Source organism: Manihot esculenta, chromosome 15 (assembly GCF_001659605.2).
Source record: "Manihot esculenta cultivar AM560-2 chromosome 15, M.esculenta_v8, whole genome shotgun sequence".
NCBI classification, from domain to species: Eukaryota; Viridiplantae; Streptophyta; class Magnoliopsida; order Malpighiales; family Euphorbiaceae; genus Manihot; species Manihot esculenta.
Window position 1 is genome coordinate 9,171,028 of NC_035175.2, and position 72,089 is coordinate 9,243,116.

A 72,089-nucleotide genomic window follows, 5' to 3' on the forward strand; every position below is an offset into this window, starting at 1 on the left:
AAATTTGTTAATATGACATGATGATATGGTGATAAAATATCGAGTGACATAATAATTTCATTAATTTTTAACAGCACAATAAGAAATATTTAGAACAACTTTAAAAATTAAAATTTAATTAAAAAATATAGGGTATATATATATATATATATATATGTATATATGTATGCATGGATACATATGTATATATTTATGTATATAGAAGACGAGAAAAACAAATGAAAGGAAAAGAAAAAGGCACACAGAGATAGCTAGGAAGAAGTATTGTTGTATATAACAATGGATGAAAGGTGGTCTTTTCCTTCATAATATGCCCACCTCGTCGCACCACCTTGCTTCCGTTTTCTCATTTTTGTAGAAACAAAGAACAGAGAAACCCACAACCTCTTAAAAAACAAGCCTTCACTTTGTTTCTCATCTCAATTAGCATCTCTACCCTTCACTTTGTTTATTTCCTCCCAAGGTTAGTTTTCAGACAAAAATCTGCTAAATCTCTATGCTTTGCTTCACTCCTTTTGGGTTTATAGTTCTTTTTCAACATTTCAAACCCCAGAGTTCAACCACTTTAGTTAATTAGATGCTCTCTTCTTCATCACCCGGAAAGCTTCAAGAAATGGAATTTCGAAAATTTCTTTGTTTTGCTTTGTTTTGGCCCCCCTTCACTTATCCCTCCTCAAACCCATTGAATCAAACAAATCAAGTTTACTTTTCTATAATAAATTTTTGCTTTTTCTTGAACTTCCCAGTGATCAAAAGTGGCAAATATGTCATTGATTATAACCTTTATTGCTTCATTTTTACATCAGTGTTTTCATTCTGTGTTAGGATCAGGTAGTGGCCATGGCATACCCGAGCAATTCCGGGGAGACTTCACTGCAGAGGAAAATCGGCAGGGGTAAGATCCAAATCAAACGGATCGAGAACACCACCAATCGCCAAGTCACTTTCTGCAAAAGGCGGAATGGACTGCTCAAGAAAGCATATGAATTATCTGTTCTTTGTGATGCTGAGGTTGCTCTCATCGTCTTCTCTACCCGCGGCCGCCTCTATGAGTATGCCAACAATAGGTATATACAAATTCCATACACGCACCTTAACTTCTTGATCTAATTCCTCAAAGGGTAACAGCTTCAATTTCAGTTCACTGTGTTTTTCTTTAATTACTAATCTTGTTCACAAGAAATTTCTCTTTTATTTATTTCTTTTTTTGGGTTAACTGGTTTCTTTATAGACTTTTAATTTTTTAAAGAGGAAAAATGGGGAAACTGATGTCAAGATTTTTTTTTTTTTTTATTTTGCTTTGAACTAGATCTTTGGGTAAAAAACATAATCAATCTTTGTGCTGCAATTGTTCGAGAGTTTCTCTCTAAGAACTCTTTCTTCTGTTTCGGTTTGTTTTCTTTTTCCTTTATATGATATGCATATGATTTTTTTACAAAGAAAACTTTTCTTCTTATGATCTAAACGTTATTCTTCTTGCACTACTCTCTCGATATTTTCTGTCATCTATATCTATGAGCCTAAAGAGAAGGCCTATGGCAAAAGCTGTCATCTTCCCATTAGTCAAACCCTCCAATCGCTTGACACTTCCTTAATAGCACGTCAACAGCACATCAAGAAAGCAAAGTACAGCGTCAAAGTTAATTGTCAGCAAAACCAACAGATAATCTATCAGGTTAGGCATTAGGGTTTCAAAACCCAAATCTCCTCAATGGGGTTTCTTCTGAAAACATGTCAAACGTCCCTTTTCAAACCAATCAGTTGACCCCCAAGCACTCCCAAATTAGGGTTTTTCCCTAATCCACACGAAATTTCTCCAAATCTGAGTTAATTTGCACCCTCCTCATAGTCGAACATAGCCCAAATTGCGGGTTCATAATTAAGCTACTATACAGGACCTAGACTTTAATGAATAATCCTTAAATCAAACAAGAAGATCCTTCCACAGCCATAACTAATCAATAGTGATTGCTTGTATTGAAAAAAAATAAAAATAATAGTGGTTAGTGATTTTAAATTTCACATGGGGTTTTCACCTTTAGAGTTTCAACTTGGTAACTGGTATAATAGCAACTGTTTAGGGTTTATGTTAATCAAGATCATGTAGTTTGCTGGTGCTGCTGTGTATTTTTTGTCCCAGCAACAGAATCTTTGATCACGTCACACACGATTTTCTGTTCTTGAATAGTGACAAAGGGTGTTTTGTGTCATGATTTCAGTCGCTGAAACCTAACTTTCACCTTCAAATGGTTCAAAAATTAAATAACCACATGTCCCTTCCTTATTCTTCATAGATCTCTCTCTCTCTCCCCCCATTTCTCACTGATCTTTTGGCTAAATTCTTTTTCATATTGAAAGAAAGAGACAGCCCAATGAGAATGGATCAACTTAAGTCATGATGATGCCACTGTTGGGATTATAGTGTGTGCTTTGCATTTGTGTAGATCTTTGCATAGATATATTTATGCAACTTCTTTTGAAGAGAGAGAGAGTGAAGTGTGCAGAGGGACAACGTACGACAACTGGGAGCCAATGGGAGAGTTCTGTGCATTCTGATTTCTTTCATGTAATGGGAAGCATACAACTATAGCTGTTGCCATTGGCCGGCTCTGCTGTGCTCAGAGCTTCAGCTTGAGAAACAAAAACTCTGATTAATCAATTTTATATTATCACCTTTTACCTTATGAAACAGAATTCCACGCTTCTTCTCATTATTTATTATTATTTTTTCACTTAGTCGAGGTGGGCAATAGGTCGTGTCATTTAGGGTATTATCCACTGTATAATGGGTATCTGACACGTGGTAGAGAATTGATCCTATATTTGGCCTAGCCAATCATATTATAGGACATAATGCCAGCGTGCCACAAACAGCCAATCAGTAGCTCGACGAAGTTAAGGTATCAGCAAAACAAAGAAAAGTGGGTTCTATTATGTGTATTTTATCTGGTCAAATTAATGAGTCTGGTTCAATAAGATTTTCTACTCATTTTGCTTTAGGGTTTGGGTACTGTCAGTATGAGTTAACTGAGAGAGTTGGTTGATTTGACTGCTCGAATGGCCACAGTGAGCTTAAAAAAGCTTTTTTTTTTTTTAATATTAATTTTAATTGAGATTTAAATTGAGGCAATTTAACAACATTAAGTTAATCTAATTAACAAAACCAAATAAAAACTTTGGTCTTTAATAAATCAAAATTTTATTATATTAAAATCTAGAAAAAATTTTAATAAAATAAGATCAATAGCCTCGGAGATGGCAACGGATATTTTTGGGTATCCGATCCGACCGAACCCTAATACAACGGACGGATTTGAGTAGTTATAATCGGGTTTGGGATGGTTCGGGTTTTAAAAATAATACCCTTTACGGGTTCGAATTGAATTCGGGTTTTATGTACGTGATATCCACTATCCGAATCCGTTTATATAAATAATTAATTTAATATAAAAAATATATTTTATAATAATATTTATAAATTTTTTTATATATTTTTATTTAAAAATTTAAATTTAAATATTCTTTAGAAATATTAAATTTTTTAAATGAAAATTATTAATAAAAAATATTTTTTATATAAATTATTATTTAAAATATATAAGATTAAATAGGTTGTGATTTTATTCGGATAATAATAATCGGATTTAGGACGAATTCGGATAGTTTAAATTAATTTTTAATTAGGTTCGGAACGGATTCGAATATTACTAATATAAATCAGGTTCGAGTTCGAGTAGTTTAATTTTCGCAGATACCCTACCGTTTAAGTAGGCTTACCCAACAAACCTGTCCTAAGCTTACCCTTCCCCTTGCCAATCTCTAGTGGAAAGATCTCTCCCACTATATATGTTTCTCATAAAATTTATGGTTTTTCTTTCTGAATAGATTGAGGAATGATGTCACTATAAGAGTAAATTCAAGAATATGTATGATTTAGTTATTAAATATAATAAATTGTTATTGCATAGCGAATATCTGATGATAATTGATAGTTAATAACCGATCTAATAAATATATCTCAGAAATTATATCTAAATATTATGTTGTTGGGTAAAAAATATATTAATTTATTTTTATTAATAAAATAAATATAAAAGTATTATTTATTATACAACATACATATTAATTAAAAACACATTTTTGAAATATAGTTATTTTTATTATATAATAATGAATATTATAACTAGTGTAATTATTATTTATAATATTTTTAATTTAAATATTATATCCTCAAACATAATCTTCAACATGTCGATAACTTCCTTCTCTACTTATAGATTATCGTCAACTTTCAATTAAGAATTTTCCCTGTAGCTTATGAAAAAAAAAAAAACGATCTTTTGAACAGGCTTCTTCTTTTGAACCTAGATGAAATTTAATGGAGATCTTTGTTGTCTTCAATTAAAGAGGCTACTTGGAAGAGAATTGAAACAAATACAATTACATTTACACCTTGTACAAAGATTCTAATCCTTCATAACATCCCTATTATAGATTCTAATCCTTCATATCCAATTCATTAGCGTTTAGCATTTTCACTATATTTTATGATTTTCATATTATTTATTTGCAGTGTTAAATCTACAATTGAGAGGTACAAGAAGGCTTCTGCAGATTCATCAAATACTGGATCTGTTTCAGAAGTTAATGCTCAGGTGCAAATTATGTCTAGTCTCTTCTAACAATGAAATTCATCAAATACTGATTACGTCTATTCAGACCTTAGAAAGCATAGTGAATTGTTAGCTTAAATATGATGTGATATTTTATTAAGAAGGAAAAGAATATGTAGGTAAATCTTAAAAAAGCCAAATTTTTATGTCATTTTGTATTTTAATTTAAATATTTAAATTTTAGATGGATCGATTCGGATATAATTTTGATTAATACACTTTTTAAATGTATATAAAAATAACATTAAATATACTTAATTATAATTAATTATAAAGACAGTAATAATTTACTCAAATATGTCGTTTATACATTTAACGGATGTCTGAAACAATAATTATAAAAGATTTTATAACAGATGTATTATTTTTTATTATTTTATATATATTGCTATTTTAAATTAAATAATATAACTGCTATAATTATTATTAGAAAATAAAATATATCATGAGTGGAGTGAAAGTGTGGAATATATATTTAATAATTAAATTATTTAAATTTAATTTTAATATAAAAAAATTAGTAAAAATTACTTCTAAATGTAAATATTAAATCAATTTATCAAAAATACAAACATTTAATTAAATTTTTTTAGGGAATCCCATGGATGCTATAAACATTTCCAATATTATCCGGATAACAAGATTTTAAAAACTAATAGAAAATTAGTAGATTTTAAAAACATTTCAAAATGTTCAGAATTTGAATCTAACTGCCAGCGATTTTGGATTGATATTTCAGTTCTATCAGCAAGAAGCTGCCAAGCTGCGTGTGCAGATTAGCAATTTGCAGAATTCAAACAGGTGAATTTAAATGTTCATTATTAAATATTAACTGCCTCTTTTTCGTTGAAGTGAAACACTAAATAAGCTGGATTGTTAAGTAGCCAATCAGATTGAAAAAGAGATCTCTTGATATGACTGAAATCTCTTTTGCTGGAATTTGAATTTCTTTTACAGAATTTTGCTTCATTACTATCTATCCTCTGAACAATGATATTTTCAGGCATATGCTGGGGGAGTCGCTAGGAGCCTTGAATGTCAAAGAACTTAAGAGCTTGGAGATACGACTAGAGAAAGGAATTAGTAGAATTCGATCCAAAAAGGTACTTATAATACAGGAGCATGCCTATGTATTAATACAATTCATGTTTGTTTAAAAAAAGAAATGTATTCTCTCTATTTGTTGCTAACTCTTGTACGGCCAGTAACACAGTTTCCTCTTTTTTTCCCACCATAAAATCTCCTTCAGAATGAGCTATTGTTCGCAGAGATCGAGTATATGCAGAAAAGGGTATGCACCTTTTATTCCCATGTTCCCCATATCCTCGTCTTTGTAATTGGTTGTTTGAATAAAAATAATTCCAAATGCAGGAAATTGATTTGCACAACAATAATCAGCTTATTCGAGCTAAGGTCTGTATGTCTTCCACTCGACCTTTTTTCATAAATTTGCTTAATTTTGTGGGTCAAGTAGAATGGCTAAATGGGACTTCTGAGAATATGCAGATTGCCGAGAATGAAAGGAAGCAACAGAACATGAATTTGATGCCTGGCGGTGGTGACTACGAGATGATGCAACCTCAGCCATTTGACAACAGGAACTACTTTCAAGTGAATGCACTACAACCCACCAATCATTACCCACACCAAGACCAGATGGCTCTTCAGTTAGTGTAAGAATTAATCAACCTTGTGTATATGTATAACATTTACTTCACTTTTGCATGCACATGTACTGATGCATGATAATTTACCTACGTTTTTGTGCAGTTAATACTCTTGTCTGGGCGTCCTTTTAATTCTATTTTTGCATGGAGAGTATCAGACATATATTTCACCTGCTGGAAGCCGAAAGTATGCCCAAATTTTCTTGCAGAAATCAACTTTGCCCGACCACTGGAGTCCATAAATACTACTATCCCACCATGCACTAGCCTTGCGTAATCAACCTTGCGACCTACTAGTATTGTTATAAGAGAAGGATTTGTTTTCTGGATATTCAAAAACTTGGATCCTTTATGACTATGGACTTGTTTCATTTACTTGAATCTTCTGCGATATATCATGTAGGTTGCTCTTATAAAATTAGTTCATAATATTCTAACTAGAAAATAAAGTTAAAAGAATCACAAGGAAAAGATAGCTAACAAATATGAAGTGATTTATTTATAATGTCATCACAATTACATTGCATTTTTAATAATATTCATTATATATCATTATTAAGAAGTAATTTTTCAACAGCCACCAGCTCGAACTAAAAGTGGACAGATACAAAGCAGGTTCAGAGGATCTTCCTCAAAGCTAGATACGATAGTCCTCCAATGACCTTGTTTGCAATTTCACTTGGGTGAATAGCATCCCAGAAGAAGTGCAAATTCCTATCTTCACATGGAAGTTCCCAACGGTTGGATACACCATACAGATTTAGCTTATAGCACATGTCTATTTTAATCTGAAAAGCTGAAAGACACGAACAGAAAATTCAATTTTTAGCTCAAAAATTTCTTAGAAACTACTTAAATGTACTGTGAATAATTTCTCAGTTTCTCTACCAGGAGAAGTAATAAGTTCTGACACGATTCCATAAGTGTTCAAGTAGATAAATTGTGCCCCAGTCAGCTCGCAGTTGAGCTGATTTACGAGTATTTCAAGCCGGTTGTTGAAGAGATTTATTGCGTTGTTAATCCAGTCCACGCATAAGGACCCATTTGTGTCTGAGGAAGCAATAGCTCCTGGTGTGCAGCCTACAGGACCAATTCCACTCAAGACCACCTTTCTTGCTCCAGATTTAGACAAATTCTAAACAAAACAATAATACTCATAAATAAGTAATTATATACAATATATTCCAATATATTATTAATTACTAACCATAATTTGTTGAGAAAACTCTTCTATAAGAACTTGTGCATATTGCTCTAGGGTGTACAGGCTGCTTGTATTGTAAGATTGAGACAAGAAATAGTTGGCAATATAGTCATTGCTTCCAATTACAAATAAATAGAAGCACTGGTTCAGGTATTGGGTGGCTGAGTCTTTGCTTCCTAGCAGATCAACTATGTGGGAGATGGTGACTTGGTGATTTTGCAACTGGGTGCTCAAGTCTATGTTAACACCCTGCACAATAAAAACATATGTTATTATTATTACTTGATAGTGCTATGTAACGATTGTATAGCAAAAAAAAAAAAAAAAAAAAAAAAGAAAAATACCAAGTGCTTGCCGGTTTCGTTTCGAATTCCTGCTGAACCAGATGCATAGTTTACACCTTTGAGAATTTCCGGGCCATTAGCAGTTGCAAATGGTGGGATGAAGTTGTCAAAGCCCAAGAGTTCCCCTGCATGCATTTATTTAATTTGGATGATGAAAACATAATATATCAACCTTTGCCATAGATAATAAGTAGAGTTGTTGAAGATGGGTTTCTAGTTAATTAATTATACCAATCACATCAGCAATAGTTCGACCATTGCAAAACCTTCCGGTGGGACCCTCCGGGAAGTCAATCCCGTTCGGCAGGAAATTCGCTTTAGCGAAGGTCGGGAGATTGTTATTATTTCCACTATCCACCAAGGAGTCTCCAAAAATGAAATAACAAGGCACTTTCGATTCTCCATCAACACAATGTTGTTTCAAGCTTGCTAATGTCAACAGAAAAATGCCCAGCAAATGCAGCTTTGTCCTCCGACCAGCCATGGAGAATGTTTTGAGAATGTATGTGAAGAGGCAAATATGAATGGTGATGACAATCTGAGATAGCAAATGAAGCTAAAATAGGTTTGATAATGGCATGCTAAATGTTAAGAAAATACAAAGAAAAATTTAAACATGAATCATCTGAAAATAAAAAAAGAGAGACGAGTAAAAATTATTATAGTGATTAATATAATAGATTATAATAATTTAAATTTAATAATTACGTTATTTAATATTTGTAACAGGTGATTTAGAATATTGATATTATAATTTTATTTTTTATTATATTTTAATTATTTATATTTATTAATTTTTTTATAATTATTTAAATTAATAAAATTTTAGTTTAATAATATTTTATATAATTAGTTTAATTATTTTATATCTTTATTATAATTAATATTTTTTATAATTTTTTTAATCGATTATATATATTTATTATATATAATTATTCACATAATATAAAATATTTATAATTAAATTATATTAGTTATGATTTTATAAAAATATCAAATAAATAAACCTGTGAGATAATTTTCATTTTTTACACGATCTTTTGTTATAAAATTATTGCTAAGTTATTTTTTTTAATTATCCAAACATCTTTCTGATGATGCTCATTTAATTTTTATAAATATATTTTTAAAATTTTATTTATTATTAAAATAAAAAAATATACTAAAATTTTTTTAATAATAAAAATATAATATAATTTGTCTTGCAATATTAATAATATAAAATATTTAAAAGTACTAAGAAATAAAAAAAATCATATTATAGTGATAATAAATATAATAAAAATTGTATATATTGTACTAAAAAGTAGTAAAAAAACTAAAAGGTCATACATTAACAGTGATTAAAAAATAATAAATTATATTTATAATAATAAATATAATAAAAATTGTATTTATTATATTAAAAAATAAAAATAAAATTAAAAATTGATATTAATAGTGATTAAAAAAATAATAAATTGTATTTATTATATATACATTAATTATTATTTTATATAAAAATAAAATTATAAATTATAAAAAATTATAAATATATTTATATCATATATTATAAATATTTAAAATAATTAATTGTGTAACTTGTCAATTTCTCACCAATTTATTTTAAAGTCTAATTATATATATAAATCTCTCACCAATTTATTTTAAAGTCTATATATATATATATATATATATGATAAAAATATAATTAAAACGACGTATTACAAGTTTAAATATATCATTTTTCGTATATTTTATAGTTAGAAAAATAGATATATATTAATTTTTTATTAATTATAATAAAAATATAATTAATTTTTAATTTAAAAAATTTAAAAGCTATATATAAATTATAATAATAAAAATAATAAATTATATTTATTATGAACATATTAATTATTAACCTTATTAAATATGAAAAATATAATTTAAAATAAAAATAAAATTTATTAAGTATACCACTTAATACAAATATATAAATTTAAAATATATCACTCGATATAATTACATGAATTTAGACATGCTACTTATTAATCTTCCACATTTATTTTAAACTTTAACTTTACGTATATATAGATTTTCCGACAATATAAAAAGAATACAAGATATTAAAGCATTGATATGCGGTTATAATTAGCTGTAAATCACGTAAATTAAATATTTTAACTACTATGTTTCTCTTGAAAAAATAAAAAATTAAAACTTTAAAATATATATAGTATACATCTGCTACTCGTGAAAAATAATGCAAGCTCTCTTATACACAAGCATATAGTTTCACCTGAGGAAGAGCCCCATATGAGAGACATGATTTTTGTTATAAAATTAGTAAAAGAAATTTTACATGATTTTTGTTATAAAATTAGTAAAAGTGATTTTGTTTAATTATTTAAACATTTTTTTGATGGTGCTTGCTTAAATTTTATAAATATATTTCTAAAATTTTATTTATTATTAAAATAAAAAATATAATAAAATTAAAATTTTTAATATATATATATATATTTTCCGACAATATAAAAAGAATACAAGATATTAACGTATTGGTATGCAGTTATAATTAGCCGTAAATCAGATAAATTAAATATTTCAACTACTATGTTTCTCTTGAAAAAATAAAAAATTAAAACTTTAAAATATATATAGCATACATCTGCTACTCGTGAAAAATAATGCAAGCTCCCTTATACACAAGCATATAGTTTCACCTTGCAGTAAGGAAGAGCCCCGTATAATTATAAGAGAGACATGAAAAATTATAAAACATGGGAAAGGGCAGAGACACATGTATAATAATAATAATTGATGACCGTTGGATTTTTTCGCCCCGGTCTAAGGCCAAGCCCATTAGGACAGCCCATAATCTGAAGGCTTCTAAGCCTCCTCTAAGAGTCAAGTTCAGCCCGCTCAGTTCCACGACCGGGCTCCAGTCAGATTCTTCAATCAGGCCGGCCCAGCTCTTCCGGCCCAATGAACAGATCCCCTCTGGGCCTAGTCTCAACCTTATCTTCCGGCCCAATTCGGAACCAGGAAGGAGTTCAGCACATCTGCCTTGTGGGACCATCCGCATGCGCGCCAGGGGAGAATCAGGGGCCGTTACGCATGGAATAGAGGTCTGATTTCCTCGTACATCCGTATCAACGTGGCAGGGACAGGTGGCCCAGTGATAGCCAGTCTGTTATACGTCATTAGCAGAGGGAGGAAATAGATAAAAGGAGGGGATACTCCCCTCTAGGGCTAAGTTTTTCCTAAATTCAAAAACCCACTGTAAAAACCCTATTTTCTGGATCTCAGATCATCAAGTGGCGCCGTCTGTGGGAAAATAACCTGGTCCTCATGAGTACGGTGCGCTGAGCGAGCACGCTCAGGTCTGTATGGGGGAGTAAGAACCCTACGCAGGTGGATCATAAGTATCCCACATCGGAAAGAGGTTGAAAGGGAGAAGGCCTTATAAGTCTCTGCCCTTGAAACCGCAGTGGACGCGTTTTAAAGCAAAACCGTGCGGTCTTGAGCCAAAGCGGACAATATTCACTGGTGTGGACCCAGGACCCTGATGACTCAACATCATCAAATGGCGCCGTCTATGGGAACGAAGGAGATCTTTTCATCTCCGGAGTTCCACTCTCACAATACCCACTGAGATCCACAATGGCTAACCACAACGAAAACAACGTCATTCCAAATGACCTAAGCTCTGCCCAAGAGGGGCAGCAGTTCTCCTTTTCCAGTCCTACAACTCCAAACAATCAACCACCTATCCCTTTCAACCCCTCCCCAAGCTTGGCAGGGAATGCTTCCGCCGCTACCTTGTCCAACCAGGACCTCCAAACCATCGCCCTCCAACTACAAAACACTACCCACTGGCTGGGGCAAATAATGCAGCAACAGGGCCTTAGCACCCCAGCAAACGCATTGCCAATGGTAGAAGAGCCCCAGACCAATGAACCTCAACCTACCCTCAACCATCCCCAAACAGTTAGCCGTGAAACAAGAGAAAGGGAGAGAAGAGCTGGGGAAGAGGAAGAACCAGAGGCCAGGGTTCATGGAAGGAAGGTGAGAAATATGATTGAGAATGATAGGGCTGACAGTTATTCCGCCAGAACAACCAGGTGGACGAGAAGCGAAATAGAAGAGGAGGAGTACCACCTGGAGAATAAACCCAGGCAGGAGGAAGAAAGTCTAGACCAAAAGCTACAAAAAATGAGAGAGCAGCTCTTGGCCGAGTTGGGAACGAAGGATCAGAATCAAGTTCTCCTGCCCACCTCTTCACCCTTCTCAAAGTGGGTACAGCAAGAGACCGTCCCCAAAAAATTTATGATGCTGCCTGTGGCCGCATACGACGGAGCGGAAAACCCCCGGGAGCATGTCTTGAACTACAAGACTTTCATGGAGCTGCAGACTTTGTCAGATGCCTTGATATGCAAGGTATTTCCAACGAAACTCTCGGGGTCAGTACGGGCGTGGTTTAATAGCCTTGAGGCTAGAAGTATCAGCAGCTTTGGAGATCTGGCCACTCGCTTCATCAGCCGGTTTATCGCCGGGGTGCCCGCAGATAGAAAGACGAGCTACCTGGAGACGATTAGGCAGAGGAGAGACAAATCGCTCAGGGAGTACGTCGCCCGTTTCAATACGGAGGCCCTACAGATTCTTGAGCTCGATGAGGGAAGGGTGGTGGAAGCCATGCAGAAGGGGACAACCTCTGCCGAATTCTTTGGCTCACTGAGCAGGAAGCCTCCGACCTCACTGGCCGAGCTGATGAAGCGGGCTGAAAAATACATAAGGTAGGATGATGCCTTTGTGACAAGCAGGTTCGCCAGGGAAGCGACAGATAAGGAGAAAACACAGGAGGAAGGGAGGCCGGAGAGGCACGAGAAAAAGCATGGCAAGAGGCCTGAGCCTTACAGACAACCCTGGGAGCGAAGGGACCAAAGACCTCTCCCCCCTCGGGTCTCAGAACAGAGGCCACTCTCTCCGTGGGTTCCAGAGAAGCCGACCTCACTCAATGCCTCTAGAGCCGAGGTGCTCATGGCCATCCAAGACAAGGAGTTCCTCCAATGGCCCAGGCCTATGAAAACAGAAGCAAACCAGCAAGATCCGGACAAATATTATCAGTACCATCATACGCACGGCCACGACACCAATAACTGCTTTCAGTTGATCACAGAGATCGAGAGGCTGATAAAAAGAGGGCACCTCAAGAGCTTCGTAAAGAAACCGGAGGGACAGAGGCCTCAGTCCAACCCGGTAGCCCAAGTGCCAAGGAGAACGGGAGCTGGACCAGTGAATGATGGGTCCAGTGGAACCATCAACATGATTGTTGGGGGAACAGGAGGCCGGATGAGTCGTAAGGGGAAGAAGAGGAGTCGAGAGGGGGAAAGCAGTAGCGCCGAGGTCATGCAGGTCGTCAAGCACTCTCCAGTGGCCATCACTTTCTCTCAGGAGGATGCTCAGGGTGTTCAGATGCCCCATGACAACGCCCTTGTCATTGAAGCCGTCATTCACAACTACCGGGTCAAGAAGATTTTAGTGGATGATGGGAGCAAGGTGAACCTGTTGCCCTACTGAGTTTTCCAGCAGATGGGAATTCCCGAGGAAAAGCTAGTCCGGGATCAAGCACCGGTCAAGGGGATCGGCAGAGTACCAGTGCCCGTAGAGGGGAAGGTGAAGCTGGCTCTCACCTTAGGTGAAGCGCCAAGAACTCGCACCCATTATGCGGTGTTCTTAGTAGTCAAACTCCCATTGAGCTACAATGCAATCCTGGGGAGACCTACGCTGTTTGACTTCGAGGCCGTCACCAGCATCAGATATCTGGCGTTGAAGTTCCCAACAGAGACAAGAGTGGGAGTAGTCTTGTAATACCCGGCTAGATTCCGGCATCGGAATCCCCACCTTCCGGCGGAATCTCCGTTGGAATATGGAATTTTGATGATGCCAGAGTCTTCTAGAGGGGTAAAAATGTGATTTCTAAAATGAGTTTTACTGATTTCATGGTTTTAAATGAAAAAGATTTGAGTTTTGAAAAGAAAAGACTAAGGAGGTTTTTGCCAGGTTCGGCCGCCGAAAGTGAAGTTCGGCCGCCGAACATGAGTTGGTTTTGGGAGCGCTTTTGGCCTCCGAAGGCTATGTTTGAACAAACCAGGTTCGGCCGCCGAACCTCAAGTTCGGCCGCCGAACCTCAAGTTCGGCCGCCGAACCTCAAGTTCGGCCGCCGAACATGGGGGTGTTTTGCATGCACGTTAGGCCGCCGAAGGAGGTTTGGCTGGCCACCTATAAAAGCCCCTCAGACCGAAAATGGGCGAGATTTCTCCCCATTCTCGAGCTCAGGTGTGTTCATGTCCTCCTTTGGTCATTTTCATGTTTTTCTTCATCTCCTTCATATTTTTATGAGTTCCATGGTTGTTTTGAAGAGTTTTCAAGAATAGATCGAAGTTTTGGGAGCTTGGAGACCCAAGGAGTGATTTCCTCCCATCTCCAAGTTAGAGCTCGCACAAACCCTCGATCTTCAAGAGGTAAGTGTGGATCTATGCTTTCCCTTACGTTTAATGAGGTTTTAAGTGAGTTTTAAAGGGTTTTGATGGTTGAGTATGGGTAGAAATGCATGTTAGGGTTTATGTGGGTTTTATGCCCAATGTATGAAAATGTATGTTTATGTGATGTTTGTGTTGGGGTTTAAGTTAGTTTCAAGCCCCTTGAGCATATGGGAGAGAGTATGCATGTTTGGGAGAGAGTATGTGGGGTTTTCGGTTGTTTTCGGTTTATGTTACCCCTTTATGTAAATGTGTGTTTTTGTATGATATATGTAAGGTTGTTGGGGTTTAGGATAGTTTGAGACCCCTTTGTGCTTGGTTGCATGTTGTAGAATAGTTAATGCGTGTTTTAGGGGTGTTTGGAAGGTTTGGGAGGCTTCAATGCATGAGAAGCTGAGTTCTGCCATTCTGGGAAGAACTCAGGTTCGGCCGCCGAAGGTGGTTTCGGCCGCCGAACCTGCCTTTGAATGCAGGGATTGGCCGCCTAACCTTGCCCCCGAAAGTTGAGTTTTGGCTTGAAAGCAGACTTTCGGCCGCCGAAGGTAATGTTCGGCCGCCGAAAGTGCCTGACTTTCGTCTCTGGAGTGAGGGTTCAGCCGCCGAAGGTGCCGCCGAACTTGCCTGACTTTCGTCTCTGTCTGGGACTTTCGGCCGCCAAAAGTGCCGCCGAAAGTGCCCTGTCCAGCCTTTTCTTGGGTGTTTTCTATGCATGCTTCTATGATGTTTTAGGGGGTTTTTGGGTAGTCTTTTATGAGTTGTTTAGAGTATGTTTAGCACCTCACTGGAGTCCACCTGTGTAGGATCGGACCCGAGGAACCGAGGTGTTTAACAGTGTCAGCCATTTCAGAGTCGGCCCTGAGCTAGTCACAGGTAAGTGGAACTAACCCTTATGTTTTAAAAGTTAAACGAATGTTTTAGCATGATCCATGCATCATAAATTGCCATGAAATATATATTAGGTTGTGCTGCACTAGTATTCACGAATATGATGCATTGCATATTATGTTGTTGATGTGGATGAATGTTGAATGATCCTCTAGCCCTCACCATGATAGTATATGATAATGATGATGATGATATGATATGAGATGAAAAGACCAGGTCGCCCCTGGTACTATGTTTATGCAAGCGAACACTAGGTGAGGCCTAATCGCCCCTGTTGTAGTCGGACATGTTATGATATGAGTTATGTAAGTGAACACTAGGTGAGGCCTAATCGCCCCTAGTGTAGTTGGACATGTTATGATATGTAGAGGGCTAGTGGTGACAAATTCATCCTTGATGTGATATGTTTGTGCTGTGGCGCATTTCATGAAAGCATATGTTAAAAATGAATTGTTTTCTTTATGGTTTCTGCTCACTGGGCTTTTTAGCTCACCCCTCTCCCCTAACCCCAGGTTTGCAGGGTCAGAGATAGTCAGGAGATCAGCAGGTTACGTCCATGGTCGTGTTTATGTAATAGAATAGTAGTGGACATGATGTAATATAAGATTATGTATTGTTGTAAAAAGAGTTGTATTGTAATATGACCTTATGTTATATGTTCAGAGTTATAGTTTTGTGCTTGGCCCGAGTTTGGATAATCCCTTTGTACATGAGTTTTATTTTATACTGTTACATGTGATGGACCGAGTTTGGCGTAGGGTATGCTGACCCTAGGGGTTCTATGAGTTCAGTCATAGTGCGTACACAGGTCAAACTGGTTAAAGGTAAAGTTTTTAAATGTTTTAAGAAAATGTTGGATCATGTTTGGGATTATACAAGCTGTACAGGATGCATAGTAGGCTTGCTACGGGTCCCGGCGGCCTTATGCCGATCTGGATCCTAGCGCCGGTAGCGGTCCGATTTTTGGGTCGTTACAAGTCTGGGGAAGCCAGGAAGAGGCAAGAGCAGTGTACTTAGCCACAGTAGCAGAACCGAGCTCGGCAGCAGAGAGGCTCGACTCAGAAGTGCTAGAGGTCAGGGATGAGAAGAAAGAGGCCAGAACAGAGCCGGTCGGGGAGCTGGAGACTTTTCCTTTATCAGAAACCGAGATAGATAAGGTCTTCAGTCTCAATGCCGGCCTTATTGAAGAACAAAAAATTGAAGTCATGGCCCTAATCCGAGGTCACGCATCGAGCTTCGCCTGGAAGCCCTCTGACATGCCCGAGATTGACCCTAAGGTGATGACCCATAAGTTAAACGTCCTCCCCGACGCCAGACTGGTAAAGCAGAAGAAGAGGGTGGTAGGAAGGGAGAAGCAACAGGCCACCAGGGAGGAAGTACGGAAGTTAGAAGAGGCAGGTTTCATTAGGGAAGTTATGTATCCGTAGTGGTTAGTAAATCCTATATTAGTCAAAAAAGCCAACAGCAAATATAGGATGTGCATAGATTTTACCGACCTAAATCAGGCCTGTCCTAAAGATTGTTATCCCCTCCCTGATATTAATAAAATGGTCGACTTTACGGCCGGTTTCGATTACATGTCTTCTTTGGATGCTATGTCTGGCTATCATCAAATCCCAATGGACAGGTCGGACGAAGAAAAGACCTCGTTCATAACAGAAGATGGGACCTACTGCTATAAAGCCATACCCTTCGAGCTAAAAAACGCCAGGGCAACATACCAAAGACTGATGAATAAAATCTTCAAAAATCAGATCGGCAGAAACGTAGAAGTTTATGTAGATGATATGGTGGTCAAAAGCCCTACTTTCCAGCAGCATATGGTAGATCTGAGGGAGGTATTTGGGGTATTAGAACAGTATAGAATGAGGCTGAACCCAGCGAAGTGTGCCTTCTTCATCAAGGGAGGAAAGTTCCTGGGATACATGGTGAGTGGGAAAGGCATCGAGCCCAATCCAGAAAAAGTAGAAGCTATACTGAATATGCCAGAACCGACCTGTGTAAAGGATGTCCAGAAATTGACTGGGCGAGTAGTGGCATTAAACCGCTTTATGTCAAGGTCGGCAGAGAAATGCTTGCCATTTTTTAAAAAGTTGAGGAAAGTGCCGAACTTCGAATGGACAGAAGACTGCCGAGAAGCTTTCAAAGAGCTCAATGGCTACCTCAGCTCGCCCCATGTGCTCAGTAGCCCCTTGGAAGGGGAAGAACTTCTAATATACTTGGCAGCTTCTGAGCAAGCAATCACTGCAGTATTGGTAAGAGTAAATGAAGGAGAACAAAAGCCAGTGTTTTATGTCAGCAAGGTGCTTAAGGATGCCGAGGTCAGGTATTTGAACATTGAAAAGATAGCGTATGCTCTGTTGCTAGCAGTCCGGAAGTTTAGGGTCTATCTGAAAAGCCATCAGGGTGTAGTGATGACAGACCAACCTCTGAAGAAGATTCTACACAGGCCGGAAACATCAGGTCGGATGCTTGCTTGGTCCATCGAGATTAGCCCCTACTGCTTACAGTATGGACCTCGGACTGCTATAAAATCTCAGGCCCTTGCTGACTTCATAGCAGAGTGCTCATTCAATGAAGAGCGGGGAGAGTCATCTTCCGAAGCGTCGGGGAATGGGAAAGAAGGAGAGCCTTCCCAAGAATTCAACTGGAAGTTGTATGTGGACGGGGCATCAGGCGCCGGGGGCAGTGGCGCCGGAATAATGCTCAAGGGACCTGGAGAATTTAAGGTCTGCTACGCCCTACGCCTGGAATTCAAGGCCTCCAATAACGTGGCAGAGTATGAAGCCCTAATAAATGGGATGCTGGTGGCAATGGAAGTAGGGGCAACCGACCTCGAAGTGAATAGTGACTCCCAGCTGGTGATCAATCAAGTAACTAGGGCATATCAGGCCAGAGACCCAACCATGCAGAATTACCTAGCAAAGGTAAAAGCCATAGAAGCCGAGCTCAAGGGCCGGGAGCCGTCATCAAATACCAAAGAATACCTCGAGAAGAAAACGAAGAAGCAGACCTGCTTAGTCGGTTATCTAAGGAAGAACTAGAACAGCTCCCTGATGAAGTATACATACAGCATGTCAGCACACCTGCTTTCAATAAAACAGCCACTGTGTTGCAGATAGAACAAAGTCAGACCTGGATGACCCCGTACCTGGAATATTTGGAAAAAGGAAAGCTCCCTGAAGACAAGGATGAAGCAAGAAAGATAGCAGCTCGTGCTGCTAATTACCAAGCAGTGAGGGGGACCTTGTACATAAGGGGGAAGTCCAGCCCATGGCTCCGGTGTGTGAGCCCAGAGGAGGCAATAAAGGTGATGGAAGAGATACACCGGGGAATGTGCGGAGCTCACGAAGGAGCAGGAACACTGACCAATAAAATATTCAGGCAAGGATATTACTGGCCCACTGTTAAAAAAGAGGCAGGAGAGTTAGTCCGGAAATGCAATGTGTGCCAGAGGTTTGCCAACGCCATCAATACCTCAGCCACTCCTCAGTCCAGCATATCCAGCCCGTGGTCATTCTCACAATGGGGAATAGACATCTTGGGATCCTTTTCCAAAACTACGGGGAAAAAAAAGTTTGTAGTGGTGGCTGTGGTGTACTTCTCAAAATGGCCAGAGGCGGAGGCAATCCAACACAATCACAGCCCGCCAGATGATAGATTTTGTATGGGGGCACATCATCTGCAGATTTGGCATACCCATGGTGCTCATCTCAGACAACGGCAGGCAATTTGACTGCAGCACCTTCAAAGCGTTTACAACAAACATGGGTATATGGCACAAGTTCTCCTCAGTGGCCCATCCCCAGACCAACGGTAAAACAGAGGTCACCAACAGAGCAATCCTCCAAGGATTGAAGAAACGGCTGGATGGGGCCAAGGCGAACTGGGCGGAAGAGCTCAACAGTATCCTATGGGCACTCCAAACTACCCCCAGAACGTCCACTAAAGAAACGCCCTTTGCACTTGCTTTTGGCACAGAGGCCGTAGTCCCAGTCGATCTGCAAATCCCCACTCATCGAGTCTAATTTGCTAACGAGAGCATTAACGATGGCAAGTTAAGAAGCAACCTGGATGCTCTCGAAGAGGTTAGAGAGGAAGCTCAAGTCTGAACTGCCGCTTATCAACAACGGGCAGCCCGTTATTACAATCAAAGGGTCAGGGAAAGAAGCCTAAAGGTAGGAGACTTGGCCCTAAGAAACCTGGAGGCTACGGGAAAAAGAACGACAGTAGGCAAGTTGGCACCGACCTGGGAGAGCCCCTTCAGAATACAAAAGTGGTCAAGCCAGGAGTATATCGAATTAAAGATATGCAGGGAAACCCTGAGCCCCATGCCTGGAATATCCAGCACTTGAAAAGGTACTTCCCCTGAGGTATCGTCAAATGTAAAAGACCTATTGTATCTTCAAGCATGATAATAAAATAGACATTGATTATCGTCCCTATTCATTATTTGTCTCTACTCACATTGCTTTCATGAAAGAAACACAAAAGAAAAATGAAAGAGGCAAAAATGCCCAAGACCTCAGTTAGGTAGGTGGCCGAGCTCCCAAAAGGCCCCTGGCACCACAAAACCGGCTGCGGTGACGAAGCGACAGTAAGGCCAATGAGCCTGAATTTTGCGCAAGACCTCAAGGAGGTACAAGACTAGGATCTCGTAAGATCTCCTGGAGCAAAAACGGCCAGGATCTCGTAAGATCTCTGTAATGACCCGAAAATCGGACCGCTACCGGCGCTAGGATTCAGATCGGCTTAAGGCCGCCGGGACCCGTAGCAAGCCTGACATGAAACCTGTAAACCTGTTTAATCCCATACATGATCAACAATCATACATAAAAATTAAAACTTTTCTATCATTCTTTCCTCATACACCAAACTCAACCTGTGCATGCACTAAACACAATCATAATCATAAACTTGACCCCTCTATGGGATCTCATCAATGCCCCAATGGGCGATATACATATGTTGAGTTGGCTAACATCTATATCATTAAAACATCTAAGATCATGTATTTAAAAGGGATAACAACATCTATAGGGTCAAGCACAATTTCTAATCCTCAATATCAATATACATAACATGACTATTTAACTTTACATCATTATACAATTTATCATGTCCACTATCTACCTATTACAAACATAAGACTTTACTCTTCTTGACTTCTCTGTCTAGCCCGTACCTGCAATCCTGGGGGATTAGGGAAAAGGGGTGAGCTACTAGAGCCCAGTGAGCAGAATAATAGAAAACAACATTTAAAATCTCATGCCATCATGTAATGCAACACATCACAACAAATCACATCTCGGATGGTATTGTCACCTATAGTCCTCTACATTCCAAAGTGTCGGGACGTAGAATGGGTACAACCGGTCTTTCTCTTAACATAACATATCATAACATACCAATGTGCCAGGGACGTAGAATGGGTACAACCTGGACTTTCTCTTACATAGTGCCAGGGACGTAGAATGGGTACAACCTGGACTTTCATACCGTATCATGTCATAACATCATCATATCATATGAGGACTAAAGGGTCATCCAATAACCAATCCACATCAACATCATAAATGCAATGCAACATATTCGTGAGTTCTAATGCAAACAACCTAATTCATCACATGGCATTCATGATGCATGAACATGCTCAACTATATAATTCATTTGCTTTAAAACATAAAGGTTTATTCTACTCACCTCTGGCTGAAGCTCTACTGACTCAGAAGCAGCTGAACTCACTGCTGGGGTCCTCGGTTCCTCGGGTCCGAACCTACACAGGTGGACTCAAATGAGGGACCAAACAACTAGAACATAACTCTGAAAACATCCCCCAAAAACCCCTAAAACACCTCAAAACAATCATGCACAAACATGCAAAGGAAGGCTGGACAGGGCACTTTCGGCGGCAGGTTCGGCGGCCGAAAGTCCCTCCAGAGCCGAAAGTCAGGCAGGTTCGGCGGCACCTTCGGCGGCCGAAACTCCCAGACAGAGGCGAAACTCATGCATGTTCGGCGGCACTTTCGGCGGCCGAAACTCCCAGAAAGAGGCGAAAGTCCTCTTTCGGGGGCAAGCTTCGGCAGCCGAATGCTGCCTCCACAAGAGGGTTCGGCGGCCGAAAGTTCCTTCGGCTGCCGAACCTGGTTTCTCCCAGAATGGCAGAAACTCAGCTCTTCTATGCATATTTGCCTCCAAAACTTCCAACATGCATATAACTCATTCAAATCATGCAAATATACATACATTGGCTCCTAGGGGCCTCAAACTAACTTAAACCCCAACTACAACACACAATAACAACACATTGCTCAAAAACACAACATAAACTCAAAAACCTAACTATGAGCTAAACATGCATTCTACCCCATAGATCTTGCATAAAACTTACTTTAAACATGAAATGAGCTTAAGATCGGCTCTTACCTCTTGAAGATCGAGAGAGAGACGTCCTAAACTCGGAGGTGGGAGATTTTTGAGTTCTTGAACCTCAAAGCTCCAAAACTTGCTTTAAACTCGAAAATCTTCAAAACAAAGCAAAACTTGTGAAAATCTTGAAAGATTTGAAGGAAAAACTCAAGGATTGGTGAGGAACGGCGGAGAGCTCACCTTGGCCGACAATGGGGAGAAAAACTCGCCCGTTTTCGGCTAAGGGACCCTTTTATAGTGGCTGGCCAGGCCACGTTCGGGGGCCGAACGTGCCTCCGCATGCATGTCATGTTCGGCGGCTGAACTTGAGGTTCGGCGGCCGAACCTGGACTTTCCTCAACCTATGCCTTCGGGGGCCTAAGGCACACCCGAAATGCCTGCATGTTCGGCGGCCGAACTTGAGGTTCGGCGGCCGAACCTGGGTTTTCCTCCAAGGTTGTTTTTATTCAAAAACTCATTTCCTCTTTACTTAAAACCATCAAACACAATTAAAACATTTTATGAAAACATGTTTATACCCTACTAGAGGCTTCCGACATCCGAGATTCCACCGGACGGTAGGAATTTCGATACCGGAGTCTAGCCGGGTATTACATTCTCCCCCCCTTAAGAACATTCGTCCCCGAATGTTCCTCAACTAGCACAAAGCATGGCATACACATAACACACATGTAAAGCACATAAAACTCACAAGGAACTAACCTTAGAAAAGATAAGGGTATTGCTGGAGCATGGACTCCCGTGTCTCCCAAGTGCATTCTTCCAAATTGTGGTGGTTCCATAGAACTTTCACCATCGGGATTTCCTTGTTTCTCAGCTTCCTGATCTGGGTGTCTATGATCCGTACTGGCTGCTCAACATAGGTGAGATCCTCTTGGATCTCCACATCAGGCTCACTAAGAACCTTGCCCGAATCTGACACAAACTTCCTCAACATAGAAACATGGAAAACCGGATGGATTCTTTCCATTGAAGCAGGCAAATCTAGCTTGTACGACACATTCCCAATCTTCTGCAAGATTTCAAAGGGTCCGATGTATCGTGGGGCTAGTTTACCTTTCTTCCCAAAGCGGACCACTCCTTTCATTGGAGACACCTTGAGCAATACCAGATCCCCCTCCTGAAACTCTACTTGCCGTCTGCGGATGTCTGCATAACTCTTTTGTCTGCTTGCAGCAGTCTTGCTTCTCTCTCTGATTATGGGTACCACCCTGCTGGTAATCTCTACTAGCTCAGGCCCTGCCAAGGCCTTCTCTCCAACTTCCTCCCAGCAAACAGGTGACCTGCACTTCCTTCCGTACAAGGCTTCATATGGAGCCATCCCGATGCTAGCATGATGGCTGTTATTGTAGGCAAACTCAACCAAAGGTAGATGCTGCCTCCAAGAACCGCCAAAGTCCAGCACGCACATTCTGAGCATATCCTCGATAGTCTGGATGGTCCTTTCGGACTGTCCGTCCGTCTGGGGGTGGAAGGCAGTACTGAAATCCAATCTAGTACCCATGGCATTCTGCAGACTCCGCCAAAACCTGGAGGTGAACTGGGGCCCTCTATCAGACACTATTGAAACAGGAACCCCATGCAGCCTGACGATCTCATCCACATATACCTGCGCCAACTTGTCCACAGAGTAGCCACTTCTGACAGGGATGAAGTGAGCAGATTTGGTGAGTCTGTCCACAATCACCCATATGGAGTCCACTCTGTTGGACGCCACCGGTAACCCCACTATGAAGTCCATAGCTATGTTCTCCCATTTCCACTCTGGAATAGGTAGCGGGTTAAGCATTCCAGCCGGCTTCTGATGTTCCAGCTTCACCCTCTGACACACTTCGCAGGCAGACACAAACTGTGCCACTTCTTTCTTCATCGCTGGCCACCAATAAACTTTCCTCAGATCTTGATACATCTTGGTGGCTCCGGGGTGAATGCTGTATCTTGCATTATGAGCCTCTCTCATAATGTCTCCTTTTAGCCCTATGTCATCTAGTACACACAATCGACTCCCATAGCGGAGGATCCCCTTATTGTCAAATCTGAACTCACTGTCTTTGCCTGACTGAACGGTCCTGGCAATCTTCACTAACTCTGGGTCCTCATGCTGTTTCTGAGCCACCTGCTCCAGAAACACGGGTGTCACTCTCATCTGGGCTACTAAATCACCTGTACCAGACAACTCCAACTGTAGACCTTCATCAATGAGTTTGTAAAACTCCTTCACCACTGGTCTTCTCTCTGCCGTTATGTGGGATAGACTGCCTAGTGACTTCCGGCTTAGGGCGTCTGCCACGACATTCGCCTTACCCGGATGATACTGAATCTTGCAATCATAGTCACTCAGCAGCTCTACCCATCTCCTCTGTCTCAAATTCAAATCTCTTTGACTCAGGATGTACTGCAGGCTCTTATGATCTGTAAAGATCTCACATTTTACCCAATAGAGGTAGTGCCTCCACATCTTGAGTGCAAAGATTACTGCTGCCATCTCAAGGTCATGTGTGGGGTAATTCAACTCATGCTTCTTCAGCTGCCTAGAAGCATAAGCAATCACCCTCTGATTCTGCATTAGTACACAGCCCAGTCCCACACGGGACGCATCACAAAAGACTGTAAAGTCCTCATCACTAGATGGCAGAGCTAAAACTGGTGCTGAAGTCAACCTCTTCTTAAGCTCTTCAAAACTCTCTTCGCACTGGTCGGTCCACAGAAACTTCTGATTCTTCCTGGTCAGTCTGGTCAGAGGAGCTGCTATTTTCGAGAAGTCCTGAACGAACCTCCTGTAGTAACCTGCCAAACCCAAGAAACTCCTGATTTCCGTCACTGAAGTGGGTCTAGGCCAGTTAGCTATAGTTTCTGTCTTCTTGGGGTCCACCTCTATCCCATTCTCTGACACTACATGCCCCAAGAACGAAATATTCCTTAGCCAGAACTCACACTTAGAGAACTTGGCATACAAGCCATGTTCCCTCAAGGTCTGTAGAACCAACCTCAGATGATGGGCATGCTCCTCTGCATTCCTGGAATACACCAAGATATCATCTATGAAGACAATAACGAAGTGATCCAGGTATTGGCTAAACACTCTGTTCATGAGATCCATGAATGCTGCAGGGGCGTTGGTTAACCCGAACGGCATTACAAGGAACTCAAAATGCCCATATCTGGTCCTGAAGGCCGTCTTCGGCACATCCTCTTCCCTTATCCTTAGCTGATGGTACCCCGATCTCAGATCTATTTTGGAGAAACAACCTGCTCCAGCTAGCTGGTTGAATAGATCGTCGATCCTTGACAATGGGTACTTATTCTTGGTAGTGACTTTGTTCAACTGCCTGTAGTCGATACAAAGTCTAAGGGATCCATCCTTCTTTCTCACGAACAAAACTGGTGCACCCCAAGGTGAAGTGCTCGGTCGGATGAAGCCCTTTTCTACCAACTCTTGCAACTGTTCCTTCAATTCCTTCAACTCGGCTGGAGCCATCCTGTAGGGAGGGATAGAGATCGGTCGGGTTCCAGGCATCAATTCTATCTCGAACTCTATCTCCCTAGCAGGTGGTAAACCTGGCAGCTCGTCTGGGAAGACGTCTAGAAACTCTCTAACCACTGGCACCGAGGCGGGCTCTCTAACCTGACTGCTAAGCTCTCTCACATGAGCCAAATACCCCTAACATCCCTTCCTAAGCAACCTACGAGCCTGAAGAGCTGATATCAGACCTCTAGGTGTACCCCTCCTGTCTCCCCTGAAGACAACCTCTGATCCATCCTGACCTCTGAACCTGACTACCTTGTCCCTGCAGTCCAAGGTAGCACCATGGGTAGATAACCAGTCCATCCCTAGAATGACGTCAAAATCTGTCAAATCTAGAACCACCAGGTCGGCAGACAAGCATCTTCCCTCAACAAATACAGGACTACATTGGCAGACTGACTCTGCCACTGATGGATCACACTTGGGTCCACTGACCCAGAGAGGACACTCTAACTCAGAGATCATCAACCCCAACCTCTGAACGGCACTCGGAGCAATAAAAGAATGAGATGCACCAGGGTCCATCAAGGCATACACATCTGAACAACCAATGACTAAATTACTTGCCACCACGGTGTTAGATGCATCTGCCTCCTGCTGAGTCATCGTGAAGATCCGTGCTGGAGCTGATGGACCTTCACCTCTAAAACCCGCTGAAGAAGAGGCTGCCCCTCTCCCTCTGCCTCTGCCACTGGCCTGAGTCATGGCTGGAGCTGCTGGCTGAGCTACACTACCTGAAGCTGTCTGCTGAGACTGTGCTCCAAAAGCTGCCCTAGGACACTCCCGAGCTATGTGTCCCTCTTGCCCGCATCTGAAGCAGGTTGCCGTCCCAGCCCGGCAAACTCCCCTGTGTAGCCTACCACACTTTGCACAAACTGCATTATCCGCACCAGAGCTCGAGCCACTCCCTAGTCCCAGACTGGACTTGACCTTGTTCCAAAACTTGTTCTTCTTGGGCTTCCTAGTGGTGTTACTCCACTTTTTGCTACCTGAAGCTGCTGCACTGAAAGAAGAAGAGCCTGGGGTCTTAGAACCAGAAGGCTGTGCCACTGACTGCTTAACTGTTCCCTGAACGATGGCACTGGCCTCCATTTTCCGGGCCATATCCACTATGGCGTGGAAGCTCTCCCTATCTGCTGACTGGATCAAGGAGGAATATCTAGAGTGGAGTTTCATGATATACCTCCTTGACCTTTTCTAATACGTGTCAAGGTTTTGCCCTGCAAATGGCAACAGCTCCAAGAATATGTCTGTGAACTCCTCTACACCCATATCATCGGTGTAACGACCCGAAAATCGGACCGCTACCTGCGCTAGGATCCGAGTCGACTTAAGGCCGCCGGGACCCGTAGCAAGCCTAACATGAAACCTGTAAACCTGTTTAATCCCATATATAATCAACAATCATACATAAAAATTTAAAACTTTTCTTTTCATCATTCCTCATACACCAAACTCAACCTGTGCATGCACTAACATAATCATAAACTTGACCCCTCAGTGGGATCTCATCAATGCCCAATGGGCGATACATCTAAGTTGAGTTGGTTAAACATAAACATCAATAGACATCTAGGATCATGTAATAAAAAGGGATTACAATATTCATAGGGTCAAGCACAACTTCTAATCCTCAATATCATTATACATAACATAACTACTTAACTTTACATCATTACACAATCTGTCATGTCCACTTTCTAACTATTACATACACAAGACTTCTTTACTCTTCTTGACTTCTCTGTCTAGCCCGTACCTGCAATCCTGGGGGATTAGGGAAAGGGGTGAGCTACTAGAGCCCAGTGAGCAGAATAGTAAAGCATTTAAAACATATGATAACATGAAATGCATCACATCACAGCAAATCACATCAAGGATGAATTTGTCACCAATAGTCCTCTACATGGTCCAACTGTGCCAGGGGCGTAGAATGGGCCTCACTGGTCTTTCTCTTTCATAACATATCATAACATAACATTCCATAATGCCAGGGGCGTAGAATGGGCCTCACTGGTCTTTCTCTTACATAGTGCCAGGGGCATAGAATGGGCCTCACTGGTCTTCCGTACCGTATCATCATCATATCATAACATACGAGGACTAAAGGATCATTCAACATTCATCAACATCATCAACATATTATGCAATGCAACATATTCGTGAGTTCTAATGCAAGCACCTTATTATATCTCATGGCATTCATGATGCGTGAATCATGCTCAAACGGGTTTATTTATTTAAAAGCATAAGAGTTATTCCACTCACCTCTGGGTAGCTCTGACTAGACTGGAGCAGCTGAACTCACTGCTGGGGTCCTCGGTTCCTCAGGTCCGAACCTACACAGGTGGACTCAAATGAAGGACCAAACAACTAGAACATAACTCTAAAAACATCCCCCAAAAACCCCCTAAAACATCTCAAAACATCCATGCAAGAACATGCAAAGAAAGGCTGGACAGGGTACTTTCGGCGGCAGGTTCGGCGGCCGAAAGTCCCTCCAGAGCCGAAAGTCAGGCAGGTTCGGCGGCACCTTCGGCGGCCGAAAGTCCCAGACAGAGACGAAAGTCTCTTTTCGAGGGCAACTTCGGCAGCCGAAAGGCCTGCCTCCCAGCCATGTTCGGCGGCCGAAAGTTCCTTCGGCTGCCGAACCTGGTTTCTGCCAAAGGGCAGAAACTTGGCTCCTTTATGCTCATTTGCCTCCCAAATCCCTCAACATGCATATAACTCATCCAAATCATGCAAATATACATACATTGGCTCCTAGGGGCTTCAAACTAACTTAAACCCCAACTACAACACACAATAACAACACAAAACCAACATACATTGCTCAAAACATCACATTAACTCAAAAACCTAACTATGAGCTAAACATGCATTCTACCCCATAGATCTTGCATAAAACTTACTTTAAACATGAAATGAGCTTAAGATCGGCTCTTACCTCTTGAAGATCGAGAGAGAGACGTCCTAAACTCGAAGGTGGGAGATTTTGAGTTCTTGAACCTCAAAGCTCCAAAACTTGCTTTAAACTCGAAAATCTTCAAAACAAAGCAAAAGCTTGTGAAAAACTTGAAAGATTTGAAGGGAAGAACTCAAGGATGGTGAGGAATGGCGGAAGGACTTACCTTGGCCGAAAATGGGGAAAAAGCTCGCCCGTTTTCGGCTAAGGGACCCTTTTATAGTGGCTGGCCAGGCCACGTTCGGGGGCCGAAAGTGCCTCCGCATGCATGCCATGTTCGGCGGCCGAACTTGAGATTCGGCCGCCGAACCTGGACTTCCCTCACTCATGCTTTCGGGGGCCTAACGTGCCTCCAAAATGCATGCATGTTCGGCGGCCGAACTTGACTTTCGGCGGCCGAACCTGGGTTTTCCTCCAAGGACTTTTCATGCAAAAACTCATTTAATTTTTATCAAAAACATTAAAACATTTCATGAAAACATGGTTTTACCCCTCTAGAGATCTCCGACATCCGAGATTCCACCGGACGGTAGGAATTCCGATACCGGAGTCTAGCCGGGTATTACAATCGGTCTGCCTCAACTGCTCAAACTCTATCATCTTCAGCTCCCTTGAACTATCTGGGAAAGCCCATCCTGCAAACTCGTTTGCAAACTCCTCCCAAGACATGCTGTCTACTCTGGGGTTCACATAATTCTTGAACCACTCTCGCGCCTTCTTACACTTAAGAGTGAACCCAGCCATCTGAATGGCTCTACTGTCATCAGCCCCAATCTCATCCGTGATCACCTTAACCCTTTCCAGATACACAAATGGGTCATCCCCTTTTTCATACTGAGGAGCACCCAGTTTCATGTAGTCGGTCATCTTGACCTTGCTCCCACTAGCTGAGCTAAGTCTAGAAGGTTGGGTAACTGGGGCTGCTGGTTCTGTAGGTGGTGGAGGTGGTGCAACATTTTCTGAGGTAGGGTTTGGATAGTAAGGTGGGGGTGGATATATTGGGTATTGTGAATATGGTGGGTAGTAGGGTGGGTATGGCATCTGTGTGGGATAAGGGGTGAAGCTAGGGTAATCCGATGTACCTCCCATCGAATACCCGGGATTTTGTGAGAAGTGTGGGTAGTGGGGTGGCTGAACAAATCCCGAGGCTTGAGTGCCTCCTTGGGACTCTCCCATTCCCTCTTCTGACATGCTAACTCCCAAACTGCCATCCCTCCTCTGCTCTACATCCATATCATCCCCCAAGTCTTCTGACATTCCTCCCTGAACTGTTCCCCTCACTGATCTGCTCCTACCCAGATCCAGAGACCTTCTAGGGTCTCTTACTGCTCTTTCTCTGATAGACCTACTAGACATTGCCCTAGGCAAGATAGGAGGACGGGCGCTCATGCCCTCATCCTCAGGTGGCACTCCAGTCAATCTTGCTGATTGACGAGTTCCCCTCATCCTGTTTTCTGAAAGGCAGCACATAACAAGCAAACATTAGCATCATATGGTTCATGTGGGCACACATGAACCCTCATCACATACATAACATTCATATCATAGCATTAATGCACATGTATAAAATCATGGCATTTCACATCATCAAACAAGACAGGACTCCACATCCTATCCTAGTGGACATGATTTTCCTATTGTGCTTGACCTTCTATAACATCTATGAGCCCGACACTCTAGGTCCGACCATATGAACCTAGGGCTCTGATACCATTCTGTAACGACCCGAAAATCGAACCGCTACCGGCGCTAGGATCCAGATCGGCTTAAGGCCGCCGGGACCCGTAGCAAGCCTGACATGAAACCTGTAAACCTGTTTAATCCCATACATGATCAACAATCATACATAAAAATTAAAACTTTTCTATCATTCTTTCCTCATACACCAAACTCAACCTGTGCATGCACTAAACACAATCATAATCATAAACTTGACCCCTCTATGGGATCTCATCAATGCCCCAATGGGCGATATACATATGTTGAGTTGGCTAACATCTATATCATTAAAACATCTAAGATCATGTATTTAAAAGGGATAACAACATCCATAGGGTCAAGCACAATTTCTAATCCTCAATATCAATATACATAACATGACTATTTAACTTTACATCATTATACAATTTATCATGTCCACTATCTACCTATTACAAACATAAGACTTTACTCTTCTTGACTTCTCTGTCTAGCCCGTACCTGCAATCCTGGGGGATTAGGGAAAAGGGGTGAGCTACTAGAGCCCAGTGAGCAGAATAATAGAAAACAACATTTAAAATCTCATGCCATCATGTAATGCAACACATCACAACAAATCACATCTCGGATGGTATTGTCACCTATAGTCCTCTACATTCCAAAGTGTCGGGACGTAGAATGGGTACAACCGGTCTTTCTCTTAACATAACATATCATAACATACCAATGTGCCAGGGACGTAGAATGGGTACAACCTGGACTTTCTCTTACATAGTGCCAGGGATGTAGAATGGGTACAACCTGGACTTCCATACCGTATCATGTCATAACATCATCATATCATATGAGGACTAAAGGGTCATCCAATAACCAATCCACATCAACATCATAAATGCAATGCAACATATTCGTGAGTTCTAATGCAAACAACCTAATTCATCACATGGCATTCATGATGCATGAACATGCTCAACTGTATAATTCATTTGCTTTAAAACATAAAGGTTTATTCTATTCACCTCTGGCTGAAGCTCTACTGACTCAGAAGCAGCTGAACTCACTGCTGGGGTCCTCGGTTCCTCGGGTCCGAACCTACACAAGTGGACTCAAATGAGGGACCAAACAACTAGAACATAACTCTGAAAACATCCCCCAAAAACCCCTAAAACACCTCAAAACAATCATGCACAAACATGCAAAGGAAGGCTGGACAGGGCACTTTCGGCGGCAGGTTCAGCGGCCGAAAGTCCCTCCAGAGCCGAAAGTCAGGCAGGTTCGGCGGCACCTTCGGCGGCCGAAACTCCCAGACAGAGGCGAAACTCATGCATGTTCGGCGGCACTTTCGGCGGCCGAAACTCCCAGACAAAGGCGAAAGTCCTCTTTCGGGGGCAAGCTTCGGCAGCCGAATGCTGCCTCCACAAGAGGGTTCGGCGGCCGAAAGTTCCTTCGGCTGCCGAACCTGGTTTCTCCTAGAATGGCAGAAACTCAGCTCTTCTATGCATATTTGCCTCCAAAACTTCCAACATGCATATAACTCATTCAAATCATGCAAATATACATACATTGGCTCGTAGGGGCCTCAAACTAACTTAAACCCCAATTACAACACACAATAACAACACATTGCTCAAAAACACAACATAAACTCAAAAACCTAACTATGAGCTAAACATGCATTCTACCCCATAGATCTTGCATAAAACTTACTTTAAACATGAAATGAGCTTAAGATCGGCTCTTACCTCTTGAAGATCGAGAGAGAGACGTCCTAAACTCGGAGGTGGGAGATTTTTGAGTTCTTGAACCTCAAAACTCTAAAACTTGCTTTAAACTCGAAAATCTTCAAAACAAAGCAAAACTTGTGAAAATCTTGAAAGATTTGAAGGAAAAACTCAAGGATTGGTGAGGAACGGCGGAGAGCTCACCTTGGCCGACAATGGGGAGAAAAACTCGCCCGTTTTCGGCTAAGGGACCCTTTTATAGTGGCTGGCCAGGCCACGTTCGGGGGCCGAACGTGCCTCCGCATGCATGCCATGTTCGGCGGCCGAACTTGAGGTTCGGCGGCCGAACCTGGACTTTCCTCAACCTATGCCTTCGGGGGCCTAAGGCACACCTGAAATGCCTGCATGTTCGGCGGCCGAACTTGAGGTTCGGCGGCCGAACCTGAGTTTTCCTCCAAGGTTGTTTTTATTCAAAAACTCATTTTCTCTTTACTTAAAACCATCAAAAACAATTAAAATATTTTATGAAAACATGTTTCTACCCTACTAGAGGCTTCCGACATCCGAGATTCCACCGGACGGTAGGAATTCCGATATCGGAGTCTAGCCGGGTATTACAATCTCCTGGAGCAAAAACGGCCGGCGGGATCTCCAAGATCTCTCTGAAGCAAAAATGGCCAGGATCCTTGAAACACAGCCCGTATAAGGCTCGTTAAGAAAGCAAGAAATTAAGTATTGACTTCACAGTGAGGAAGATGAAATTCCGAACTCCTGAGCCCGTCACACAGATGGCACAAAAGCCTAAGCAAAGAATGAAAACCCGAGCTCCTTAATCCGCTGAATGGACGGACTCACGACAAAAGCAAGAGATCCTGTCCACAGCTCGGATTAACTCATAGTATACAAACACTTAGCAAAAATGATCCTGGGAGAGGAAAACAAAAAAAAGTTGAACTCCCCATCACAGTGGAGCATACGCCCAGACCGCACCGACTGACAAAGGGTCACTTCTAGAGGGACTAGATATCCGAGCTCATAACCAGAAAGAGAGGTCAAATCGTCTAAAATGAAGCCGCGCTGTTACAAATAAAGTCTAGGGATTTACCCCCTCACCACTCATGTAATAAATGCTGAGGAGGTAAAGGGACAACCCAAGGAGAAATCTAATGGCGTGAGCAGATGAGACCCCAGCTTCAGTTCCTGTCAAATCAGAACTAAAAGCAAAAAAAAAGCCAGCCCTGCTCATCACCTTTAAAAGTACATGATCTGACTTATTGTTATTAAGCAAAGGCTATGTGCCCGAGCTCATAGTAACGAAGTAACAAGAGAAAAATGAGAAGGTCCTTACATGAATCATAAAAACTCATAGGTCAAGAGTTCAACCCACTGTTAAAAACAGAGCTCACGGGTACAACTAGTTCAGCTCGGAAAGAGCTTACAGATAAGAATGCCTTAGTAAAATAGATAAATTTATAAGTCAAAAGTTCAGTCAATTGGTAGAATTTCAGTTCTGATGGGCTTGAAGGCAAAAAGGAAAAAACAAGCAAAGTAAAGGCAAATGAAATTTCATTCAAAGAAAAAAAGATTTACAGTCTAATCACCCACTCTACTGAAGGAAAAACTGTTCTCAAAGGACTTACATGCCTAGGTGCATTATCATCTACATTTACATCACTATCACCTGCACTATTATCTTAGCTTTCAATTCAGGAGAATCCTTACAGTTCGGAAGATGAGCTTCACGAGTCCGTTGGACCCTCCCCTTTTTTAGCTCGGCGAACTCCCTATACTCCCTTAGACGCTCCTTACACTCCAGCTGAACTCTGTCTCGTTATTATAGGAGAACTGAATAAGTTGATACCCATAAGCATCTCTCACTGTTCCATCATATGCTGTGTGTATATCACACATGAAAAACATAAGTCTTCTAGTTAAAGTCCTAGGAAGATCAGCATTGTCACTGGAAAAACTATCCCGACTGGTTACTGAATGAACAAAACATTCCACGGGATTCAAGTTGGTTAAAAAAGAACCTTCAACGACAGCAGAGGGGATATAACACTTGGCAAATTCAGTCGTATTATCACCCTTTTGCTCATTCAAAGCAGCACAAGAAAATTGGGGAGGCATTCTGAAGGGCAATGGAACAAGTGAATGTTGCGAACCTACACACATACTATGTTGGACTAATTTTAGCAGATTACCCTTACTTCCTGATTTAAACGTAGCCGTTAATTCATTGTCCTTACTTGCATATTTATAAGTTAAACTTTGAATATCACGAAACACATGAACATTCCCCACAGAGGCGACCTTAGCTCTGCTTGCAAGGACCCCCATCTCAGCCACGGAGGCCTCGAGCCTCTCTCCAGAAGCATCGCCAGAAGGCGGGGCAGGCTTCGCCCCCGTCAACCCGGAGTCCTCGCTTGGCCTTGAAATCTGAGGGGACCAGAGAGCTTGAATAGCTAGAGCGGCTGAGACCGACTCGTCGTTGCTTGGCGACCTTGAAGATTCGGCACCTAGAGAGCTCGGCTTAAGAGCTCGGGTAGGAGCAGGGGGAGGAGGCTGGCAGGACGATCTGGATGATATGACTTCGGCCACTTATTGGGTAACCCCCCTCGCCGATCGCCCTACTAGGAGGACGTCCGAGGCAACGTTCAGGCTCCCCCCAAACAGTGTAAGAATCTTAGGGGGGCTTAATCTGATCCTTCTTCATCTCAGAAGCTGCAAAGAAAAATCCAAAATCGGGGCAAGTCAGAACGATTCTCAGTAAAAATCACAAAAGCAAGATTACAACAGACCTTCATGAGAGACAAAGTAATAAAATTTTTGGCTCGCCTTGACCAGTCTAAAGAAGGTATCAAACAGACGCCCTGTGGATGTAAAACCCCCGCTCAGACAGACAAATTCGAAAGAAGACATGAAGAGAATGAAATTAGGGGTCAGCATTGGAGAAGCAATCTCGAAATACTAGAAAACCCCGTAGAAGAAAGGAGGTGAGAGAAAGGATAAATCATACTCTTTCTGTTTAGCATATAAAAACTAAGCCCGCGTCTTTCTGAGGATCGATTATACCAGAGGTACGTGGATTGGGAAGAAAGATCCTCTCATTCCGGTGAGGGTCTCGAAGGTGAAAAAGGGGGTGATATCAAGATATACCCTGAGAATGAGATTTTTTTTGCTGGACGGGGTGATTCTAGACTCTAGGCTAGCGGTACCAGGATCCTTAAAAGCTATTCATGGGAAAGGAAGAAAAGCGTACCTTGAAGATAAAAGCAGGGAAGTGAAGATGGCAGTGTGCACGAAGAACAGAGGAAAGCCAGAAATGGAAAAGGATAGAGAGGATTCGAAAATCAAAATGACAAAAAGGTGAAAGGGCGTTATGAGGCAAGCTGTACATAAATAGGCGCGGTCATAATGATTCTTGGTATTTACCCCCTCGTCAGTTGGGCAATAACTGACGAGAAGGTAAAGGGGCAATTGATGATCGTTAGGTTTCTTCGCCCCGGTCTAAGGCCAGGCCCATTAGGACAGCCCATAATCTGAAGACTTCTAAGCCTCCTCCAAGAGTCAGGTCCAGCCCGCTCAGCTCCACGACCGGGCTCCAGTCAGATTCTTCAATCAGGCCGGCCCAGCTCTTCCGGCCCAATGAACAGATCCCCTCTGGGCCTAGTCTCAACCTTATCTTCCGGCCCAATTCGGAACCAGGAAGGAGTTCAGCCCATCCGTCTTGTGGGACCATCCGTATGCGCGCCAGGGGAGAATCAGGGGTCGTTACGCATTGAACAGAGGTCTGATTTCCTCATACGTCCGTATCAATGTGGCAGGGACAGGTGGCCCAGTGATAGCCAGTCTGTTATACGTTATTAGCAGAGGGAGGAAACAGATAAAAGGAGGGGATACTCCCCTCTAGGGCTAAGTTTTTTCTAAATTCAAAAATCCATTGTAAAAATCCTATTTTTTAGATCTCAGATCATCAATAATAATAATAATAATCTTCCTTTCACAAGAGCGAAGGAAAGATGTGAAAGCGGAAGATACAAAGTATAAAATTATATGTCTTTTTATGGATTTAGAGATGGAAATTTTTAATTTGTGAATTAAGATTTTTAATTTGTAAATTAAAATATAAATAAAAAATATTTATAAATTTAAAATTGAAGTATTAGGTGGCAGCTGAAAAATACATTCGGCGTCTGTGCTAAAATTTAGTGGCACCAAATATTATTTATTTTTTTTAAAAAAAAATATTATGTTATAATAAAATATTTATAATAATATTAATAAAGTGATTATATATAATATTTAATTAGAGTATATTTTTATTTTATAATTTTAAATATTAATATATTTTATATATTAATATTTAATATATTTTATATATTAATATTTAATATATTTTATTATTAAATATTAAATTAAAAATATTACTTACACTATATAAATTCAGTATTATAAAATTAATATTATTTTATAATTATATATAATATTATAAAATTAATATTATTATATAATTATATACGATTATATAATAACAGTTAAATAAAATTAATAAAATATATTATAAAAAATTTATTATTAAAAAATAATATAAATAAAATTATTAAATTAATATAATATAAAAATAATATATTAATTAATTTATATTATTATAATATTTTAATAACTAAAAAAATAAAAAAAAATTAAATCGTAGGCCGGCGCCTTTACGAGTGAAGCCATGCTATTCTTAAAAAAAAAAATAATGACATGGCAACAGAAAATGATTTTATTTTTTTATTTTTTTAATTATTAATATATTATAATAACATATTTATATTATATTAATATAATAATATTATTTATATTATATTTTTATAATAACAAATATTTTTTATAATTTTAATATATTAATATTTAATATATTTTATTATTAATATTTAAATAAAAAATTACTAATATTATATAATTTCAAAATTATAAAATTAATATATATATTTTTTTTTGAAATAGGGATGGGAGTCGAACCTTTGACCTCATAAGGATGCACTTTCCACCAGGCTAAGCTTTCGAATGCGTAAAATTAATATTATGTTGTAATTAAATGTATAAAAATAATTTAATTATATAGTATATATTTATTTAATAATAAAATTTTATATTATTTTAATAGATTAATATCATAATTTTGTAATTAAATAGCACTAATAACACATTTAATGTTATTTTATAATTTTATAAAATATTAAAATTAATTATAAATATTTATTATATTTTATAAAAATATTTTTAATATATAAAAATATTATAAAAATTAATAGTAAAATATTATACACAAAAATATTTAGAATTATAATATTATTCTATTATTAAATTTATATAAAATTAATTCACTTAATTATTTTATTTATTTTTTTTAATAAATTATAAATAATTCACATATAATATTTAAAATTATTATATTATTTATTATTAGATGTTATATAAAAACATTGAGGTGTTTATAATTTATTAAAGAGAAATTAATTAATTAATTAATTTAATTACATAATAAATTAATTAAATCTATTATCTTTCATAAATTATAAATAATCATGTAATTGCATACAACATTTAATTAAAATATAATTTTATTCAATAATTTTAAATAGCAATTCAATAAAAAATAAATTTAATTTTTATAATTTTAAATATTTAAATTAATAAATAAATAAATAAATTTTTATTAATTATTTAAATCACCATATAATTTTATTCTATAATTCTAAATAGCAACTCAATAAACAGTAAATTTAATTTTTATAAATTTAAATATTCATATTAATTAATTAATTTATTTATTATTAATTATTTAAATCATACTATGATTTTATTTTATAATTTTAAATAGTAGTTCAATGAAAAATAAATTTAATTTTTATAATTTTAAATATATATATTAATTTATTTATTTATTTATTAATTATTTAATTCATTATTTATATATATATATTTAATAATGATAAATATTATTATAATTAATATTATTTAATTATAACATTATTATAATAATATATTAAATAATATAATATAAATATTTTAATATAATATATTAATAATTGAAAAATAAAAAAATTAAATGATGGTTTAGTGAGCGTTAAGTGATGGTAAACCATAATTTTTTTAAAAATCAAATAATTAAAAAGCTAAGCATATTTGTCAGCGGCTACTGACCCTCCAATCTTAAATCCATAAATAATTTTTTTCATTTTTCAATTTACAAATTAAAAATTTTCTATCCCTAAATTAACAAAAAAATCTAAAATTATACGATGTCATTCATCGTATAATTTTAGTTTGATAATATTTTATATATAATTATTTAATTTGTAGTTATTTAAATTAATAAAATTTTAGTTTGATAATATTTTATATAATTAATTATATTAATTTTTTAATTATTTTATATTTTTATTACAAATAAGATTTTTATAATAATTTTAATTGATTATATATATTTATTATATATAATTATTTGCATAATATTGAGTATTTATAATTAAATTATATTAGTTATAATTTTATAAAAATATCAAATAAATAAACATGTGAGATAATAAAAAAATTTTACATGATTTTTGTTATAAAATTAGTAAAAGTGATTTTGTTTAATTATTTAAACATTTTTTTGATGGTGCTTGCTTAAATTTTATAAATATATTTCTAAAATTTTATTTATTATTAAAATAAAAAATATAATAAAGTTAAAATTTTTAATATATATATATAAATTTTCTGACAATATAAAAAGAATAAAAGATATTAAAGTATTGGTATGCGGTTATAATTAGCTGTAAATCAGGTAAATTAAGTATTTCAACTACTATGTTTCTTTTGAAAAAATAAAAAATTAAAACTTTAAAATATATATAGCATACATCTGCTACGCGTGAAAAATAATGCAAGCTCTCTTATACACAAGCATATAGTTAAACATGTGAAAGCGGAAGATACGAGTATAAAATCATATTTCTTTTTATGGATTTAGAGATGGAAATTTTTAATTTGTGAATTAAGATTTTTAATTTGTGAATTAAAATATAAATAAAAAATATTTATAAATTTAAAATTAAAATATTAGGTGGCAGCTGGAAAATACATTGGGCGTCTGTTAAATAGACGCTAAAATTTAATGGCACCAAATATTATTTATTTATTTAAAAAAAATATTATGTTATAATAAAATATTTGTAATAATATTAATAAAGTGATTATATATAATATTTAATTAGAGTATATTTTTATTTTATAATTTTAAATATTAATATATTTATATATTAATATTTAATATATTTTATTATTAAATATTAAATTAAAAATATTACTTATATTGTATAAATTCAGTATTATAAAATTAATATTATTTTATAATTATATATAACATTATAAAATTAATATTATTATATAATTATGTACGATTATATAATAACAGTTAAATAAAATTAATAAAATTTATTATAAAAAAAATTTATTATTAAAAAAATAATATAAATAAAATTATTAAATTAATATAATATAAAAATAATATATTAATTAATTTATATTATTATAATATTTTAATAATTAAAAAAATAAAAAAATTAAATTATAGGCCGGCGTCTTTACGAGCGAAGCCATGCTATTCTTAAAAAAAAAAAAACAAATAATGACATGGCAACAGAAAATGATTTAATTTTTTTATTTTTTTAATTATTAATATATTATAATAATATATTTATATTATATTAATATAATAATATTATTTATATTATATTTTTATAATAACAAATATTTTTTATAATTTTAATATATTAATATTTAATATATTTTATTATTAATATAAAAATATATTTAAAATTTCATATTTTATGTTTTATATTATCATACTAAATTTTTTTTATTATTATTATTTAATATATTATTTTTCTTTTTAATTTTAAGAGAGAATTCAGCTTTCAGAATAGATAATAGGGGCGCTCCGGTGACCTAAGTTATTTTGTTAAATATATAATATTAATATTTTTCTTAAATATATTTATATGTGTATATGTTACTTTTGTTTATTTAAAATGGAAACAGGATAAAGTTAAATTATATTTCTTGAATAAATGAAAATTAAATTTTAAGCACGGCTGAATAAATAACCGATTACACTCCGAACAGATAACACCTTGATGATATGTGATTTATTTTCAGCATGATATATATATTTATACTATCTTTGGGACAGCGCTTGATATACGGACCTTTGGGGGCGTATGTCAGGTGGTCACCTTTTGGGATAGTTCTGCACATGTGTATGACCAGTATTTTATTAGCTTTTGGGCCAAATTTGTCATCATAGAGCCTAAAATGCCAGCATTGCTCTCAGGCTGTCATTATTTTATTACACATGAGATGTCAGCATTATCTGCAGGAAACATATTATGAGTGTATGCAGATTCTATTTTTCACAGTTATTTCATATTGATTGAATTAAATTATATTTATTCAGTTGACTTATTTTAGCTAAATATATGGTACTATTAAGTACCTAAATTTTATATTTTCCCCTTTGTTATTTATTTATCCGCTCACTGAGTATTTTATACTCACCCTTATACTTTTAATATTTCAATTCCTTTTTGGTGATCCGCTCAGTAGTCATCATTTTCTTATTGTCCTTCCTTCCACATCGTCCACTCAGAGTCTAGAGGAGGTCGGACCAATCCTAAGTCTTTTGTCATTTCTTTTTATAATTTTGAAAGATTATATATAGATTGTAAATCCAAATGATGAATTTATTTTGTTTATTGTAAATATATTATGGACTGACTAGTCCAGCTATCAATTCTCTCTTATATGTTTTATATTTTAAAATTATAACAGATTATATGTATTTATATGTATAAATATCAAGGAAAGTTCTGCGACATATCATATAGGTTGCTGTTATAAAATTAGTTCATAATATTCTAACTAGAAAATAATGTTAAAAGAACCATAAGGAAACGATAGCTAACAAATATTACATTTTTAATAATATTCATTATATATCATTATTAAGAAGTAATTTTTCAACAGATACAAAGCAGGTTCAGAGGATCTTCTTCAAAGCTATATACGATAGTCCTCCAATGACCTTGTTTGCAATTTCACTTGGGTGAAAAGCATCCCAGAAGAAGTGCAAATTCCTATCTTCACATGGAGAGCAGACACATTTACCTTACAGCACCCGTCTATTTTAATCTGTGAAGCTGAAACATACAAACAGAAAATTCAATTTTTAGCTCAAAAATTTCTTACAAACTACTTATATGTACTGTGAATAAATTCTCAGTTTCTCTACCAGGAGAAGCGATATATTCTGACACGATTCCATAAGTGTTCAAGTAGATAAATTGTGCCCCAATCAGCTCGCTGTTGAGCTGATTTACGAGTAGTTCAAGCCGGTTGTTGAAGAGATTTATTGCCTTGTTCATCCAGTCCACGCATAAGGACCCATTTGTGTCTGAGGAAGCAACAGCTCCTGGTGTGCAGCCTATAGGACCAATTCCACTCAAGGCCACCTTTCTTGCTCCAGATTTATACAAATTCTAAAGAAACCTTTTGCCAAGAGGGTATGGCTTGCGTCTTCGATTGGATGGTTTTTTCCTCAGTCGGCGTCATTTTTGGCATGGTTGTGCTCAGTTTTGCAGCTGGTGAGAAAGGAAGACCAAGCTATGGTGGTAATGATCTGCTGGGCTCTTTGGCAGGCACGGAATGATGTGGTCTGGTCTTCGAAGTGGTCGAGCCCTGCTGCTGTGGTGTATCGGGCTAGGACAATCCTCTACGATTGGTGTAATGCGCGACACGTTGATGACAGTTCTTCTGATGTTGTGCCAGCTCCTCCACCGTTATATTTCTGGGTTCCACCGCTTCAAGGATTCTTGAAAGCTAATGTAGATGCAGCAGTCTTCCCCGATGGCTTCATTGGAGTTGGTGGAGTGCTTCGCTCATATGATGGCTCTTTTGTTGGCGCTTGTCAACATAGACTCCTTGGTTACTTCTCTCCTAAAACAGCTGAGCTAATTGCCATTAGAGAAGTTCTGAGTTGGATTAAGAGGCTGGGTTATGATCAGATAGTGTTGGAATCAGATGCTCTTACGGTAGTGAAGGCTTTGCTTTCTTCTTCAATTTCTGATTTTTCTAGTTTTGGGTCCCTTGTTGATGATTGTAAATCTCTAATAGCAGAGATGAATTCAGTATCTGTGAGTTTTGTTCCTCGATCTGCCAATAGTGTGGCACATCTTATAGCTAGAGCTGCCTATTTCAGACAGGATGGAGTGGCTGAGCACCCCTCCACAATTGATTGTTCATGCTTTGATGTTGGACTTACAAATTTGAATGCAATTACATTTTTAGTTCAAAAAAAAGATGGGTTTCTAGTTAATTAATTATACCAATCACATCAGCAGTTCGACCATTGCAAAACCTTCCGGTTGGACCCTCCGGGAAGTCAATCCCGTACGGCAAGTAATTTACTTTAGCGAGGGTCGGTAGATTGTTATTATTTCCACTATCCACCAAGGAGTCTCCAAAAATGAAATAACAAGGCACTTTTGATTCTCCATCAACACAATGTTGTTTCAAGCTTGCTAACGTCAACAGAAAAATGCCCAGCAAATGCAGCTTTGTCCTCCGACCAGCCATGGAGAATATTTTGAGAATGTATGTGAAGAGGCAAATATGAACGGTGATGACAATCTGAGATAGCAAATGAAGCTAAAATAGAAAAAGGATAAGATGGTTTGATAATGGACATATATGATATTAAATCATAAAATAAAAGAAGAGAATGATGTCTGAACTGAAGATTAATGGAAAAATCAGATTTTATATTAGTATATATATAATAATTCTAAGCTATTTTTGCAGGTTATGAGTATATATATATAATAATTTATTATTAGAGCATATTCTAAATCACTTAATTAATTATGTCAAAAGTAAACTCAGTTGAGACCAAAAAATAAAATAATTAAAGCTGACTTCTACTAGCTGGCATTGTCCTAGGCGACAAGCTAGGGCAGTGCCAGTGACTTATACATATATACTGATGTTATAATAATAAATTTTAAGGAAAATATTTCACACCCATATTCCATGAAATTTTTTTCCATTTACCCAATTAAGTTTATATTTGCAGATAGAAAATGAAGTACACATCCAGCTCAAAAAATTAATAATAGCAAAAAAATAAAAAGTTTATAAGTCTTTATTTGAAGATTGCGTGTTGTGAAATTCGTTAAATAAAGTAAAGAGGAAAAATCTTCATATTATAATAATACACATTTGATACAGATGAAACTGAGCACCTGGAATCACCATGATAACACAGAAACAGAGTACTCCTTCACTTGTAGGCTGACTTGTAGGCTGAAACTTGAAGATGAAGCATAACTAAATGGCGGATATCGAATGGATAAGCATCGGACGTCGCGATGAATTTGTTGACAGCTTCTGTTGGATGGTAAGAATCCCAGAACGCATACTCTGTCCTGTTCTTGCATGGAACCTCATTTTCAATACATTCCCCATCACTGGAAACTGGGCAACACCCAATACTTGAATCCTTAAAATCTGCAAACGATAACTTGTGACATGGAACGATCAGTCTTTGACTTTTAAGGTTGCTTAGTATCAGAGGAGTTTGAATCGCGAAATTCGTTGTATGATAGGAGTATCTTCACTTCGGCAGATGGGAGTATCTGTGATTTTCACTTTGGCAGATATCATTGAGATGACAAAAAGGACAGAAGGGCGTGTTGATTGGCAACCACGACTTCAGTATAACTAAAATTTTAATTACAGAAATTCTAATTCGATAGGGACACAGCAATATAGAGGCAATTACGGCGGGAAGCCTTCTAAGATTGTAAATTCTGACAATTCTCAAAATACTATGAAAAAAGGGAGAGACAGTAAGGGAAAAGCAGTTGCCACTGCAGCAGACAAAGAAGGCAAAACCAATTTTTATCAGAAGCTAACGGGAGACATATGTTACTGTTGCAGACAACCTGATCATCGATCGAATAATTGTCCAGAACGTAGAGGAGTTAATAATGATCGCCGATAGGTTAATGTGGTTGAGTAGGTGGCTGAATCTGAGGAGGAAGTTGATGACGATGACAGATCTATTGATGGTTCTGAAGATAGAGAACTCACCTATGTGGTGAAAAAAAATCTTATGCTCGACAAAATAGGAGGATAAGAAGTAAAGGAAGAAGATTTTCCAGGCAAAGTGTCGAGTAGGAGATGCAATTTGCAGGTTAATTATAGATAGCTGCAGTTCTGAAAATCTGATAGCTAAGCAATCGGTGGAGAAATTACAGTTGTCTATACAGCCGCACTCTTCGCTATATAAAGTTGGATGGATTAAGGAAGGTCCGACAATTGAATTCAATAGAATCCACAGCGTACCTATCTCGATCGGTAAATCTTATACTGAACATGTTAATTATAATGTTATGGATTGCTGTGAAATTTTGCTAGGTCACCATTGGCAGTTCGATGTTGATGCTTTGCATAAGAGAAAAGAGAATTCATACATGTTCACATGGAATCGAAAGAAGATTACTATTTTGCCTTTCGGTTCTGCGAAACATTCTAAAGTAGAAGAGAAAAAATATTGTTACTGTTTTCACGGGAGTGCAAAGGCTATCGGGCGCAGTTAAGAAATTTGGAAGCATACTAGCTTTATTGGTGAGAGTAACAAGAGCAGTGGAGAATGCACTATCTTTACCACCTCCCGTCAAAAAAGTGTTGAAAGAGTTTTCTAATGGAGGAATCCTCCAAGCTCTAACTTTTGCGGGATATCCAGCATCAGATTGATCTCATTCCTGAATCAAAATTACCGAATCTACCTCATTATAAAATGAGTATAAAAGAGAGTTAAATCCTCCAAGAACAGGTTGAAGAATTGTTGAAGAAGGGGCATATTCGGGAGAGCCCATGCGGAGTACCTGCCCTATTAGTTTCAAAGAAAGATAGAACTTGAAGAATGTACGTAGATAGCAGAGTCGTCAACAAAATTACAGTTCAATATCAATTTCCTATTCTACGACTAGATGATATGATGGATCAGCTATCCGAGTCTAAAGTTTTTTCTAAGATCGACCTTAAAAGCGGTTATCACCGGGTTCAGATTAAAGAAGAAGATAAATGGAAGACAACCTTCGAGACTAAGAAAGGTTTATACGAATGGCTGGTTATGACCTTTGGTTTGGTGAATGCACCTAGCACTTTTATGCAACTTATGAACTAGGTTTTACATCCTTTCTTGCGCAAATTTATGGTTGTTTATTTTGATAACATCTTGATTTTTAGTCGCAGTGAAAAAGAATATTTACAGCATCTTCGTCAAGTCATAACAGTCTTGCAAGAAAGTGAGCTGGTTATTAATCTAAAAAAATGCATTTATATGACGGAGCGTATTCTGTTCCTGAGATTTATTGTTAGTGCAGAAGGCATACATATTGATGAAAAGAAGGTAGAAGCAATACGAAATTGGTCCATTCCCAAAAGTATTTCTGAAGTTCACAACTTTCATGGCCTTACTACTTTATATCGACGGTTTGTTAGAAATTTCAACAATATTATTGTTCCTATCACAGATTGTTTGAAAAAAGAGAGAGTGCAGAAATTTGCTTGGACTGACACTGCCAACAAGAGCTTTAAAGAGATTAAAGATAAGCTTACTTCTGCCCCTATTCTTGCTGTACCCGATTTTGATAAACTGTTTGCGGTTGAATGTGATGCTTGTGGAGTTGGGATTGACAGAGTGTTGTCACAGTTTAAAAAGTCTATTGCCTTTTGTAGTGAGAAATTGAACGAAGGTAGGAAGAAGTGATCTACTTATGAGCAAGAGTTATATGCAGTATTCTGGACTTTTAAAACTTGGGAGCAGTATCTGATGGGGCGAGAGTTTATTATTCATATAGATCATCAATCTTTGATTCACTTTAAAATTCAAAAACATGTGAATAAGATGCATGCTTGATGGTTAGCTTATTTTGGAGCCTTTCATTGTGTCATAAAACATAAGGTTGACCATAGTAATAAGGTGACAGATGCTTTGAGTAGGAGGGCTGCTCTGTTGATTGTAGTTAATCAGGAGGTTATGGGTTTTAAATTTCTAAAGGATTTGTATGCTACAGATGACGACTTTGCTGATATATGGGCTAAAGTCCAGATTCACCTGTTTGCTGATAGGTTCTTGATACATGATGTCTTTTTTTTTAAGGAGAACATGTTATGCATTCCTCGATCTTCTTTGCGGAAAAAACTAATTCAAGAGGTCCATGGAGGAGGTTTGAGTAGTCATTTAGGGCGTGATAAGACTATTGCTGAGTTGGAGGAGCATTTTTACTGGCCACAATTAAAAAGGGATATAGATCGGATGGTCCAGAAGTGCCTAGTTTACCAAACTCAGAAGGGTCATTCGCAGAATACAGGCTTATACACTCTACTGCCTATTCTAGCATATCCTTAGGAGGACTTGTTTATAGATTTTGTTCTTGGTCTTCCACGTACTTAATGTAGATCTGATTCTATTTTTGTTTTTGCTCACATATTTTTCAAAATGGCGCATTTTATTCCTTGCAAGAAAACTAATGATACTTCTCATGTGGCAAAACTATTTTTCCAAGAGGTTGTTCGCTTACATGACATTTCTAAGACCATTACTTCTGACAGAGATGTGAAGTTTTTAGCTCATTTCTGGGTGACATTATGAAAACATTTTGAAATTAAATTTCGATACTGCAGTGCTGCCCATCCCCAAACTGATTGACAAACTGAAATGGTGAACCGTACTCTTGGCAATTTCCTGCATTGCATCTGCAATAATAAGAAAACTGCTTGGGATCTTACTCTTACCCAATCAGAATTTGCTTACAACAGTGTTGTCCACAACTCCACAAAAATATCACCCTTTGCAGTTGTGTATAGGAAAATCTTAGCGCATACAGTTGATCTTATTGCCCTTCCTACAAGTTCTCACAACAGTATTGCAGCAAGTAACTTGGCAAAGCAGCATGTGGATGTTTTCAAACAAGTACAACAATGCCTTACATAAGCTAATGACAAATATAAAGCTACAGCTGATAAACACAGGCTTTTCAAGTCCTTCAATGTCGGTGATCAAGTTATGGTATATTTATGCAAGGAACGTGATGGAGGATAGAAAAAGTTTGACTCCAAGAAGATTGGTCCATTCCGGATCATTAAAAAGATTAATGACAACGCCTATGTTCTTAATCTCCCAAATGAGATGAAAATTTCCAAGATGTTTAACGTGGCGGATCTATTTCAGTATTACCATGTTGATGACAACTCGAGGTCGAATTCTTTACAAGTGAAAGGGAATGATACGGAACAACTAGTCTTAGACTTTACGACAGACTTGGACCAGACCTAATTTTTGCTACTAACGTCCAATGGAGACCCACAATAACTTTTCGAAAAAAGAATTTTGAGATGCACGATTTTTAAAAGTGTGACGAGGGCCGCAGGCTTGTTACAAAGTTCGAGGTGAAAGTTTCACCGTTTAGAAAGTCAATTTTACATTTTAATTATTTTTTTAGATAATATTGTAATTTTGCATATTAGGGTTTTTTTTCTATTATAAATAGCATTTCCGTACCTATTTAAGACTCACTTTTTAATCTTTCAAAAATTTTAATAGGACTTTTCGGCTTTTAGCCTCTAATTTCTGTTATATCATCTTAACAAAAAGTTATTAGTTAAAACTATCAGTCCTTTATCAAAATTTCTGAGTATTGTATATACATAAGATTATGATTAACTAAACTCGATTTTTTCTGTATGATAGGCTTACTAAGGACGGAGGAATCTGCTCCAATTGCATAGTAGTTTATGTATATGAATTTTGCATCTGTTAGATTAGCATTCAGCTCCTTAACAAGTGATTTCAACTTCTTGTTGAATAGCTAGGATGCGTCCTCCATAATTTCCACGCAGGCAGACCCATTTGTGCCATAATTTTCAATTGCGCCTGGTGTGCAACCCGGTTGCCCCACCCCAAACAACGCAATTTTTCGTGCTCCATAATCGTACAGAGCCTAAAACTCCATTCAAATAAACTTCACTATATTAAAATCAAAAGAAAGACAAAAGGAAAAGAGATTTAGTTACCAACCAGGAGTTGCTGAGTGTACTGTTGAATAGGAAGTTGAGAAAACTGGGAGAGGGTATAGTCTCGGCTTGTTCTGTACTACTGCGGCAAGAAGTAGTTGCCAAGGTAATCGTTATTGCCCATTCCGACCGAGTATAAGCACCGGCTCAGATGCCACTCAGCCGCCCACTTAGTTCCCGGAATGTCAACCAATTCCAAGACAGTGGTTTGGTGATTTTCCAACTGCATATCAAAGGGTATACGCTCACCCTGCACCCATGCAATCGTTAGTTTATTTACATGGCCTGCCTCTGCCTGTCAGTGCAAGAGATCAAGGGAAAAAAAAAAGGTTGATTACCAAGTGCTGGCCAGTTTCTTTTCGAATTCCTGCTGATCCTGATGCATAATTCACCCCAAAGAGTCTGTCTATGCCAGTGGCAGTTGCAAAAGGTGGAATAAAGTGTTGGAAACCCATCAGTTCAGCTGTAAAAGAATTAGAAAATATGGCTAATTAGTTATGCTTGTGCAAAGAACACTATGGAGGCGAGGCCTTGAGGCTGAGGTAAGTTACCAATTGCATCGACAATGGTCCGCCCATTGGTGAACCTTCCAGTGGAGCCATAAGGGAAATCAATCCCATAAGGTGAATAATTGGCTTTAGCAAGGGTATTAAGGAAATTGTTATTGCCATTGTCGGCCAACGAGTCTCCAAATATGAAATAGCAAGGCACCTGTGGCTATGGATGATACCCTTGTGCATTTTGCTGCAAAACCACCACGAACAAAGCAGCAGCAGCTACCATCCACCACGTTGACACTGGCATTGTGGACGATTATCTGACCAAGTTAGCTAGAAGAAAACAGATGAATGGTACGAGTGAGTTTTTGGTGGGTTGTTTGGGTGATGAATAAAGAGATAATGGTGATATATTTATACATACTTGTTATGACTAGCTACAATAGCTAGCAACGACGGGTACAGAAATTTAAATTAGAGAGATCCGATTTTATTTTTTTAATAACAATTTAATTTCATTTGATTTATAAAAAAATATTTATTTATATGTATAAAATTTTTAAGAAAAAATTTAATTTTAAGTAGAAAAATAAAAAAAAAATGACATATATAAAATTTTATAAATTAAATTAATTTACTCACTTTTGAATATTAAATATAAATTTTTAAAATTTTCAATATGAATTATCTAAATTATTATCTATTATAAAATATTATGTGATTTTAATATTTTGATTTATATTTAAAATTTTTTAAATTTAAAATATAAGAGTGAATCATTAAACTCATTTTTTATTTATATTGAATCGTGGTGTTAATTGTACTCTAAATTTTCATGAAATAATAAAATTATTATCGTTTAATTTTATTAATTTATAAAAAAATTAAAATATAATTAATAAATTTAAAGTATAATTAATAATATATTTGATCAATTTAATATTTTTTATATTTAATAATCATAATTTTTATAATTTCAAGTATTTAATGAAAATAATCAGTGAATAATTTAATTTATAAATATTTTAAAAATAAAAAAAATTAAGTAGTGAAGTTAAAATTTCAAAGATTAAACCTAAATTTTTTAAATCGAATTATATTGGTATTGGAATTTTATTTATAAGAGAATTATTATTAAATTCCTAAATTTTTAAAAATTTTAATAATTTTTATTTTTATAAAAATTATATTTAAATTATTGTATATTATTAATATACAATAATAAATTATATTTAAAAAATTATATTCTTAGAAAAATAAAGTTTATTAAACTCTAACCGCAATTGATAGCCGCAATAATAATAGTAGCGATAGCGATAGAGGAGGAGAATTGCTTTATCACACTATCCTTTAAATATATCAATTTCTTGAATGATAAAACTTAGTATATCAATCCTATTAGGCGAACACTATTTGATTAGGCGAACACTATTTTATAATAGTATAAATCGCTTCACAATAGTTATGGTAAAAAATAAAATAATCTCACTAAAATATTTAGATGATTCATTCAATTTACTATATATTTCATACTAAATGTTAAAAAAAAAAATTTAAAACTAAGAGTCATTTGAAAATAGAAGAGAGATCTCTGAAAAAAAATATATAAAATAAAGATTGTGCTAATGATTTTATATAGAATGGATAAAGAAGGTTACAATTTTTATAGAAAGTGAAACTACTAAAATTATTATAGTCATTAATATAATAGATTATAATATTTTAAATTTAATAAATATTATAATTTTAATTTTTATTATACTTTAATTATTTATATTTGTTAATTTTTTATAATTATTTAAATTAATAAAATTTTAGTTTGATAATATTTTATATAATTAATTATATTAATTTTTTAATTATTTTATATTTTTATTACAAATAAGATTTTTATAATAATTTTAATTGATTATATATATTTATTATATATAATTATTCGCATAATATTGAGTATTTATAATTAAATTATATTAGTTATAATTTTATAAAAATATCAAATAAATAAACATGTGAGATAATAAAAAAAATTTACATGATTTTTGTTATAAAATTAGTAAAAGTGATTTTGTTTAATTATTTAAACATTTTTTTGATGGTGCTTGCTTAAATTTTATAAATATATTTCTAAAATTTTATTTATTATTAAAATAAAAAATATAATAAAGTTAAAATTTTTAATATATATATATAAATTTTCCGACAATATAAAAAGAATAAAAAATATTAAATGTATTGGTATGCGGTTATAATTAGCCGTAAATCAGATAAATTAAATATTTCAACTACTATGTTTCTCTTGAAAAAATAAAAAATTAAAACTTTAAAATATATATAGCATACATCTGCTAGTCGTGAAAAATAATGCAAACTCTCTTATACACAAGCATATAGTTTCACCTGAGGAAGAGCCCCATATGAGATACATGAATGAACAGTACATCAAAATCGATTGCAATGAAATGATTCTCTTTCTTCTTTTCATGCCTTTGCTCTTGTACGTTACAAAGAGCTCATGTCCTACATCTATAAATCATTACACAATTATTAACTGAAACTTAAAAGGTTGTTAAGTTAATCCAGTGTTTCTGCCTCGTTTTGCCAACATTAAACATAATTTGGCGTTATGCTTTTTAATAATATTCTAACTAGAAAATAAAGTTAAAAGAACCACAAGGAAACGATAGCTAACAACTATGACCTCTATGAAGAGATTTATTTATAATGTAATCATAATTACATTACATTTTTAATAATATTCATTATATATCATTATTAAGAAGTAATTTTTCAACAGCAGATACAAAGCAGGTTCAGAGGATCTTCCCCAAAGCTAGATACAATAGTGCTCCAATGACCTTGTTTGCAATTTCACTTGGGTGAAAAGCATCCCAGAACAAGTGCAAATTCCTATCTTCACATGGAAGTTCGCAACGTTTGCATGCACCATACTTATTTATCTTACAGCACCAGTCTATTTTAATCTGAAAAACTGAAAGACACGAACAGAAAATTCAATTTTTAGCTCAAAAATTTCTTAGAAACTACTTAAATGTACTGTGAATAATTTCTCAGTTTCTCTACCAGGAGAAGCAATAAGTTCTGACACGATTCCATAAGTGTTCAAGTAGATAAATTGTGCCCCAATCAGCTCGCAGTTGAGCTGATTTACGAGTATTTCAAGCCGGTTGTTGAAGAGATTTACTGCATTGTTCATCCAGTCCACGCATAAGGACCCATTTGTGCCTTTCCAAATAATAGCTCCTGGTGTGCAGCCTACAGGACCAATTCCACTCAAGGCCACCTTTCTTGCTCCAGATTTATACAAATTCTAAACAAAACAATAACACTCATAAATAAGTAATTATATACAATATATTCCAATATATTATTAATTACTAACCATAATTTGTTCAGAAAACTCTTTTATAAGAACTTGTGCATATTGCTCTGGGGGGTAAACTGGAAACCAGAAATAGTTCATAAGATAGTCATTGCTTCCAATTACAAATAAATACAAGCACTTGTTCAGGTGTTGGGTGGCTGCGTCTTTGCTTCTTAGCAGATCAACTATGCGGGAGATGGTGACTTGGTGATTTTGCAGCTGGGTGGTCAAGTTTATGTTAACACCCTGCACAATAAAAACATATGTTATTATTATTATTTTTAAAAAAATACTTGAAAGTGACATTTTTCTCTCATGTCGTAACTCCATTCTGCTATATCTTACTCTAACCATCGTATAGCAAAAAAAAAAAAAAAAAATACCACTATCGTGCCGGTTTCGTTTCGAATTCCTGCTGAACCAGATGCATAGTTTACACCTTTGAGAATTTCCGAGCCATTAGCAGTTAGAAATGGTGGGATGAAGTTGTCAAAGCCCAAGAATTCCCCTGCATGCATTTATTTAATTTGGATGATGAAAACATAATATATCAACCTTTGCCATAGATAATAAGTAGAGTTGTTGAAGATGGGTTTCTAGTTAATTAATTATACCAATCACATCAGCAGTAGTTCGACCATTGCAAAACCTTCCGGTTGGACCCTCCGGGAAGTCAATCCCGTACGGCAGGAAATTTGCTTTAGCTCCGGTCGGGAGATTGTTATTATTTCCACTATCCACCGAGGAGTCTCCAAAAATGAAATAACAAGGCACTTTCGATTCTCCATCAACACAATGTTGTTTCAAGCTTGCTAACGTCAACAGAAAAATGCCCAGCAAATGCAGCTTTGTCCTCCGACCAGCCATGGAGAATGTTTTGAGAATGTATGTGAAGAGGCAAATATGAATGGTGATGACAATCTGCGATAGCAAATGAAGCTAAAATAGAAAAAGGATAAGATAGGTTTGATAATGGCATGCTAAATGTTAAGAAAATGAAAAGAAAAATTTAAACATGAATCATCTGAAAATAAAAAAAAGAGAGTCGAGTAAAAATTATTATAGTGAAGCGACTGAAATTATTATAGTGATTAATATAATAGATTATAATAATTTAAATTTAATAATTACGTTATTTAATATTTGTAACAGGTGATTTAGAATATTAATATTATAATTTTATTTTTTATTATATTTTAATTATTTATATTTATTAATTTTTTATAATTATTTAAATTAATAAAATTTTAGTTTAATAATATTTTATATAATTAGTTTAATTATTTTATATTATATTATAATTAATATTTTTTATAATATTTTTAATCGATTATATATATTTATTATATATAATTATTCACATAATATAGAATATTTATAATTAAATTATATTAGTTATGATTTTATAAAAATATCAAATAAATAAACCTGTGAGATAATTTTCATTTTTTACATGATCTTTTGTTATAAAATTATTGCTAAGTTATTTTTTTTAATTATCCAAACATCTTTCTGATGATGCTCATTTAATTTTTATAAATATATTTTTAAAATTTTATTTATTATTAAAATAAAAAATATACTAAATTTTTTTTAATAATAAAAATATAATATAATTTGTATTGCAATATTAATAATATAAAATATTTAAAATACTAAGAAATAAAAAAAAATCATATTATAGTGATAATAAATATAATAAAAATTGTATTTATTGTACTAAAAAGTAGTAAAAAACTAAAAGGTCATACATTAACAGTGATTAAAAAATAATAAATTATATTTATGATAATAAATATAATAAAAATTGTATTTATTATATTAAAAAATAATAAGAAATTAAAAATTGATATTAATAGTGATTAAAAAAATAATAAATTGTATTTATTATATATACATTAATTATTATTTTATATAAAAATAAAATTATAAATTATAAAAAATTATAAATATATTTATATCATATATTATAAATATTTAGAATAATTAATTGTGTCACACCTCAATTTCTCACCAATCTATTTTAAAGTCTAATTATATATATAAATCTCTCACCAATTTGCACTTCAAGGCTTAGTCTGGTGGAAAGTGCATCCTGTAACCTTGAAAGGTTTAAGGTTCGACTCCCCCAACCCCTATATCATTTTTCGTATATTTTATAGTTAGAAAAATAGATATATATTAATTTTTTATTAATTATAATAAAAATATAATTAATTTTTAATTTAAAAAATTTAAAAGCTATTTATAAATTATAATAATAAAAATAATAAATTATATTTATTATGAACATATTAATTATTAACCTTATTAAATATAAAAAATATAATTTAAAATAAAAATAAAATTTATTAAATGTGCCACTTAATACAAATATATAAATTTAAAATATATCACTCGGTATAATTACATGAATTTAGACGGGCTATTATTTAAACTTTAACTTTACGTGTATATATAGATTTTCCGACAATATAAAAAGGATACAAGATATTAAAGCATTGATGTGCGGTTATAATTAGCTGTAAATCACGTAAATTAAATATTTTAACTACTATGTTTCTCTTGAAAAAATAAAAAATTAAAACTTTAAAATATATATAGCATACATCTGCTACTCAAAATAATGCAAGCTCTCTTATACACAAGCATATAGTTTCACCTGAGGAAGAGCCCCATATGAGAGACATGATTTTTGTTATAAAATTAGTAAAAGAAATTTTACATGATTTTTGTTATAAAATTAGTAAAAGTGATTTTGTTTAATTATTTAAACATTTTTTTGATGATGCTTGCTTAAATTTTATAAATATATTTCTAAAATTTTATTTATTATTAAAATAAAAAATATAATAAAATTAAAATTTTTAATATATATATATAGATTTTCCGACAATATAAAAAGAATACAAGATATTAAAGTAATGGTATGCAGTTATAATTAGCTGTAAATCAGGTAAATTAAATATTTCAACTACTATGTTTCTCTTGAAAAAATAAAAAATTAAAACTTTAAAATATATATAGCATACATCTGCTACTCGTGAAAAATAATGCAAGCTCCCTTATACACAAGCATATAGTTTCACCTTGCAGTAAGGAAGAGCCCCATATAATTATAAGAGAGACATGAAAAATTATAAAACATGGGAAAGGGCAGAGACACATGTATAATAATAATAATAATTGATGAACGTTGGGTTTTTTCGCCCCGGTCTAAGGCCAAGCCCATTAGGACAGCCCATAATCTGAAGACTTCTAAGCCTCCTCTAAGAGTCAAGTTCAGCCCGCTCAGTTCCACGACTGGGTTCCAGTCAGATTCTTCAATCAGGCCGGCCTAACTCTTCCGGCCCAATGAACAGATCCCCTCTGAACCTAGTCTCAACCTTATCTTCCGGCCCAATTCGGAACCAGGAAGGAGTTCAACACATCCGCCTTGTGGGACCATCCGCATGCGCGCCATGGGAGAATCAGGGGCCGTTACGCATGGAATAGAGGTTTGATTTCCTCGTACGTCCGTATCAACGTGGCAAGGACAGCTGGCCTAGTGATAGCCAGTCTGTTATACGTCATTAGCAGAGGGAGGAAATAGAAAAAAGGAGGGGATATTCCCCTCTAGGGCTAAGTTTTTCCTAAGTTCAAAAATCCATTCTAAAAACCCTATTTTCTGGATCTCAGATCATCAAGTGGCGCCGTCTGTGGGAAAATAACCTGGTCCTCATGAGTACGGTGCGCTGAGCGAGCACGCTCAGGTCTGTATGGGGGAGTAAGAACCCTACGCAGGTGGATCATAGGTATCCCACATCGGAAAGAGGTTGAAAGGGAGAAGGCCTTATAAGTCTCTGCCCTTGAAACCGCAGTGGACGCGTTTTAAATCAAAACCGTGCGGTTTTGAGCCAAAGCGGACAATATTCACTGGTGTGGACCCAGGACCCAGATGACTCAACGTCATCAAATGGCGCCGTCTGTGGGAACAAAGGAGATCTTTTCATCACCGGAGTTCCACTCTCACAATACCCACTGAGATCCACAATGGCTAACCATAACGAAAACAACGTCATTCCAAATGACCTGAGCTCTGCCCAAGAGGGGCAGCAGTTCTCCTTTTCCAGTCCTACAACTCCAAACAATCAACCACCTATCCCTTTCAACCCCTCGCCAAGCTTGGCAGGGTATGCTTCCGCCGCTACCTTGTCCAATCAGGACCTCCAAACCATCGCCCTCCAACTACAAAACACTGCCCACTGGCTGGGGCAAATAATGCAGCAACGGGGCCTTAGCACCCCAGCAAACGCATTAGCAATGGTAGAAGAGCCCCAGACCAATGAACCTCAACCTACCCTTAACCATCCCCAAACAGTTAGCTGTGAAACAAGAGAAAGGGAGAGAAGAGCTGGGGAAGAGGAAGAACCGGAGGCCAGGGTTCATGGAAGGAAGGTGAGAGATATGATTGAGAATGATGGGGCCGACAGTTATTCCGTCAGAACAACCAGGTGGACGAGAAGCGAAATGGAAGAGGAGGAGTACCACCTGGAGAAGAAACCCAGGCAGGAGGAAGAAAGTCTAGACCAAAAGCTACAAAAAATGAGAGAGCAGCTCTTGGCCGAGTTGGGAACGAAGGATCAGAATCAAGTTCTCCTGCCCACCTCTTCACCCTTCTCAAAGTGGGTACAGCAAGAGACCGTCCCCAAAAAATTTATGATGCCGCCTGTGGCCGCATACGACGGAGCGGAAAACCCCCGGGAGCATGTCTTGAACTACAAGACTTTCATGGAGCTGCAGACTTTGTCAGATGCCTTGATATGCAAGGTATTTCCAACGACACTCTCGGGGTCAGTACGGGCGTGGTTTAATAGCCTTGAGGCCGGAAGTATCAGCAGCTTTAGAGATCTGGCCACTCGCTTCATCAGCCGGTTTATCGCCGGGGTGCCCGCAGATAGAAAGACGAGCTACCTGGAGACGATCAGGCAGAGGAGAGACAAAGCGCTCAGGGAGTACGTCGCCCGTTTCAATACGGACGCCCTGCAAATTCTCGAGCTCGATGAGGGAAGGGCGGTGGAAGCCATGCAGAAGGGGACGACCTCTGCCGAATTCTTTGGCTCACTGAGCAAGAAGCCTCCGACCTCACTGGCCGAGCTGATGAAGCGGCTTGAAAAATACATAAGGTAGGATGATGCCTTTGTGACAAGCAGGTTCGCCAGGGAAGCGACAGATAAGGAGAAAACACAGGAGGAAGGGAGGCCGGAGAGGCACGAGAAAAAGCATGGCAAGAGGCATGAGCCTTATAGACAACCCTGGGAGCGAAGGGACCAAAGACCTCTCCCCCCTCGGGTCTCAGAACAGAGGTCACTCCCTCCGTGGGTTCCAGAGAAGCCGACCTCACTCAATGCCTCTAGAGCCGAGGTGCTCATGGCCATCCAAGACAAGGAGTTCCTCCAATGGCCCAGGCCTATGAAAACAGAAGCAAACCAGCGAGATTCGGACAAATATTGTCAGTACCATCATACGCACGGCCACGACACCAATAACTGCTTTCAGTTGATCACAGAGATCGAGAGGCTGATAAAAAGAGGGCACCTCAAGGGCTTCGTAAAGAAACCGGAGGGACAGAGGCCTCAGTCCAACCCGGTAGCCCAAGTGCCAAGGAGAACGGGAGCTGGACCAGTGAATGATGGGTCCAGTGGAACCATCAACATGATTGTTGGGGGAACAGGAGGCCGGATGAGTTGTAAGGGGAAGAAGAGGAGTCGAGAGGGGGAAAGCAGTAGCGCCGAGGTCATGCAGGTTGTCGAGCACTCTCCAGTGGCCATCACTTTCTCTCAGGAGGATGCTCAGGGTGTTCAGATGCCCCATGACAACGCCCTTGTCATTGAAGCCGTCATTCACAACTACCGGGTCAATAAGATTTTAGTGGATGATGGGAGCAAGGTGAACCTGTTGCCCTACCGAGTTTTCCAGCAAATGGGAATTCCCGAGGAAAAGCTAGTCCGGGATCAAGCACCGGTCAAGGGGATCGGCGGAGTACCAGTGCCCGTAGAGGGGAAGGTGAAGCTGGCTCTCACCTTAGGCGAAGCGCCAAGAACTCGCACCCATTATGCGGTGTTCTTAGTAGTCAAACTCCCATTGAGCTACAACGCAATCCTGGGGAGACCTGCGCTGTTTGACTTCGAGGCCGTCACCAGCATCAGATATCCGGCGTTGAAGTTCCCAACAGAAACAAGAGTGGGAGTAGTCCGGGGAAGCCAGGAAGAGGCGAGAGCAGTGTACTTAGCCACAGTAGCAGAACCGAGCTCGGCAGCAGAGAGGCTCGACTCAGAAGTGCTAGAGGTCAGGGATGAGAAGAAAGAGGCCAGAACAGAGTCGGTCTAGGAGCTGAAGACTTTTCCTTTATCAGAAACCGAGACAGATAAGGTCTTCAGTCTCAATGCCGGCCTTACTGAAGAACAAAAAATTGAAGTCATGGCCCTAATCCGAGGTCACGCATCGAGCTTCGCCTGGAAGCCCTCTGACATGCCCGGGATTGACCCTAAGGTGATGACCCATAAGCTGAACGTCCTCCCCGACGCCAGACCGGTAAAGCAGAAGAAGAGGGTGGTAGGAAGGGAGAAGCAACAGGCCACCAGGGAGGAAGTACGGAAGTTAGAAGAGGCAGGTTTCATTAGGGAAGTTATGTATCCGTAGTGGTTAGCAAATCCTATATTAGTCAAAAAAGCCAACAGCAAATATAAGATGTGCATAGATTTTACCGACCTAAATCAGGCCTGTCCTAACGATTGTTATCCCCTCCCTGATATTAATAAAATGGTCGACTCTACGGCCGGTTTCGATTACATGTCTTCTTTGGATGCTATGTCTGGCTATCATCAAATCCCAATGGACAGGTCGGACGAAGAAAAGACCTCGTTCATAACAGAAGATGGGACCTACTGCTATAAAGCCATGCCCTTCGAGCTAAAAAACGCCGGGGCAACATACCAAAGACTGATGAATAAAATCTTCAAAAATCAGATCGGCAGAAACGTAGAAGTTTATATAGATGATATGGTGGTCAAAAGCCCTACTTTCCAGCAGCATATGGTAGATCTGAGGGAGGTATTTGGGGTATTAGAACAGTATAGAATGAGGCTGAACCCAGCGAAGTGTGCCTTCTTCATCAAGGGAGGAAAGTTCCTGGGATACATGGTGAGTGGGAAAGGCATCGAGTCCAATCCAGAAAAAGTAGAAGCTATACTGAATATGCCAGAACCGACCTGTGTAAAGGATGTCCAGAAACTGACTAGGCGAGTAGTGGCATTTAACCGCTTTATGTCAAGGTCGGCAGAGAAATGCTTGGCATTCTTCAAAAAGTTGAGGAAAGTGTCAAACTTCGAATGGACAGAAGACTGCCGAGAAGCTTTCAAAGAGCTCAAAGGCTACCTCAGCTCGCCCCATGTGCTCAGTAGCCCCTTGGAAGGGGAAGAACTTCTGATATACTTGGCAGCTTCTGAGCAAGCAATCAGTGCAGTATTGGTAAGAGTAAATGAAGGAGAACAAAAACCAGTGTTTTATGTCAGCAAGGTGCTTAAGGATGCCGAGGTCAGGTATTTGAACATTGAAAAGATAGCGTATGCTCTGTTGCTAGCAGTCCGGAAGTTTAGGGTCTATCTGGAAAGCCATCAGGGTGTAGTGATGACGGACCAACCTCTGAAGAAGATTCTGCACAGGCCGGAAACATCAGGTCGGATGCTTGCTTGGTCCATTGAGATTAGCCCCTACTGCTTACAGTATTGACCTCGGACTGCTATAAAATCTCAGGCCCTTGCTGACTTCATAGTAGAGTGCTCATTCAATGAAGAGCGGGGAGAGTCATCTTCCGAAGCGTCGGGGAATGGGAAAGAAGGAGAGCCTTCCCAAGAATTCAATTGGAAGTTGTATGTGGACGGGGCATCAGCGCCGGGGGCAGTGGCGCCGGAATAATGCTCAAGGGACCTGGAGAATTTAAGGTCTGCTACGCCCTACGCCTGGAATTCAAGGCCTCCAATAACATGGCAGAGTATAGCTATGGACTTCGTAGTGGGGTTACCGGCGACGTCCAACAGATTGGACTCCATATGGGTGATTGTGGACAGACTCACCAAATCTGCTCACTTCATCCCTGTCAGGAGTGGCTATTCTGTGGACAAGTTGGCGCAGGTGTATGTTGATGAGATAGTCAGACTGCATGGGGTTCCTGTTTCTATAGTGTCAGATAGAGGACCCCAGTTCACCTCCAGGTTTTGGCGGAGTCTGCAGGATGCCATGGGTACCAGGTTAGATTTCAGTACTGCCTTCCATCCACAGACAGACGGACAGTCAGAGAGGACCATCCAGACCATAGAAGATATGCTAAGAATGTGTGCGCTGGACTTTGGCGGTTCTTGGAGGCAGCATCTACCTTTGGTGGAGTTTGCCTATAATAACAGCCATCACGCTAGCATCGGGATGGCTCCATATGAAGCTTTATATGGAAGGAAGTGCAGGTCACCTGTTTGCTGGGAAGAAGTTGGAGAAAAGGCCTTGGCAGGGCCTGAGTTAGTAGAGATCACCAGCAGGGTGGTACCCTTAATCAGAGAAAGAATCAAGACGGCTGCAAGCAGACAGAAGAGTTATGCAGACATCCGCAGAAGGCAAGTAGAGTTCCAGGAGGGGGATCTGGTATTGCTCAAGGTGTCTCCAATGAAAGGAGTGGTTCAGTTCGGGAAGAAGGGTAAGCTGGCTCCGCGGTACATCTGACCCTTTGAAGTCTTGCAAAAGATTGAGAATGTATCGTACAAGCTGGATTTACCTGCTTCAATGGAGAGAATCCATCCGGTTTTCCATGTTTCTATGTTGAGAAAGTTCGTGTCAGATCCGAGCAAGGTTCTTAGTGAGCCTGATGTGGAGATCCAAGAGGATCTCACCTATGTGGAACAGCCAGTACGGATCCTAGACACCCAGATCAAAAAGCTAAGAAACAAGGAAATCTCGATGGTGAAAGTCCTTTGGAACCACCACAATATGGAAGAATGCACCTGGGAGACACGGGAGTCCATGCTCCAGCAGTACCCTTATCTTTTCTAAGGTTAGTTTCTTATATGTTTCATGTGTTTTATGTGTATGATATGTTGTATGCCTTGCATGTGCTAGTTGAGGAACATTCGGGGACGAATGTTCTTAAGGGGGGGAGAATGTAATACCCGGCTAGACTCCGGTATCGGAATTCCTACCGTCCGGTGGAATCTCGGATGTCGGAAGCCTCTAGTAGGGTAAAACCATGTTTTTATAAAGTGTTTTAATGTGTTTTATGTTTTAAGCATGAAAGAAAATGAGTTTTTGCATGAAAATAGCATTGGAGGAAAACTCACGTTCGGCCGCCGAACCTCAAGTTCGGCCGCCGAACATGCATGCGTTGTGGGTGTGCTTTAGGCCCCCGAAAGCATAAGTGAGGGAAGTCTAGGTTCGGCCGCCGAACCCCAAGTTCGGCCGCCGAACATGGCATGCATGCGGAGGCACATTCGGCCCCCGAACGTGGTCTGGCCAGCCACTATAAAAGGGTCCCTTAGCCGAAAACGGGCGAGCTTTTTCCCCATTTTCGGCCAAGGTGAGCTCTCCGCCGTCCCTCACCAATCTTTGATGTTCTTCCTCTAAATCTTTCAAGATTTTCATTTGTTTTAACTTTGTTTTGAAGATTTAAGCTTTTGAGCAAAGTTTTGGAGCTTGGAGGTTCAAGAACCCAATCTCTTCCACCTTCGAGTTTTTGGTCGTCTCTCTCTCGATCTTCAAGAGGTAAGAGCCGATCTTAAGCTCATTGCATGTTTTAGGTAGGTTTTTAGTAGATCTATGGGTTAGAAATGCATGATAGGTTATGGTTATGTTTTTGGAGTTTAGGGGTATAAATGTATGTTCATGAACAATGTGAGTTGCTTGATGTGTTGTAGATGGGGTTTATGATGGTTTGAGGCCTCTAGGAACATGTATGCTTGTGTTTGTGTGTTGTAGAATAGGTTTGATGCATGTTTGATAAGTTTGGAGGCAAAATGTGCAAAGGGAGCCAAGTTTCTGCCCTTTGGCAGAAACCAGGTTCGGCAGCCGAAGGACTTTCGGCCATCGAACATGGCTGGGGAAGCAGCCTTTCGGCTGCCGAAGCCTGCCCCCGAAAGGAGACTTTCGTCTCTGTCTGGCAGTTTCGGCCGCCGAAAGTGCCGCCGAACATGCATGAGTTTCGTCTCTGTCTGGGAGTTTCGGCCGTCGAAGGTGCCGCCGAACCTGCCTGACTTTCGGCTCTGGAAGGACTTTCGGCCGCCGAACCTGCCGCCGAAAGTGCCCTGTCCAGGCCTCTTTCGCATGTTTTTCTATGGTTGTTTCACGATGTTTTAGGGGGTTTTTGGGGAGTAGTTTATAGTTATGTTCTAGTATGTTTGGTCCCTCATTTGAGTCCACCTGTGTAGGTTCGGACCCGAGGAACCGAGGACCCCAGCAGTGAGTTCAGCTGCTTCGGTATTGTCAGAGTCAGCCAGAGGTGAGTGGAACTAAACTTAATCTTTTAAATTGAGAAATCTAATGTGTTATCATGTTTCATGCATCATGATTATGCAATAGGGTGATTGCATTAGTTTTCACGAATATGCCGCATTGCATCTGTAATACCCGGCTAGACTCCGGTATCGAAATTCCTACCGTCCGGTGGAATCTCAGATGTCGGAAGCCTCTAGTAGGGTAGAATCATGTTTTCATAAAATGTTTTAAGGTATTTCATGGTTTTAAGTAAAATGGAAATGAGTTTTTGCATAAAAACAACCTTGGAGGAAAACTCAGGTTCGGCCGCCGAACATGCATGCCTTTGAGTGCGCCTTTAGGCCCCCGAAAGCATAAGTGAGGGAAGTCCAGGTTCGGCCGCCGAACCTCAAGTTCGGCCGCCGAACATGGCATGCATGCGGAGGCACATTCGGCCCCCGAACGTGGCCTGGCCAGCCACTATAAAAGGGTCCCTTAGCCGAAAACGGGCGAGCTTTTCCCCATTTTCGGCCAAGGTGAGCTTTCCGCCGCCCCTTACTGATCTTTGATGTTTTTCCTCTAGATCTTTCAAGTTTTTCACTTGTTTTAACTTCGTTTTGAAGATTTGAGCTTTTGAGCAAAGTTTTGGAGCTTTGAAGTTCAAGAACTCAAATCTCTCCCAACTCCAAGTTTGGTCGCCTCTACTCTCGATCTTCAAGAGGTAAGAGTCGATCTCTAGCTTACATTATGTTTTAAACAAGTTTTATGCAAGTTCATGGGGTAGAAAATGCATGTTTAGGTCATAGTTGTGTTTATGGGGTTTTGAGGTGATTTTGAACAATGTGAGTTGCTTGTGTGTTGTAGTTGGGGTTTTGTTGGTTTGATGCCCCCTAGGAACTTGTATGTTTGCTTGTTCATGGTTGGGAATATTGTAGAATAGGTTTATGCATGTTTGGATGAGATTGGAGGCATAAATGCATAAGGGAGCCAAGTTTCTGCCCTTTGGCAGAAACCAGGTTCGGCAGCCGAAGGAACTTTCGGCCGCCGAACATGGCTGGGGAGGCAGGCCTTTCGGCTGCCGAAGTTGCCCCCGAAAGGAGACTTTCGTCTCTGTCTGGGACTTTCGGCCGCCGAAGGTGCCGCCGAACATGCATGAGTTTCGCCTCTGTCTGGGAGTTTCGGCCGCCGAAGGTGCCGCCAAACCTGCCTGACTTTCGGCTCTGGAGGGACTTTCGGCCGCCGAACCTGCCGCCGAAAGTGCCCTGTCCAGCCCTTTCTTGCATATTTTTCTATGATTATTCCATGATGTTTTAGGGGGTTTTTGGGGAATAGTTTAGAGTTATGTTCAGGTATGTTTGGTCCCTCATTTGAGTCCACCTGTGTAGGTTCGGACCCGAGGAACCGAGGACCCCAGCAGTGAGTCTGTTGCCCCAGTGTCTGGTCAGAGCTATCCAGAGGTGAGTGGAATAACTTATTATGTTTTAAAACAAAGAATGAACTTTTCAGCATGTTCCACGCATCATGAATGCCATGTGATGAATTAGGTTGCTTGCATTAGAATTCACGAATATGTTGCATTGCATATTTTTATGTTGATGTGGATGAATGTTGGATGATCCATAGCCCTCGATCTATGATATGACGATGTGATATGTACGGTACGGAAAGTAAGACCAGTGGGACCCATTCTACGTTCGCTGGCACTATGTAAGGGAAAGACCAGGACCCATTCTACGTTCTGGCACAGTTGGACACTGTTATGTTATGATATGTTATGTAAGGGAAAGACCAGGACCCATTCTACGTTCTGGCACAGTTGGACCATGTAGAGGGCTATTGGTGACAAATTCATCCTTGATGTGATGCATTCCATGATCCATATGATTTAAATGTTTTATTATTCTGCTCACTGGGCTCTAGTAGCTCATCCCTCTCCCATTTTCCCCAGGATTGCAGGTACAGGGTAGACCAGGAGATCCATAAGAGTATTGAAGTCCTGTGTATGTAATAGATAGTGTGGACATGATAAATGTATTAATGTTATGTAAAAGTATAGTTTCAGTCATGTATTGATATTGAGGATTAGATATTGTGCTTGACATTGTGTATGAGGTATCCCTTTTATTACATGATCAAAAATGTTTTATAATGTTCATGAAAGCCAACTCATCTCATGTTGTATCGCCCGTTGGGGCATTGATGAGATCCCACAGAGGGATCACGATTATGATCATGACTATGTACATGTATGTTCAGGTTGAGTTGGATGTTTGAAGGAAAAGTTTTAAATTTTTATGTATGTTGTTGATCATGTATGGGATTAAACAGGTTTTCAGGATGTATGTTAGGCTTGCTACGGGTCCCGGCGGCCTTAAGCCGACCTGGATCCTAGCGCCGGTAGCGGTCCGATTTTCGGGTCGTTACAGAATGGTATCAGAGCCCTAGGTTCATAGGATCGGACCTAGAGTGTCGGGCTCATAGATGTTCTAGAAGGTCAAGCACAATAGGAAAGATCATGTCCACTAGGATAGGATGTGGAGTTCTGTCTTGTATAATGATGAGTAATGCCATGATTATATACATGTGCATTGATGCTATGATATGAATGATGTATATGTGATGAGGGTTCATGTGTGCCCACATGAACCATATGATGCTAATGTTGTATGATGTGTACTGTTTTTCAGAAAACAGGATGAGAGGAACCCGTCGATCGGCAAGATTGACTGGAGTACCACCTGAGGATGAGGGCACGAGCGCCCGTCCTCCTACATTGCCTAGGGCAATGTCTTGTAGAGCCAACAGAGAAAGAGTGTCAAGGGACCCTAGAAGGTCTTTTGATGCTAGCAGAAGGGGGACAGATAGAGGAGGAAGTTCTTCAGATGTGAGGGAGGTTATGGAAGAGGATCAGAGGAGGGATGGGAACCTGGATGTGAGCATGGAGGAAGAAGGGACAGGGGAGTCTCAAGGAGGCGTTCAGGCCTCGGGGTATGGTTTTTCACCCCATTATCCACCCTTTCCACAGGGTTCAGGGTATCCGATGGGAGGTACATCGGACTATTCCATCTTTAACCTCTACCCTACCTACATGCCTTATCCACTTTTCTATCCACCTTACACACAGTACTCAGCTTATCCACCCTCACCCTTCTATCCAAACCCGGGGAATGCTGCACCCCCACTTCCACCACCTACAGAACCAGCAACCCCAGTTACTCAACCTCCTAGACCTAGCTCAGCCGATGGGAGCAAAGTAAAGATGACAGATTACCTTAAGCTGGATGCTCCCAAATACAAGTCAGGGGATGACCCCTTTGAGTATCTGAGAGTAGTGAAGACAATAACTGATGAGCTAGGGGCGAATGATAGCAGGGACATTCAGATGGCAGGGTTCACCTTAAAGTGCAAGAAGGCACGGGAATGGTTCAAGTGTTATGTGGACCCGAGACTAGACGGTATGACATGGGAGGAATTTGCGAATGAGTTCGCTGGATGGGCTTTTCCAGACAGTTCCAGAGAACTGAAGATGATTGAGTTTGAGCAACTGAGGCAGTCAGAGCACATGGGTGTAGAGGAGTTCACGGATAAATTCTTGGAGCTATTGCCTTTTTCAGGGCAAGCTCTAGATACAGATACGAAGAAAGCCAAGAGGTATGTTATGAAGCTGCATTCCAGGTACTCCTCGTTGATTCAGTCAGCTGAGAGAGAAAGTTTCCACACTGTGGTGGATATGGCTCGAAGAATGGAGGCAAGTGCTATAGTTGAGGGGTCAGTGAAGCAGTCAGTGACCCAGTCTTCAGGGGTTAAGACCCCAGGCAGAGGAGGGCCAGGTCTCTCTTCTCAGAGCTCAGGTAAGAAGAGGTGGAATAACACCACCAAGAAGCCAAAGAAGAATAAGTTTTGGAATAAGTTGAAATCCGGTCTGGGATTTGGCGGTGGCTCGAGCTCAGGCTCAGATGGTACAGAATGCCAGAGATGTGGAAGACCGCACAGGGGAGTGTGTCGAGCTGGGACTAATACATGTTTCAGATGTGGACAGGAGGGACACATAGCTCGGGAGTGTCCTAGAGCGCCTTTTATGGGCCAGCCCCAGCAGACAGCTTCTGGTAGTGTGGCACAGCCAGCAGTTCCAGCCACAACTCAGGGCAGTGGCAGAGGTAGAGGGAGAGGGGCAGCCTCTTCTTCTGGTTCCCGAGGTGAAGGTCCATCAGCTCCAGCCAGGATCTTCACCATGACTCAGCAGGAGGCTAACACATCCAACACCGTGGTGTCAGGTAATCTCGTCATTGGGTGTTCTGATGTGTATGCATTAATGGACCCGGGTGCATCTCATTCATTTATTGCTCCGAGAGCTGTTGAGAGGTTGGGTCTGATAGTCTCTGGGTTAGAGTGTCCCCTCTGGGTCAGTGGACCCAAGTGTGACCCGTCAGTGGCAGTGTCAGTCTGCCAGTACAGTCCAGTTTTTGTTGAGGGAAGATGCCTCTCCGCCGACCTTGTGGTTCTAGATTTGACAGACTTTGACGTCATTCTAGGGATGGATTGGCTATCTACCCATGGTGCTACCTTGGACTGCAGGGACAAGGTAGTCAAGTTCATAGATCAGAACGGGTCAGAGGTCGTCTTCAGAGGAGACAAGAGGGGTACACCTAGAGGTCTGATATCAGCTCTTCAGGCTCGTAGGTTGCTTAGGAAGGGATGTCAGGGGTACTTAGCTCATGTGAGAGAGCTAGACAGTCAGGTCAGGGAGCCGGCCTCGGTGCCAGTTGTCAGAGAGTTTCAGGATGTCTTTCCAGATGAGCTTCCAGGTTTACCACCTGCTAGGGAGATAGAGTTCGAGATAGAGTTGGTGCCTGGAACTAGACCGATCTCTATCCCTCCCTACAGGATGGCCCCAGCCGAGTTGAAGGAGTTGAAAGAACAGTTGCAAGAGCTGGTAGAAAAGGGCTTCATCCGACAGAGTACCTCGCCTTGGGGTGCTCCGGTCTTGTTTGTGAGGAAGAAAAATGGATCCCTTAGACTTTGTATCGACTACAGGCAGTTGAACAAAGTCACTACCAAAAATAGGTACCCTTTGCCAAGGATCGATGATCTATTCGACCAGCTAGCAGGAGCGGGTTGTTTCTCCAAAATAGATTTGAGATCGGGGTACCATCAGCTAAGGATAAGGGATGAAGATGTGCCGAAGACAGCTTTCAGGACCAGATATGGGCATTTTGAGTTCCTTGTAATGTCGTTCGGGTTAACTAACGCCCCTGCAGCATTCATGGATCTCATGAACAGAGTATTTAGCCAATACCTGGATCACTTTGTTATTGTCTTCATAGATGATATCTTAGTGTATTCCAGGAACGCAGAGGAGCATGCCCATCATCTGCGGTTGGTCTTGCAGACCTTGAGGGAACATGGCTTGTATGCCAAGTTCTCTAAATGCGAGTTCTGGCTGAGGAGCATTTCGTTCTTGGGGCATGTAGTGTCAGAGAATGGTATAGAGGTAGACCCCAAGAAGACAGAAACTGTGGCTAACTGGCCTAGACCCACTTCAGTGACAGAGATTAGAAGTTTCTTGGGTTTGGCAGGTTACTACAGGAGGTTCGTTCAGGACTTCTCAAAGATAGCAGCTCCTCTGACCAGGTTAACTAGGAAGAATCAGAAGTTTGTGTGGACCGACCAGTGCGAAGAGAGTTTTGAAGAGCTTAAGAAGAGGTTGACTTCAGCACCAGTTTTAGCTCTGCCATCTAGTGATGAAGACTTTACAGTCTTTTGTGATGCGTCCCGTGTGGGACTGGGTTGTGTACTAATGCAGAACGAGAGGGTGATTGCTTATGCTTCTAGGCAGCTGAAGAAGCATGAGTTGAATTACCCCACACATGACCTGGAGATGGCAGCAGTAATCTTTGCACTCAAGATGTGGAGGCATTACCTCTATAGGGTTAAATGTGAGATCTTTACAGATCATAAGAGCCTGCAGTACATCCTGAGTCAAAGAGATTTGAATTTGAGACAGAGGAGATGGGTGGAGCTGCTGAGTGACTATGATTGCAAGATTCAGTATCATCCGGGTAAGGCGAATGTCGTGGCAGATGCCCTAAGCCGGAAGTCACTAGGCAGTCTATCCCACATCACGGCAGAGAGGAGACCAGTGGTGAAGGAGTTTTACAAGCTCATTGAGGAAGGTCTACAGATGGAGTTATCTGGTACAGGTGCCTTGGTGGCCCAGATGAGAGTGGCACCCGTGTTTCTGGAGCAGGTGGCTCAGAAACAGCATGAGGACCCGGAGTTAGTGAAGATTGCCAGGACTGTTCAGTCAGGCAATGATAGTGAGTTCAGATTCGACAGCAAGGGGATCCTCCGCTATGGGAGCAGACTATGTGTACCAGATGACATAGGGCTCAAAGGAGACATTATGAGAGAGGCTCATAATGCAAGATACAGCATTCACCTCGGAGCCACCAAGATGTATCAAGATTTGAAGAAGGTTTATTGGTGGCCAGCTATGAAGAAAGAAGTGGCACAGTTTGTGTCAGCCTGCGAAGTGTGTCAGAGGGTGAAGCTGGAACATCAGAAGCCGGCTGGAATGCTTAACCCGCTACCTATTCCAGAATGAAAATGGGAAAATATAACTATGGACTTCGTAGTGGGGTTACCGGCGGCGTCAAACAGAGTGGACTCCATATGGGTGATCGTGGACAGACTCACCAAATCTGCTCACTTCATTCCTGTCAGGAGTGGCTATTCTGTGGACAAGTTGGCGCAGGTGTATGTGGATGAGATCATCAGGCTGCATGGGGTTCCTGTTTCTATAGTGTCAGATAGAGGGCCCCAGTTCACCTCCAGATTTTGGCGGAGTCTGCAAAATGCCATGGGTACTAGGTTGGATTTCAGTACTGCCTTCCACCCACAGACGGACGGACAGTCAGAAAGGACCATCCAGACCATAGAGGATATGCTCAGAATGTGTGTGCTGGACTTTGGCGGTTCTTGGAGGCAGCATCTACCTTTGGTGGAGTTTGCCTACAATAACAGCCATCATGCTAGCATCGGGATGGCTCCATATGAAGCTTTATATGGAAGGAAGTGCAGATCACCTGTTTGCTGGGAAGAGGTTGGAGAAAAGGCCTTGGCAGGGCCTGAGCTTGTTGAGATCACCAGCAGGGTGGTACCCATAATCAGAGAAAGAATCAAGACTGCTGCAAGCAGGCAGAAGAGTTATGCAGACATCCGCAGACGGCAGTTAGAGTTTCAGGAGGGGGATCTGGTATTGCTCAAGGTGTCTCCTATGAAAGGGGTGGTTCGCTTTGGGAAGAAAGGTAAACTAGCCCCACGATACATCGGACCCTTTGAAGTCTTGCAAAAGATTGGGAATGTGTCGTACAAGCTGGATTTACCTGCTTCAATGGAAAGAATCCATCCGGTTTTCCATGTTTCGATGTTGAGGAAGTTTGTGTCAGATCCGAGCAAGGTTCTTAGTGAGCCTGATGTGGAGGTCCAAGAGGATCTCACCTATGTTGAACAGCCAGTATGGATCATAGACACCCAGATCAGAAAGTTAAGAAACAAAGAAATCCCGATGGTGAAAGTCCTGTGGAACCACCACAATTTGGAGGGATGCACTTGGGAGACACGGGAGTCTATGCTCCAGCAGTACCCTCATCTCTTTTAAGGTTAGATCTCTATGTGTTTATGTGTTATGTATGTATGTTATGTTTTATGCCATGCTTTATGCTAGTTGAGGAACATTCAGGGACGAATGTTCTTAAGGGGGGAGATTGTAATACCCGGCTAGACTCCGGTATCGGAATTCCTACCGTCCGGTGGAATCTCGGATGTCGGAAGCCTCTAGTAGGGTAGAATCATGTTTTCATAAAATGTTTTAAGGTATTTCATGGTTTTAAGTAAAATGGAAATGAGTTTTTGCATAAAAACAACCTTGGAGGAAAACTCAGGTTCGGCCGCCGAACATGCATGCCTTCGAGAGCGCCTTTAGGCCCCCGAAAGCATAAGTGAGGGAAGTCCAGGTTCGGCTGCCGAACCTCAAGTTCGGCCGCAGAACATGGCATGCATGCGGAGGCACATTCGGCCCCCGAACGTGGCCTGGCCAGCCACTATAAAAGGGTCCCTTAGCCGAAAACGGGCGAGCTTTTCCCCATTTTCGGCCAAGGTGAGCTTTCCGCCGCCCCTTACCGATCTTTGATGTTTTTCCTCTAGATCTTTCAAGTTTTTCACTTGTTTTAACTTCGTTTTGAAGATTTGAGCTTTTGAGCAAAGTTTTGGAGCTTTGAAGTTCAAGAACTCAAATCTCTCCCAACTCTAAGTTTGGTCGCCTCTACTCTCGATCTTCAAGAGGTAAGAGTCGATCTCTAGCTTACATTATGTTTTAAACAAGTTTTATGCAAGTTCATGGGGTAGAAAATGCATGTTTAGGTCATAGTTGTGTTTATGGGGTTTTGAGGTGATTTTGAACAATGTGAGTTGCTTGTGTGTTGTAGTTGGGGTTTTGTTGGTTTGATGCCCCCTAGGAACTTGTATGTTTGCTTGTGCATGGTTGGGAATGTTGTAGAATAGGTTTATGCATGTTTGGATGAGATTGGAGGCATAAATGCATAAGGGAGCCAAGTTTCTGCCCTTTGGCAGAAACCAGGTTCGGCAGCCGAAGGAACTTTCGGCCGCCGAACATGGCTGGAGAGGCAGGCCTTTCGGCTGCCGAAGTTGCCCCCGAAAGGAGACTTTCGTCTCTGTCTGGGACTTTCGGCCGCCGAAGGTGCAGCCGAACATGCATGAGTTTCGCCTCTGTCTGGGAGTTTCGGCCGCCGAAGGTGCCGCCGAACCTGCCTGACTTTCGGCTCTGGAGGGACTTTCGGCCGCCGAACCTGCCGCCGAAAGTGCCCTGTCCAGCCCTTTCTTGCATATTTTTCTATGATTATTCCATGATGTTTTAGGGGGTTTTTGGGGAATAGTTTAGAGTTATGTTCAGGTATGTTTGGTCCCTCATTTGAGTCCACCTATGTAGGTTCGGACCCGAGGAATCGAGGACCCCAGCAGTGAGTCTGTTGCCCCAGTGTCTGGTCAGAGCTATCCAGAGGTGAGTGGAATAACTTATTATGTTTTAAAACAAAGAATGAACTTTTCAGCATGTTCCACGCATCATGAATGCCATGTGATGAATTAGGTTGCTTGCATTAGAATTCACGAATATGTTGCATTGCATATTTTTATGTTGATGTGGATGAATGTTGGATGATCCATAGCCCTCGATCTATGATATGACGATGTGATATGTACGGTACGGAAAGTAAGACCAGTGGGACCCATTCTACGTTCGCTGGCACTATGTAAGGGAAAGACCAGGACCCATTCTACGTTCTGGCACAGTTGGACACTGTTATGTTATGATATGTTATGTAAGGGAAAGACCAGGACCCATTCTACGTTCTGGCACAGTTGGACCATGTAGAGGGCTATTGGTGACAAATTCATCCTTGATGTGATTAGTTGTGATGTGATGCATTCCATGATCCATATGATTTAAATGTTTTATTATTCTGCTCACTGGGCTCTAGTAGCTCATCCCTCTCCCATTTTTCCCAGGATTGCAGGTACAGGGTAGACCAGGAGATCCATAAGAGTATTGAAGTCCTGTGTATGTAATAGATAGTGTGGACATGATAAATGTATTAATGTTATGTAAAAGTATAGTTTCAGTCATGTATTGATATTGAGGATTAGATATTGTGCTTGACATTGTGTATGAGGTATCCCTTTTATTACATGATCAAAAATGTTTTATAATGTTCATGAAAGCCAACTCATCTCATGTTGTATCGCCCGTTGGGGCATTGATGAGATCCCATAGAGGGATCACGATTATGATCATGACTATGTACATGTATGTTCAGGTTGAGTTGGATGTTTGAAGGAAAAGTTTTAA

The 72,089-nt window shown here is 39.2% G+C and overlaps 4 protein-coding genes and 1 pseudogene across 4 annotated transcripts; 1 reads left to right on the forward strand and 4 right to left on the reverse strand.

Annotated features, from left to right (window-relative positions):
* Nucleotides 1–836: 836 nt before the first annotated feature.
* Nucleotides 837–6,350, forward strand: LOC110602744 (floral homeotic protein AGAMOUS). Its single transcript, XM_021740339.2, has 7 exons — nucleotides 837–1,067; nucleotides 4,574–4,655; nucleotides 5,413–5,474; nucleotides 5,677–5,776; nucleotides 5,923–5,964; nucleotides 6,045–6,086; nucleotides 6,180–6,350. Exons 1-7 carry the CDS (start codon nucleotides 841–843, stop codon nucleotides 6,348–6,350), a joined length of 726 nt encoding a protein of 241 aa, XP_021596031.1. The 5' UTR covers nucleotides 837–840.
* A 472-nt stretch (nucleotides 6,351–6,822) lies between these two features.
* Nucleotides 6,823–8,414, reverse strand: LOC110601508 (GDSL esterase/lipase At1g29670). Its single transcript, XM_021738662.2, has 5 exons — nucleotides 8,120–8,414; nucleotides 7,889–8,013; nucleotides 7,548–7,793; nucleotides 7,229–7,475; nucleotides 6,823–7,136 (listed from the first exon to the last, which is right to left on the reverse strand). The coding sequence occupies exons 1-5, from the start codon at nucleotides 8,370–8,372 to the stop codon at nucleotides 6,958–6,960; spliced, it is 1,050 nt and encodes a 349-aa protein (XP_021594354.1). The 5' UTR covers nucleotides 8,373–8,414; the 3' UTR covers nucleotides 6,823–6,957.
* A 32,300-nt stretch (nucleotides 8,415–40,714) lies between these two features.
* LOC110601990 (GDSL esterase/lipase At4g18970) lies at nucleotides 40,715–42,289 on the reverse strand. Its single transcript, XM_021739420.1, has 4 exons — nucleotides 42,040–42,289; nucleotides 41,745–41,866; nucleotides 40,947–41,193; nucleotides 40,715–40,854 (listed from the first exon to the last, which is right to left on the reverse strand). The coding sequence occupies exons 1-4, from the start codon at nucleotides 42,287–42,289 to the stop codon at nucleotides 40,715–40,717; spliced, it is 759 nt and encodes a 252-aa protein (XP_021595112.1).
* A 703-nt stretch (nucleotides 42,290–42,992) lies between these two features.
* LOC110601991 lies at nucleotides 42,993–48,598 on the reverse strand (annotated as a pseudogene).
* Nucleotides 48,599–50,981: 2,383 nt separating this feature from the next.
* On the reverse strand, nucleotides 50,982–52,568 carry LOC110601992 (GDSL esterase/lipase At1g29670). The gene is made up of 5 exons (XM_021739422.2): nucleotides 52,288–52,568; nucleotides 52,057–52,181; nucleotides 51,692–51,919; nucleotides 51,373–51,619; nucleotides 50,982–51,280 (listed from the first exon to the last, which is right to left on the reverse strand). Exons 1-5 carry the CDS (start codon nucleotides 52,538–52,540, stop codon nucleotides 51,102–51,104), a joined length of 1,032 nt encoding a protein of 343 aa, XP_021595114.1. The 5' UTR covers nucleotides 52,541–52,568; the 3' UTR covers nucleotides 50,982–51,101.
* Nucleotides 52,569–72,089: the final 19,521 nt, after the last annotated feature.

What these genes read in the sequence shown, in the direction of transcription:
- LOC110602744 (XM_021740339.2), top strand. Translation starts at nt 841, where the DNA reads ATGGCATACCCGAGCAATTCCGGGGAGACTTCACTGCAGAGGAAAATC. An exon ending in TATGAGTATGCCAACAATAG is followed by an intron (nt 1,068 to 4,573) that starts GTATATACAAAT and finishes ATTTATTTGCAG; the next exon opens with TGTTAAATCTACAATTGAGA. An exon ending in TCGAGTATATGCAGAAAAGG is followed by an intron (nt 5,965 to 6,044) that starts GTATGCACCTTT and finishes TTCCAAATGCAG; the next exon opens with GAAATTGATTTGCACAACAA.
- LOC110601508 (XM_021738662.2), bottom strand. Translation starts at nt 8,372, where the DNA reads ATGGCTGGTCGGAGGACAAAGCTGCATTTGCTGGGCATTTTTCTGTTG. An exon ending in ACGAAACCGGCAAGCACTTG is followed by an intron (nt 7,794 to 7,888) that starts GTATTTTTCTTT and finishes TTTATTGTGCAG; the next exon opens with GGTGTTAACATAGACTTGAG. An exon ending in AGTTTTCTCAACAAATTATG is followed by an intron (nt 7,476 to 7,547) that starts GTTAGTAATTAA and finishes TGTTTTGTTTAG; the next exon opens with AATTTGTCTAAATCTGGAGC.
- LOC110601990 (XM_021739420.1), bottom strand. Translation starts at nt 42,289, where the DNA reads ATGGCTGGTCGGAGGACAAAGCTGCATTTGCTGGGCATTTTTCTGTTG. An exon ending in TCGAACTGCTGATGTGATTG is followed by an intron (nt 41,867 to 42,039) that starts GTATAATTAATT and finishes CACTATTGGCAG; the next exon opens with ATCGAGGAACAAAACTCACA. An exon ending in AGAATATATCGCTTCTCCTG is followed by an intron (nt 40,855 to 40,946) that starts GTAGAGAAACTG and finishes TGTATGTTTCAG; the next exon opens with CTTCACAGATTAAAATAGAC.
- LOC110601992 (XM_021739422.2), bottom strand. Translation starts at nt 52,540, where the DNA reads ATGGCTGGTCGGAGGACAAAGCTGCATTTGCTGGGCATTTTTCTGTTG. An exon ending in AACTACTGCTGATGTGATTG is followed by an intron (nt 52,182 to 52,287) that starts GTATAATTAATT and finishes AAATGCATGCAG; the next exon opens with GGGAATTCTTGGGCTTTGAC. An exon ending in AGTTTTCTGAACAAATTATG is followed by an intron (nt 51,620 to 51,691) that starts GTTAGTAATTAA and finishes TGTTTTGTTTAG; the next exon opens with AATTTGTATAAATCTGGAGC.